Below are 72089 nucleotides of genomic sequence, written 5' to 3' on the forward strand. Positions count from 1 at the left end.
TATAAGTACTCAGATATTGTAGTAAATGTAGAAGTACTCAGATCTTGTAGTAAAAGTAGAAGTACTCAGATATTGTACTTGAGTAAATGAAGAAGTACTCAGATCTTGTAGAAAAAGTAGAAGTACTCAGATCTTGTAGTAAAAGTAGAAGTACTCAGATATTGTAGTAAAAGTAGAAGTACTCAGATCTTGTAGAAAAAGTAAAAGTACTCAGATCTTGTAGTAAAAGTAGAATTACTCAGATCTTGTACTTGAGTAAAAGTAGAAGTACTCAGATCTTGTAGTAAAAGTAGAAGTACTCAGATCTTGTAGTAAATGTAGAAGTACACACATTTTGTACTTGAGTAAATGAAGAAGTACTCCGATCTTGTACTTGAGTAAATGTAGAAGTACTCAGATCTTGTAGTAAATATAGAAGTACTCAGATCCTGTACTTGAGTAAATGTAGAAGTACTCAGATCTTATACTTGAGTAAAAGTAGAAGTACTCAGATCTTGTACTTGAGTAAAAGTAGAAGTACTCAGAGCTTGTAGTAAATGTAGAAGTACTTAGATATTCTACCTGAGTAAAAGTAGAAGTACTCAGATCTTGTAGTAAATGTAGAAGTACTCAGATATTGTACTTGAGTAAAAGTAGAAGTACTCAGATCTTGTACTTGAGTAAATGTAGAAGTACTCAGATCTTGTACTTGAGTAAATGTAGAAGTACTCAGATCTTGTAGTAAATGTAGAAGTACTCAGATATTGTACTTGAGTAAATGTAGAAGTACTCAGATCTTGTAGTAAATGTAGAAGTACTCAGATCATGTACTTGAGTAAATGTAGAAGTACGCAGATCTTATACTTGAGTAAAAGTAGAAGTACTCAGATCTTGTACTTGATTAAAAGTAGAAGTACTCATAGCTTGTAGTAAATGTAGAAGTACTTAGATATTCTACCTGAGTAAAAGTAGAAGTACTCAGACATTGTAATTGAGTAAAAGTAGAAGTACTCAGATTTTTTACTAAGGTAAAAGTAGAAGTACTCAGATCTTGTATTAAATGTAGAAGTAATCAGATCTTGTACTTGAGTAAAATTAGAAGTACTCAGATCTTGTATTAAAAGTAGAAGTACTCAGATCTTGTAGTAAATGTAGAAGTACTCAGATATTGTACTTGAGTAAATGAAGAAGTACTCAGATCTTGTACTTGAGTAAATGTAGAAGTACTCAGATCTTGTAGTAAATGTAGAAGTACTCAGATATTGTACTTGAGTAAAAGTAGAAGTACTCAGATCTTGTAGTAAAATTAGAAGTACTCAGATCTTGTAGTAAAAGTAGAAGTACTCAGATCTTGTAGTAAATGTAGAAGTACTCACATTTTGTACTTGAGTAAATTTAGAAGTACTCAGATCTTGTACATGAGTAAATGTATAAGTACTCAGATCTTGTAGTAAAAGTAGAACTACTCAGATCTTGTAGTAAAAGTAGAAGTACTCAGATATTGTAGTAAAAGTAGAAGTACTCAGATCTTGTACTTGAGTAAAAGTAGAAGTACTCAGATCTTGTTGTAAAAGTAGAAGTACTCAGATCTTGTAGTAAATGTAGAAGTACTCAGATCTTGTACTTGAGTAAAAGTAGAAGTACTCAGATCTTGTAGTAAAAGTAGAAGTACTCAGATCTTGTAGTAAATGTAGAAGTACTCAGATCTTGTACTTGAGTAAATGAAGAAGTACTCAGATGGTGTACTTGAGTAAATGTAGAAGTACTCATATCTTGTAGTAAATGTAGAAGTGCTCAGATATTGTACTTGAGTAAATGTAGAAGTACTCAGATCTTGTAGTAAAAGTAGAAGTACTCAGATCTTGTAGTAAATGTAGAAGTACTCAGATATTGTACTTGAGTAAAAGTAGAAGTACTCAGATCTTGTACTTGAGTAAATGTAGAAGTACTCAGATCTTGTACTTGAGTAAATGTAGAAGTACTCAGATCTTGTACTTGAGTAAATGTATAAGTACTCAGATATTGTAGTAAATGTAGAAGTACTCAGATCTTGTAGTAAAAGTAGAAGTACTCAGATATTGTACTTGAGTAAATGAAGAAGTACTCAGATCTTGTAGAAAAAGTAGAAGTACTCAGATCTTGTAGTAAAAGTAGAAGTACTCAGATATTGTAGTAAAAGTAGAAGTACTCAGATCTTGTAGAAAAAGTAAAAGTACTCAGATCTTGTAGTAAAAGTAGAATTACTCAGATCTTGTACTTGAGTAAAAGTAGAAGTACTCAGATCTTGTAGTAAAAGTAGAAGTACTCAGATCTTGTAGTAAATGTAGAAGTACACACATTTTGTACTTGAGTAAATGAAGAAGTACTCCGATCTTGTACTTGAGTAAATGTAGAAGTACTCAGATCTTGTAGTAAATGTAGAAGTACTCAGATCCTGTACTTGAGTAAATGTAGAAGTACTCAGATCTTATACTTGAGTAAAAGTAGAAGTACTCAGATCTTGTACTTGAGTAAAAGTAGAAGTACTCAGAGCTTGTAGTAAATGTAGAAGTACTTAGATATTCTACCTTAGTAAAAGTAGAAGTACTCAGATCTTGTAGTAAATGTAGAAGTACTCAGATATTGTACTTGAGTAAAAGTAGAAGTACTCAGATCTTGTACTTGAGTAAATGTAGAAGTACTCAGATCTTGTACTTGAGTAAATGTAGAAGTACTCAGATATTGTACTTGAGTAAATCTATAAGTACTCAGATCTTGTAGTAAAAGTAGAAGTACTCAGATCTTGTAGTAAAAGTAGAAGTACTCAGATCTTGTAGTAAATGTAGAAGTACTCAGATCTTGTACTTGAGTAAAAGTAGAAGTACTCAGATCTTGTACTTGAGTAAATGTAGAAGTACTCAGATCTTGTACTTGAGTAAATGTAGAAGTACTCAGATCTTGTACTTGAGTAAATCTATAAGTACTCAGATCTTGTAGTAAAAGTAGAAGTACTCAGATCTTGTAGTAAAATTAGAAGTACTCAGATCTTGTACTTGAGTAAATGTATAAGTACTCAGATATTGTAGTAAATGTAGAAGTACTCAGATCTTGTAGTAAAAGTAGAAGTACTCAGATATTGTACTTGAGTAAATGTAGAAGTACTCAGATCTTGTACTTGAGTAAATGTAGAAGTACTCAGATCTTGTAGTAAATGTAGAAGTACTCAGATATTGTACTTGAGTAAATGTAGAAGTACTCAGATCTTGTAGTAAATGTAGAAGTACTCAGATCATGTACTTGAGTAAATGTAGAAGTACGCAGATCTTATACTTGAGTAAAAGTAGAAGTACTCAGATCTTGTACTTGATTAAAAGTAGAAGTACTCATAGCTTGTAGTAAATGTAGAAGTACTTAGATATTCTACCTGAGTAAAAGTAGAAGTACTCAGACATTGTAATTGAGTAAAAGTAGAAGTACTCAGATTTTTTACTAAGGTAAAAGTAGAAGTACTCAGATCTTGTATTAAATGTAGAAGTAATCAGATCTTGTACTTGAGTAAAATTAGAAGTACTCAGATCTTGTATTAAAAGTAGAAGTACTCAGATCTTGTAGTAAATGTAGAAGTACTCAGATATTGTACTTGAGTAAATGAAGAAGTACTCAGATCTTGTACTTGAGTAAATGTAGAAGTACTCAGATCTTGTAGTAAATGTAGAAGTACTCAGATATTGTACTTGAGTAAAAGTAGAAGTACTCAGATCTTGTAGTAAAATTAGAAGTACTCAGATCTTGTAGTAAAAGTAGAAGTACTCAGATCTTGTAGTAAATGTAGAAGTACTCACATTTTGTACTTGAGTAAATTTAGAAGTACTCAGATCTTGTACATGAGTAAATGTATAAGTACTCAGATCTTGTAGTAAAAGTAGAACTACTCAGATCTTGTAGTAAAAGTAGAAGTACTCAGATATTGTAGTAAAAGTAGAAGTACTCAGATCTTGTACTTGAGTAAAAGTAGAAGTACTCAGATCTTGTTGTAAAAGTAGAAGTACTCAGATCTTGTAGTAAATGTAGAAGTACTCAGATCTTGTACTTGAGTAAAAGTAGAAGTACTCAGATCTTGTAGTAAAAGTAGAAGTACTCAGATCTTGTAGTAAATGTAGAAGTACTCAGATCTTGTACTTGAGTAAATGAAGAAGTACTCAGATGGTGTACTTGAGTAAATGTAGAAGTACTCATATCTTGTAGTAAATGTAGAAGTACTCAGATATTGTACTTGAGTAAATGTAGAAGTACTCAGATCTTGTAGTAAAAGTAGAAGTACTCAGATCTTGTAGTAAATGTAGAAGTACTCAGATATTGTACTTGAGTAAAAGTAGAAGTACTCAGATCTTGTACTTGAGTAAATGTAGAAGTACTCAGATCTTGTACTTGAGTAAATGTAGAAGTACTCAGATCTTGTACTTGAGTAAATGTATAAGTACTCAGATATTGTAGTAAATGTAGAAGTACTCAGATCTTGTAGTAAAAGTAGAAGTACTCAGATATTGTACTTGAGTAAATGAAGAAGTACTCAGATCTTGTAGAAAAAGTAGAAGTACTCAGATCTTGTAGTAAAAGTAGAAGTACTCAGATATTGTAGTAAAAGTAGAAGTACTCAGATCTTGTAGAAAAAGTAAAAGTACTCAGATCTTGTAGTAAAAGTAGAATTACTCAGATCTTGTACTTGAGTAAAAGTAGAAGTACTCAGATCTTGTAGTAAAAGTAGAAGTACTCAGATCTTGTAGTAAATGTAGAAGTACACACATTTTGTACTTGAGTAAATGAAGAAGTACTCCGATCTTGTACTTGAGTAAATGTAGAAGTACTCAGATCTTGTAGTAAATGTAGAAGTACTCAGATCCTGTACTTGAGTAAATGTAGAAGTACTCAGATCTTATACTTGAGTAAAAGTAGAAGTACTCAGATCTTGTACTTGAGTAAAAGTAGAAGTACTCAGAGCTTGTAGTAAATGTAGAAGTACTTAGATATTCTACCTTAGTAAAAGTAGAAGTACTCAGATCTTGTAGTAAATGTAGAAGTACTCAGATATTGTACTTGAGTAAAAGTAGAAGTACTCAGATCTTGTACTTGAGTAAATGTAGAAGTACTCAGATCTTGTACTTGAGTAAATGTAGAAGTACTCAGATATTGTACTTGAGTAAATCTATAAGTACTCAGATCTTGTAGTAAAAGTAGAAGTACTCAGATCTTGTAGTAAAAGTAGAAGTACTCAGATCTTGTAGTAAATGTAGAAGTACTCAGATCTTGTACTTGAGTAAAAGTAGAAGTACTCAGATCTTGTACTTGAGTAAATGTAGAAGTACTCAGATCTTGTACTTGAGTAAATGTAGAAGTACTCAGATCTTGTACTTGAGTAAATCTATAAGTACTCAGATCTTGTAGTAAAAGTAGAAGTACTCAGATCTTGTAGTAAAATTAGAAGTACTCAGATCTTGTACTTGAGTAAATGTATAAGTACTCAGATATTGTAGTAAATGTAGAAGTACTCAGATCTTGTAGTAAAAGTAGAAGTACTCAGATATTGTACTTGAGTAAATGAAGAAGTACTCAGATCTTGTAGAAAAAGTAGAAGTACTCAGATCTTGTAGTAAAAGTAGAAGTACTCAGATATTGTAGTAAAAGTAGAAGTACTCAGATCTTGTAGAAAAAGTAAAAGTACTCAGATCTTGTAGTAAAAGTAGAATTACTCAGATCTTGTACTTGAGTAAAAGTAGAAGTACTCAGATCTTGTAGTAAAAGTAGAAGTACTCAGATCTTGTAGTAAATGTAGAAGTACACACATTTTGTACTTGAGTAAATGAAGAAGTACTCCGATCTTGTACTTGAGTAAATGTAGAAGTACTCAGATCTTGTAGTAAATATAGAAGTACTCAGATCCTGTACTTGAGTAAATGTAGAAGTACTCAGATCTTATACTTGAGTAAAAGTAGAAGTACTCAGATCTTGTACTTGAGTAAAAGTAGAAGTACTCAGAGCTTGTAGTAAATGTAGAAGTACTTAGATATTCTACCTGAGTAAAAGTAGAAGTACTCAGATCTTGTAGTAAATGTAGAAGTACTCAGATATTGTACTTGAGTAAAAGTAGAAGTACTCAGATCTTGTACTTGAGTAAATGTAGAAGTACTCAGATCTTGTACTTGAGTAAATGTAGAAGTACTCAGATCGTGTACTTGAGTAAATCTATAAGTACTCAGATCTTGTAGTAAAAGTAGAAGTACTCAGATCTTGTAGTAAAATTAGAAGTACTCAGATCTTGTACTTGAGTAAATGAAGAAGTACTCAGATCTTGTAGAAAAAGTAGAAGTACTCAGATCTTGTAGTAAAAGTAGAAGTACTCAGATCTTGTAGTAAATGTAGAAGTACTCAGATCTTGTACTTGAGTAAATGTAGAAGTACTCAGATCTTGTAGTAAAAGTAGAAGTACTCAGATCTTGTACTTGAGTAAAAGTAGAAATACTCAGATCTTGTAGTAAAAGTAGAAGTACTCAGATCTTGTAGTAAATGTAGAAGTACTCAGATATTGTACTTGAGTAAATGAAGAAGTACTCAGATCTTGTACTTGAGTAAAAGTAGAAGTACTCAGATCTTGTTGTAAAAGTAGAAGTACTCAGATCTTGTAGTAAATGTAGAAGTACTCAGATCTTGTACTTGAGTAAAAGTAGAATTACTCAGATCTTGTAGTAAAAGTAGAAGTACTCAGATATTGTAGTAAATGTAGAAGTACTCAGATATTGTACTTGAGTAAATGAAGAAGTACTCAGATCTTGTACTTGAGTAAATGTAGAAGTACTCAGATATTGTAGTAAATGTAGAAGTACTCAGATCTTGTACTTGAGTAAATGTAGAAGTACTCAGATCTTGTAGTAAAAGTAGAAGTACTCAGATATTGTAGTAAATTTAGAAGTACTCAGATTGTGTACTTGATTAAAAGTAGAAGTACTCAGATCTTGTACTTGAGTAAATGTAGAAGTACTCAGATTTTGTACTTGAGTAAATGTAGAAGTACTCAGATCTTGTACTTGAGTAAAAGTAGAAGTACTCAGATCTTGTATTAAATCTAGAAGTACTCAGATATTGTACTTGAGTAAAATTAGAAGTACTCAGATCTTGTATTAAAATTAAAAGTACTCAGATCTTGTAGTAAATGTAGAAGTACTCAGATCTTGTACTTGAGTAAATGAAGAAGTACTCAGATCTTGTACTTGAGTAAATGTAGAAGTACTCAGATCTTGTAGTAAATGTAGAAGTACTCAGATATTGTACTTGAGTAAAAGTAGAAGTACTCAGATCTTGTAGTAAAAGTAGAAGTACTCAGATCTTGTAGTAAATTTAGAAGTACTCAGATCTTGTACTTGAGTAAATGAAGAAGTACTCAGATATTGTAGTAAAAGTAGAAGTACTCAGATATTGTAGTAAATGTAGAAGTACACACATTTTGTACTTGAGTAAATTAAGAAGTACTCAGATCTTGTACTTGAGTAAATGTAGAAGTTCTCAGATCTTGTAGTAAATGTAGAAGTACTCAGATCCTGTACTTGAGTAAATGTAGAAGTACTCAGATCTTATACTTGAGTAAAAGTAGAAGTACTCAGATCTTGTACTTGAGTAAAAGTAGAAGTACTCAGAGCTTGTAGTAAATGTAGAAGTACTTAGATATTCTACCTGAGTAAAATTAGAAGTACTCAGAAATTGTAATTGAGTAAAAGTAGAAGTACTCAGATTTTGTACTAAGGTAAAAGTAGAAGTACTCAGATCTTGTACTTGAGTAAAAGTAGAAGTACTCAGATCTTGTATTAAATGTAGAAGTACTCAGATCTTGTACTTGAGTAAAATTAGAAGTACTCAGATCTTGTATTAAAAGTAGAAGTACTCAGATCTTGTAGTAAATGTAGAAGTACACACATTTTGTACTTGAGTAAATGAAGAAGTACTCAGATCTTGTACTTGAGTTAATGTAGAAGTACTCAGATCTTGTAGTAAATGTAGAAGTACTCAGATATTGTACTTGAGTAAAAGTAGAAGTACTCAGATATTGTAGTAAATGTAGAAGTACTCAGATATTGTACTTGAGTAAATGTAGAAGTACTCAGATCTTGTAGTAAAAGTAGAAGTACTCAGATGTTGTAGTAAAAGTAGAAGTACTCAAATCTTGTAGGAAAAGTAAAAGTACTCAGATCTTGTAGTAAAAGTAGAAGTACTCAGATATTGTACTTGAGTAAAAGTAGAAGTACTCATATCTTGTAGTAAATGTAGAAGTACTCAGATATTGTACTTGAGTAAATGTAGAAGTACTCAGATCTTGTAGTAAAAGTAGAAGTACTCAGATGTTGTAGTAAAAGTAGAAGTACTCAGATCTTGTAGGAAAAGTAAAAGTACTCAGATCTTGTAGTAAAAGTAGAAGTACTCAGATATTGTACTTGAGTAAAAGTAGAAGTACTCAGATCTTGTAGTAAATGTAGAAGTATTCAGATCTTGTACTTGAGTAAATGTAGAAGTACTCAGATCTTGTAGTAAAAGTAGAAGTACTCAGATGTTGTAGTAAAAGTAGAAGTACTCAGATCTTGTAGGAAAAGTAAAAGTACTCAGATCTTGTAGTAAAAGTAGAAGTACTCAGATATTGTACTTGAGTAAAAGTAGAAGTACTCAGATCTTGTAGTAAAAGTAGAAGTACTCAGATATTGTAGTACATGTAGAAGTACTCACATTTTGTACTTGAGTAAACTAAGAAGTACTCAGATCTTGTAGTAAATGTAGAAGTACTCAGATCTTGTACTTGAGTAAATGTAGAAGTACTCAGATCTTGTAGTAAAAGTAGAAGTACTCAGATGTTGTAGTAAAAGTAGAAGTACTCAGATCTTGTAGGAAAAGTAAAAGTACTCAGATCTTGTAGTAAAAGTAGAAGTACTCAGATATTGTACTTGAGTAAAAGTAGAAGTACTCAGATCTTGTAGTAAATGTAGAAGTACTCAGATCTTGTACTTGAGTAAATGTAGAAGTACTCAGATCTTGTAGTAAAAGTATAAGTACTCAGATGTTGTAGTAAAAGTAGAAGTACTCAGATCTTGTAGGAAAAGTAAAAGTACTCAGATCTTGTAGTAAAAGTAGAAGTACTCAGATATTGTACTTGAGTAAAAGTAGAAGTACTCAGATCTTGTAGTAAAAGTAGAAGTACTCAGATCTTGTAGTAAATGTAGAAGTACTCAGATTTTGTACTTGAGTAAATGTATAAGTACTCAGATCTTGTAGTAAAAGTAGAAGTACTCAGATCTTGTAGTAAAAGTAGAAGTACTCAGATCTTGTACTTGAGTAAAAGTAGAAGTACTCAGATCTTGTTGTAAAAGTAGAAGTACTCAGATATTGTAGTAAATGTAGAAGTACTCAGATCTTGTACTTGAGTAAAAGTAGAAGTACTCAGATCTTGTAGTAAATGTAGAAGTACTCAGATCTTGTACTTGAGTAAATTTAGAAGTACTCAGATATTTTAGTAAAAGTAGAAGTACTCAGATCTTGTACTTGAGTAAATGTAGAAGTACTCAGATCTTGTAGAAAAAGTAGAAGTACTCAGAACTTGTAGAAAAAGTAGAATTATTCAGATCTTGTAGTAAATTTAGAAGTACTCAGATCTTGTACTTGAGTAAATGAAGAAGTACTCAGATATTGTAGTAAAAGTAGAAGTACTCAGATCTTGTAGTAAATGTAGAAGTACACACATTTTGTACTTGAGTAAATGAAGAAGTACTCAGATCTTGTAGTAAATGTAGAAGTACTCAGATCCTGTACTTGAGTAAATGTAGAAGTACTCAGATCTTATACTTGAGTAAAAGTAGAAGTACTCAGATCTTGTACTTGAGTAAAAGTAGAAGTACTCAGAGCTTGTAGTAAATGTAGAAGGACTTAGATATTCTACCTGAGTAAAAGTAGAAGTACTCAGAAATTGTAATTGAGTAAATGTAGAAGTACTCAGATTTTGTACTTGAGTAAATGTAGAAGTACTCAGATCTTGTACTTGAGTAAAAGTAGAAGTACTCAGATATTGTAGTAAATGTAGAAGTACTCAGATCTTGTACTTGAGTAAATGTAGAAGTACTCAGATCTTGTAGTAAAAGTAGAAGTACTCAGATATTGTAGTAAATTTAGAAGTACTCAGATATTCTACTTGAGTAAATGAAGAAGTACTCAGATCTTGTACTTGAGTAAATGTAGAAGTACTCAGATATTGTAGTAAATGTAGAAGTACTCAGATCTTGTACTTGAGTAAATGTAGAAGTACTCAGATCTTGTAGTAAAAGTAGAAGTACTCAGATATTGTAGTAAATTTAGAAGTACTCAGATTGTGTACTTGATTAAAAGTAGAAGTACTCAGATCTTGTACTTGAGTAAATGTAGAAGTACTCAGATTTTGTACTTGAGTAAATGTAGAAGTACTCAGATATTGTACTTGAGTAAAAGTAGAAGTACTCAGATCTTGTAGTAAATGTAGAAGTACTCAGATCTTGTACTTGAGTAAATGAAGAAGTACTCAGATCTTGTATTTGAGTAAATGTAGAAGTACTCAGATTTTGTAGTAAATGTAGAAGTACTCAGATATTGTACTTGAGTAAAAGTAGAAGTACTCAGATCTTGTAGTAAAAGTAGAAGTACTCAGATCTTGTAGTAAATTTAGAAGTACTCAGATCTTGTACTTGAGTAAATGAAGAAGTACTCAGATATGGTAGTAAAAGTAGAAGTACTCAGATCTTGTAGTAAATGTAGAAGTACACACATTTTGTACTTGAGTAAATGAAGAAGTACTCAGATCTTGTACTTGAGTAAAAGTAGAAGTACTCAGATCTTGTACTTGAGTAAAAGTAGAAGTACTCAGAGCTTGTAGTAAATGTATAAGTACTTAGATATTCGACCTGAGTAAAAGTAGAAGTACTCAGAAATTGTAATTGAGTAAAAGTAGAAGTACTCAGATTTTGTACTAAGGTAAAAGTAGAAGTACTCAGATCTTGTACTTGAGTAAAAGTAGAAGTACTCAGATCTTGTAGTAAATGTAGAAGTACTCAGATCTTGTACTTGAGTAAATGTAGAAGTACTCAGATCTTGTAGTAAAAGTAGAAGTACTCAGATGTTGTAGTAAAAGTAGAAGTACTCAGATCTTGTAGGAAAAGTAAAAGTACTCAGATCTTGTAGTAAAAGTAGAAGTACTCAGATATTGTACTTGAGTAAAAGTAGAAGTACTCAGATCTTGTAGTAAATGTAGAAGTACTCAGATCTTGTACTTGAGTAAATGTAGAAGTACTCAGATCTTGTAGTAAAAGTATAAGTACTCAGATGTTGTAGTAAAAGTAGAAGTACTCAGATCTTGTAGGAAAAGTAAAAGTACTCAGATCTTGTAGTAAAAGTAGAAGTACTCAGATATTGTACTTGAGTAAAAGTAGAAGTACTCAGATCTTGTAGTAAAAGTAGAAGTACTCAGATCTTGTAGTAAATGTAGAAGTACTCAGATTTTGTACTTGAGTAAATTTAGAAGTACTCAGATCTTGTACTTGAGTAAATGTATAAGTACTCAGATCTTGTAGTAAAAGTAGAAGTACTCAGATCTTGTAGTAAAAGTAGAAGTACTCAGATATTGTAGTAAAAGTAGAAGTACTCAGATCTTGTACTTGAGTAAAAGTAGAAGTACTCAGATCTTGTATTAAATGTAGAAGTACTCAGATCTTGTACTTGAGTAAAATTAGAAGTACTCAGATCTTGTATTAAAAGTAGAAGTACTCAGATCTTGTAGTAAATGTAGAAGTACACACATTTTGTACTTGAGTAAATGAAGAAGTACTCAGATCGTGTACTTGAGTAAATGTAGAAGTACTCAGATCTTGTAGTAAATGTAGAAGTACTCAGATATTGTACTTGAGTAAAAGTAGAAGTACTCAGATCTTGTAGTAAATGTAGAAGTACTCAGATCTTGTACTTGAGTAAATGTAGAAGTACTCAGATCTTGTAGTAAAAGTAGAAGTACTCAGATGTTGTAGTAAAAGTAGAAGTACTCAGATCTTGTAGGAAAAGTAAAAGTACTCAGATCTTGTAGTAAAAGTAGAAGTACTCAGATATTGTACTTGAGTAAAAGTAGAAGTACTCATATCTTGTAGTAAATGTAGAAGTACTCAGATCTTGTACTTGAGTAAATGTAGAAGTACTCAGATCTTGTAGTAAAAGTAGAAGTACTCAGATGTTGTAGTAAAAGTAGAAGTACTCAGATCTTGTAGGAAAAGTAAAAGTACTCAGATCTTGTAGTAAAAGTAGAAGTACTCAGATATTGTACTTGACTAAAAGTAGAAGTACTCAGATCTTGTAGTAAATGTAGAAGTACTCAGATCTTGTACTTGAGTAAATGTAGAAGTACTCAGATCTTGTAGTAAAAGTAGAAGTACTCAGATGTTGTAGTAAAAGTAGAAGTACTCAGATCTTGTAGGAAAAGTAAAAGTACTCAGATCTTGTAGTAAAAGTAGAAGTACTCAGATATTGTACTTGACTAAAAGTAGAAGTACTCAGATCTTGTAGTAAATGTAGAAGTACTCAGATCTTGTACTTGAGTAAATGTAGAAGTACTCAGATCTTGTAGTAAAAGTAGAAGTACTCAGATGTTGTAGTACAAGTAGAAGTACTCAGATCTTGTAGGAAAAGTAAAAGTACTCAGATCTTGTAGTAAAAGTAGAAGTACTCAGATCTTGTACTTGAGTAAATGTAGAAGTACTCAGATCTTGTAGTAAAAGTAGAAGTACTCAGATGTTGTAGTAAAAGTAGAAGTACTCAGATCTTGTAGGAAAAGTAAAAGTACTCAGATATTGTAGTAAAAGTAGAAGTACTCAGATATTGTAGTAAATGTAGAAGTACTCACATTTTGTACTTGAGTAAATTTAGAAGTACTCAGATCTTGTAGTAAATGTAGAAGTACTCAGATCTTGTACTTGAGTAAATGTAGAAGTACTCAGATCTTGTAGTAAAAGTAGAAGTACTCAGATGTTGTAGTAAAAGTAGAAGTACTCAGATCTTGTAGGAAAAGTAAAAGTATTCAGATCTTGTAGTAAAAGTAGAAGTACTCAGATATTGTACTTGAGTAAAAGTAGAAGTACTCAGATCTTGTAGTAAATGTAGAAGTACTCAGATCTTGTACTTGAGTAAATGTAGAAGTACTCAGATCTTGTAGTAAAAGTATAAGTACTCAGATGTTGTAGTAAAAGTAGAAGTACTCAGATCTTGTAGGAAAAGTAAAAGTACTCAGATCTTGTAGTAAAAGTAGAAGTACTCAGATATTGTACTTGAGTAAAAGTAGAAGTACTCAGATCTTGTAGTAAAAGTAGAAGTACTCAGATATTGTAGTAAATGTAGAAGTACTCAGATTTTGTAGTAAAAGTAGAAGTACTCAGATATTGTACTTGAGTAAAAGTAGAAGTACTCATATCTTGTAGTAAATGTAGAAGTACTCAGATCTTGTACTTGAGTAAATGTAGAAGTACTCAGATCTTGTAGTAAAAGTAGAAGTACTCAGATGTTGTAGTAAAAGTAGAAGTACTCAGATCTTGTAGGAAAAGTAAAAGTACTCAGATCTTGTAGTAAAAGTAGAAGTACTCAGATATTGTACTTGAGTAAAAGTAGAAGTACTCAGATCTTGTAGTAAATGTAGAAGTACTCAGATCTTGTAGTAAATGTAGAAGTACTCAGATCCTGTACTTGAGTAAATGTAGAAGTACTCAGATCTTATACTTGAGTAAAAGTAGAAGTACTCAGATCTTGTACTTGAGTAAAAGTAGAAGTACTCAGAGCTTGTAGTAAATGTAGAAGTACTTAGATATTCTACCTTAGTAAAAGTAGAAGTACTCAGATCTTGTAGGAAAAGTAAAAGTATTCAGATCTTGTAGTAAAAGTAGAAGTACTCAGATATTGTACTTGAGTAAAAGTAGAAGTACTCAGATCTTGTAGTAAATGTAGAAGTACTCAGATCTTGTACTTGAGTAAATGTAGAAGTACTCAGATCTTGTAGTAAAAGTATAAGTACTCAGATGTTGTAGTAAAAGTAGAAGTACTCAGATCTTGTAGGAAAAGTAAAAGTACTCAGATCTTGTAGTAAAAGTAGAAGTACTCAGATATTGTACTTGAGTAAAAGTAGAAGTACTCAGATCTTGTAGTAAAAGTAGAAGTACTCAGATATTGTAGTAAATGTAGAAGTACTCAGATTTTGTAGTAAAAGTAGAAGTACTCAGATATTGTACTTGAGTAAAAGTAGAAGTACTCATATCTTGTAGTAAATGTAGAAGTACTCAGATCTTGTACTTGAGTAAATGTAGAAGTACTCAGATCTTGTAGTAAAAGTAGAAGTACTCAGATGTTGTAGTAAAAGTAGAAGTACTCAGATCTTGTAGGAAAAGTAAAAGTACTCAGATCTTGTAGTAAAAGTAGAAGTACTCAGATATTGTACTTGAGTAAAAGTAGAAGTACTCAGATCTTGTAGTAAATGTAGAAGTACTCAGATCTTGTAGTAAATGTAGAAGTACTCAGATCCTGTACTTGAGTAAATGTAGAAGTACTCAGATCTTATACTTGAGTAAAAGTAGAAGTACTCAGATCTTGTACTTGAGTAAAAGTAGAAGTACTCAGAGCTTGTAGTAAATGTAGAAGTACTTAGATATTCTACCTTAGTAAAAGTAGAAGTACTCAGATCTTGTAGTAAATGTAGAAGTACTCAGATATTGTACTTGAGTAAAAGTAGAAGTACTCAGATCTTGTACTTGAGTAAATGTAGAAGTACTCAGATCTTGTACTTGAGTAAATGTAGAAGTACTCAGATCTTGTACTTGAGTAAATCTATAAGTACTCAGATCTTGTAGTAAAAGTAGAAGTACTCAGATCTTGTAGTAAAAGTAGAAGTACTCAGATCTTGTAGTAAATGTAGAAGTACTCAGATCTTGTACTTGAGTAAAAGTAGAAGTACTCAGATCTTGTACTTGAGTAAATGTAGAAGTACTCAGATCTTGTACTTGAGTAAATGTAGAAGTACTCAGATCTTGTACTTGAGTAAATCTATAAGTACTCAGATCTTGTAGTAAAAGTAGAAGTACTCAGATCTTGTAGTAAAATTAGAAGTACTCAGATCTTGTACTTGAGTAAATGTATAAGTACTCAGATATTGTAGTAAATGTAGAAGTACTCAGATCTTGTAGTAAAAGTAGAAGTACTCAGATATTGTACTTGAGTAAATGAAGAAGTACTCAGATCTTGTAGAAAAAGTAGAAGTACTCAGATCCTGTAGTAAAAGTAGAAGTACTCAGATATTGTAGTAAAAGTAGAAGTACTCAGATCTTGTAGAAAAAGTAAAAGTACTCAGATCTTGTAGTAAAAGTAGAATTACTCAGATCTTGTACTTGAGTAAAAGTAGAAGTACTCAGATCTTGTAGTAAAAGTAGAAGTACTCAGATCTTGTAGTAAATGTAGAAGTACACACATTTTGTACTTGAGTAAATGAAGAAGTACTCCGATCTTGTACTTGAGTAAATGTAGAAGTACTCAGATCTTGTAGTAAATATAGAAGTACTCAGATCCTGTACTTGAGTAAATGTAGAAGTACTCAGATCTTATACTTGAGTAAAAGTAGAAGTACTCAGATCTTGTACTTGAGTAAAAGTAGAAGTACTCAGAGCTTGTAGTAAATGTAGAAGTACTTAGATATTCTACCTGAGTAAAAGTAGAAGTACTCAGATCTTGTAGTAAATGTAGAAGTACTCAGATATTGTACTTGAGTAAAAGTAGAAGTACTCAGATCTTGTACTTGAGTAAATGTAGAAGTACTCAGATCTTGTACTTGAGTAAATGTAGAAGTACTCAGATCTTGTACTTGAGTAAATCTATAAGTACTCAGATCTTGTAGTAAAAGTAGAAGTACTCAGATCTTGTAGTAAAATTAGAAGTACTCAGATCTTGTACTTGAGTAAATGTAGAAGTACTCAGATCTTGTAGTAAAAGTAGAAGTACTCAGATCTTGTAGAAAAAGTAGAAGTACTCAGATCTTGTAGTAAAAGTAGAAGTACTCAGATCTTGTAGTAAATGTAGAAGTACTCAGATCTTGTACTTGAGTAAATGTAGAAGTACTCAGATCTTGTAGTAAAAGTAGAAGTACTCAGATCTTGTACTTGAGTAAAAGTAGAAATACTCAGATCTTGTAGTAAAAGTAGAAGTACTCAGATCTTGTAGTAAATGTAGAAGTACTCAGATATTGTACTTGAGTAAATGAAGAAGTACTCAGATCTTGTACTTGAGTAAAAGTAGAAGTACTCAGATCTTGTTGTAAAAGTAGAAGTACTCAGATCTTGTAGTAAATGTAGAAGTACTCAGATCTTGTACTTGAGTAAAAGTAGAATTACTCAGATCTTGTAGTACAAGTAGAAGTACTCAGATATTGTAGTAAATGTAGAAGTACTCAGATATTGTACTTGAGTAAATGAAGAAGTACTCAGATCTTGTACTTGAGTAAATGTAGAAGTACTCAGATATTGTAGTAAATGTAGAAGTACTCAGATCTTGTACTTGAGTAAATGTAGAAGTACTCAGATCTTGTAGTAAAAGTAGAAGTACTCAGATATTGTAGTACATTTAGAAGTACTCAGATTGTGTACTTGATTAAAAGTAGAAGTACTCAGATCTTGTACTTGAGTAAATGTAGAAGTACTCAGATTTTGTACTTGAGTAAATGTAGAAGTACTCAGATCTTGTACTTGAGTAAAAGTAGAAGTACTCAGATCTTGTATTAAATCTAGAAATACTCAGATATTGTACTTGAGTAAAAGTAGAAGTACTCAGATCTTGTATTAAAATTAAAAGTACTCAGATCTTGTAGTAAATGTAGAAGTACTCAGATCTTGTACTTGAGTAAATGAAGAAGTACTCAGATCTTGTACTTGAGTAAATGTAGAAGTACTCAGATCTTGTAGTAAATGTAGAAGTACTCAGATATTGTACTTGAGTAAAAGTAGAAGTACTCAGATCTTGTAGTAAAAGTAGAAGTACTCAGATCTTGTAGTAAATTTAGAAGTACTCAGATCTTGTACTTGAGTAAATGAAGAAGTACTCAGATATTGTAGTAAAAGTAGAAGTACTCAGATATTGTAGTAAATGTAGAAGTACACACATTTTGTACTTGAGTAAATGAAGAAGTACTCAGATCTTGTACTTGAGTAAATGTAGAAGTTCTCAGATCTTGTAGTAAATGTAGAAGTACTCAGATCCTGTACTTGAGTAAATGTAGAAGTACTCAGATCTTATACTTGAGTAAAAGTAGAAGTACTCAGATCTTGTACTTGAGTAAAAGTAGAAGTACTCAGAGCTTGTAGTAAATGTAGAAGTACTTAGATATTCTACCTGAGTAAAAGTAGAAGTACTCAGAAATTGTAATTGAGTAAAAGTAGAAGTACTCAGATTTTGTACTTGAGTAAAAGTAGAAGTACTCAGATCTTGTATTAAATGTAGAAGTACTCAGATCTTGTACTTGAGTAAAATTAGAAGTACTCAGATCTTGTATTAAAAGTAGAAGTACTCAGATCTTGTAGTAAATGTAGAAGTACACACATTTTGTACTTGAGTAAATGAAGAAGTACTCAGATCTTGTACTTGAGTTAATGTAGAAGTACTCAGATCTTGTAGTAAATGTAGAAGTACTCAGATATTGTACTTGAGTAAAAGTAGAAGTACTCAGATATTGTAGTAAATGTAGAAGTACTCAGATATTGTACTTGAGTAAATGTAGAAGTACTCAGATCTTGTAGTAAAAGTAGAAGTACTCAGATGTTGGTTTAAAAGTAGAAGTACTCAAATCTTGTAGGAAAAGTAAAAGTACTCAGATCTTGTAGTAAAAGTAGAAGTACTCAGATATTGTACTTGAGTAAAAGTAGAAGTACTCATATCTTGTAGTAAATGTAGAAGTACTCAGATCTTGTACTTGAGTAAATGTAGAAGTACTCAGATCTTGTAGTAAAAGTAGAAGTACTCAGATGTTGTAGTAAAAGTAGAAGTACTCAGATCTTGTAGGAAAAGTAAAAGTACTCAGATCTTGTAGTAAAAGTAGAAGTACTCAGATATTGTACTTGAGTAAAAGTAGAAGTACTCAGATCTTGTAGTAAATGTAGAAGTATTCAGATCTTGTACTTGAGTAAATGTAGAAGTACTCAGATCTTGTAGTAAAAGTAGAAGTACTCAGATGTTGTAGTAAAAGTAGAAGTACTCAGATCTTGTAGGAAAAGTAAAAGTACTCAGATCTTGTAGTAAAAGTAGAAGTACTCAGATATTGTACTTGAGTAAAAGTAGAAGTACTCAGATCTTGTAGTAAAAGTAGAAGTACTCAGATATTGTAGTACATGTAGAAGTACTCACATTTTGTACTTGAGTAAACTAAGAAGTACTCAGATCTTGTAGTAAATGTAGAAGTACTCAGATCTTGTACTTGAGTAAATGTAGAAGTACTCAGATCTTGTAGTAAAAGTAGAAGTACTCAGATGTTGTAGTAAAAGTAGAAGTACTCAGATCTTGTAGGAAAAGTAAAAGTACTCAGATCTTGTAGTAAAAGTAGAAGTACTCAGATATTGTACTTGAGTAAAAGTAGAAGTACTCAGATCTTGTAGTAAATGTAGAAGTACTCAGATCTTGTACTTGAGTAAATGTAGAAGTACTCAGATCTTGTAGTAAAAGTAGAAGTACTCAGATATTGTACTTGAGTAAAAGTAGAAGTACTCAGATCTTGTAGTAAAAGTAGAAGTACTCAGATCTTGTAGTAAATGTAGAAGTACTCAGATTTTGTACTTGAGTAAATTTAGAAGTACTCAGATCTTGTAGTAAAAGTAGAAGTACTCAGATCTTGTAGTAAAAGTAGAAGTACTCAGATCTTGTAGTAAAAGTAGAAGTATTCAGATCTTGTAGTAAATGTAGAAGTACTCAGATTTTGTACTTGAGTAAATGTATAAGTACTCAGATCTTGTAGTAAAAGTAGAAGTACTCAGATCTTGTAGTAAAAGTAGAAGTACTCAGATCTTGTACTTGAGTAAAAGTAGAAGTACTCAGATCTTGTTGTAAAAGTAGAAGTACTCAGATATTGTAGTAAATGTAGAAGTACTCAGATCTTGTACTTGAGTAAAAGTAGAAGTACTCAGATCTTGTTGTAAATGTAGAAGTACTCAGATCTTGTACTTGAGTAAATTTAGAAGTACTCAGATCTTTTAGTAAAAGTAGAAATACTCAGATCTTGTACTTGAGTAAATGTAGAAGTACTCAGATCTTGTAGAAAAAGTAGAAGTACTCAGAACTTGTAGAAAAAGTAGAAGTATTCAGATCTTGTACTTGAGTAAATGTAGAAGTACTCAGATCTTGTACTTGAGTAAATGTAGAAGTACTCAGATCTTGTAGTAAAAGTATAAGTACTCAGATGTTGTAGTAAAAGTAGAAGTACTCAGATCTTGTAGGAAAAGTAAAAGTACTCAGATCTTGTAGTAAAAGTAGAAGTACTCAGATATTGTACTTGAGTAAAAGTAGAAGTACTCAGATCTTGTAGTAAAAGTAGAAGTACTCAGATATTGTAGTAAATGTAGAAGTACTCAGATTTTGTAGTAAAAGTAGAAGTACTCAGATATTGTACTTGAGTAAAAGTAGAAGTACTCATATCTTGTAGTAAATGTAGAAGTACTCAGATCTTGTACTTGAGTAAATGTAGAAGTACTCAGATCTTGTAGTAAAAGTAGAAGTACTCAGATGTTGTAGTAAAAGTAGAAGTACTCAGATCTTGTAGGAAAAGTAAAAGTACTCAGATCTTGTAGTAAAAGTAGAAGTACTCAGATATTGTACTTGAGTAAAAGTAGAAGTACTCAGATCTTGTAGTAAATGTAGAAGTACTCAGATCTTGTAGTAAATGTAGAAGTACTCAGATCCTGTACTTGAGTAAATGTAGAAGTACTCAGATCTTATACTTGAGTAAAAGTAGAAGTACTCAGATCTTGTACTTGAGTAAAAGTAGAAGTACTCAGAGCTTGTAGTAAATGTAGAAGTACTTAGATATTCTACCTTAGTAAAAGTAGAAGTACTCAGATCTTGTAGTAAATGTAGAAGTACTCAGATATTGTACTTGAGTAAAAGTAGAAGTACTCAGATCTTGTACTTGAGTAAATGTAGAAGTACTCAGATCTTGTACTTGAGTAAATGTAGAAGTACTCAGATCTTGTACTTGAGTAAATCTATAAGTACTCAGATCTTGTAGTAAAAGTAGAAGTACTCAGATCTTGTAGTAAAAGTAGAAGTACTCAGATCTTGTAGTAAATGTAGAAGTACTCAGATCTTGTACTTGAGTAAAAGTAGAAGTACTCAGATCTTGTACTTGAGTAAATGTAGAAGTACTCAGATCTTGTACTTGAGTAAATGTAGAAGTACTCAGATCTTGTACTTGAGTAAATCTATAAGTACTCAGATCTTGTAGTAAAAGTAGAAGTACTCAGATCTTGTAGTAAAATTAGAAGTACTCAGATCTTGTACTTGAGTAAATGTATAAGTACTCAGATATTGTAGTAAATGTAGAAGTACTCAGATCTTGTAGTAAAAGTAGAAGTACTCAGATATTGTACTTGAGTAAATGAAGAAGTACTCAGATCTTGTAGAAAAAGTAGAAGTACTCAGATCCTGTAGTAAAAGTAGAAGTACTCAGATATTGTAGTAAAAGTAGAAGTACTCAGATCTTGTAGAAAAAGTAAAAGTACTCAGATCTTGTAGTAAAAGTAGAATTACTCAGATCTTGTACTTGAGTAAAAGTAGAAGTACTCAGATCTTGTAGTAAAAGTAGAAGTACTCAGATCTTGTAGTAAATGTAGAAATACACACATTTTGTACTTGAGTAAATGAAGAAGTACTCCGATCTTGTACTTGAGTAAATGTAGAAGTACTCAGATCTTGTAGTAAATATAGAAGTACTCAGATCCTGTACTTGAGTAAATGTAGAAGTACTCAGATCTTATACTTGAGTAAAAGTAGAAGTACTCAGATCTTGTACTTGAGTAAAAGTAGAAGTACTCAGAGCTTGTAGTAAATGTAGAAGTACTTAGATATTCTACCTGAGTAAAAGTAGAAGTACTCAGATCTTGTAGTAAATGTAGAAGTACTCAGATATTGTACTTGAGTAAAAGTAGAAGTACTCAGATCTTGTACTTGAGTAAATGTAGAAGTACTCAGATCTTGTACTTGAGTAAATGTAGAAGTACTCAGATCTTGTACTTGAGTAAATCTATAAGTACTCAGATCTTGTAGTAAAAGTAGAAGTACTCAGATCTTGTAGTAAAATTAGAAGTACTCAGATCTTGTACTTGAGTAAATGTAGAAGTACTCAGATCTTGTAGTAAAAGTAGAAGTACTCAGATCTTGTAGAAAAAGTAGAAGTACTCAGATCTTGTAGTAAAAGTAGAAGTACTCAGATCTTGTAGTAAATGTAGAAGTACTCAGATCTTGTACTTGAGTAAATGTAGAAGTACTCAGATCTTGTAGTAAAAGTAGAAGTACTCAGATCTTGTACTTGAGTAAAAGTAGAAATACTCAGATCTTGTAGTAAAAGTAGAAGTACTCAGATCTTGTAGTAAATGTAGAAGTACTCAGATATTGTACTTGAGTAAATGAAGAAGTACTCAGATCTTGTACTTGAGTAAAAGTAGAAGTACTCAGATCTTGTTGTAAAAGTAGAAGTACTCAGATCTTGTAGTAAATGTAGAAGTACTCAGATCTTGTACTTGAGTAAAAGTAGAATTACTCAGATCTTGTAGTACAAGTAGAAGTACTCAGATATTGTAGTAAATGTAGAAGTACTCAGATATTGTACTTGAGTAAATGAAGAAGTACTCAGATCTTGTACTTGAGTAAATGTAGAAGTACTCAGATATTGTAGTAAATGTAGAAGTACTCAGATCTTGTACTTGAGTAAATGTAGAAGTACTCAGATCTTGTAGTAAAAGTAGAAGTACTCAGATATTGTAGTACATTTAGAAGTACTCAGATTGTGTACTTGATTAAAAGTAGAAGTACTCAGATCTTGTACTTGAGTAAATGTAGAAGTACTCAGATTTTGTACTTGAGTAAATGTAGAAGTACTCAGATCTTGTACTTGAGTAAAAGTAGAAGTACTCAGATCTTGTATTAAATCTAGAAATACTCAGATATTGTACTTGAGTAAAATTAGAAGTACTCAGATCTTGTATTAAAATTAAAAGTACTCAGATCTTGTAGTAAATGTAGAAGTACTCAGATCTTGTACTTGAGTAAATGAAGAAGTACTCAGATATTGTACTTGAGTAAATGTAGAAGTACTCAGATCTTGTAGTAAATGTAGAAGTACTCAGATATTGTACTTGAGTAAAAGTAGAAGTACTCAGATCTTGTAGTAAAAGTAGAAGTACTCAGATCTTGTAGTAAATTTAGAAGTACTCAGATCTTGTACTTGAGTAAATGAAGAAGTACTCAGATATTGTAGTAAAAGTAGAAGTACTCAGATATTGTAGTAAATGTAGAAGTACACACATTTTGTACTTGAGTAAATGAAGAAGTACTCAGATCTTGTACTTGAGTAAATGTAGAAGTTCTCAGATCTTGTAGTAAATGTAGAAGTACTCAGATCCTGTACTTGAGTAAATGTAGAAGTACTCAGATCTTATACTTGAGTAAAAGTAGAAGTACTCAGATCTTGTACTTGAGTAAAAGTAGAAGTACTCAGAGCTTGTAGTAAATGTAGAAGTACTTAGATATTCTACCTGAGTAAAAGTAGAAGTACTCAGAAATTGTAATTGAGTAAAAGTAGAAGTACTCAGATTTTGTACTTGAGTAAAAGTAGAAGTACTCAGATCTTGTATTAAATGTAGAAGTACTCAGATCTTGTACTTGAGTAAAATTAGAAGTACTCAGATCTTGTATTAAAAGTAGAAGTACTCAGATATTGTAGTAAATGTAGAAGTACACACATTTTGTACTTGAGTAAATGAAGAAGTACTCAGATCTTGTACTTGAGTTAATGTAGAAGTACTCAGATCTTGTAGTAAATGTAGAAGTACTCAGATATTGTACTTGAGTAAAAGTAGAAGTACTCAGATATTGTAGTAAATGTAGAAGTACTCAGATATTGTACTTGAGTAAATGTAGAAGTACTCAGATCTTGTAGTAAAAGTAGAAGTACTCAGATGTTGTAGTAAAAGTAGAAGTACTCAAATCTTGTAGGAAAAGTAAAAGTACTCAGATCTTGTAGTAAAAGTAGAAGTACTCAGATATTGTACTTGAGTAAAAGTAGAAGTACTCATATCTTGTAGTAAATGTAGAAGTACTCAGATCTTGTACTTGAGTAAATGTAGAAGTACTCAGATCTTGTAGTAAAAGTAGAAGTACTCAGATGTTGTAGTAAAAGTAGAAGTACTCAGATCTTGTAGGAAAAGTAAAAGTACTCAGATCTTGTAGTAAAAGTAGAAGTACTCAGATATTGTACTTGAGTAAAAGTAGAAGTACTCAGATCTTGTAGTAAATGTAGAAGTATTCAGATCTTGTACTTGAGTAAATGTAGAAGTACTCAGATCTTGTAGTAAAAGTAGAAGTACTCAGATGTTGTAGTAAAAGTAGAAGTACTCAGATCTTGTAGGAAAAGTAAAAGTACTCAGATCTTGTAGTAAAAGTAGAAGTACTCAGATATTGTACTTGAGTAAAAGTAGAAGTACTCAGATCTTGTAGTAAAAGTAGAAGTACTCAGATATTGTAGTACATGTAGAAGTACTCACATTTTGTACTTGAGTAAACTAAGAAGTACTCAGATCTTGTAGTAAATGTAGAAGTACTCAGATCTTGTACTTGAGTAAATGTAGAAGTACTCAGATCTTGTAGTAAAAGTAGAAGTACTCAGATGTTGTAGTAAAAGTAGAAGTACTCAGATCTTGTAGGAAAAGTAAAAGTACTCAGATCTTGTAGTAAAAGTAGAAGTACTCAGATATTGTACTTGAGTAAAAGTAGAAGTACTCAGATCTTGTAGTAAATGTAGAAGTACTCAGATCTTGTACTTGAGTAAATGTAGAAGTACTCAGATCTTGTAGTAAAAGTAGAAGTACTCAGATATTGTACTTGAGTAAAAGTAGAAGTACTCAGATCTTGTAGTAAAAGTAGAAGTACTCAGATCTTGTAGTAAATGTAGAAGTACTCAGATTTTGTACTTGAGTAAATTTAGAACTACTCAGATCTTGTAGTAAAAGTAGAAGTACTCAGATCTTGTAGTAAAAGTAGAAGTACTCAGATCTTGTAGTAAAAGTAGAAGTACTCAGATCTTGTAGTAAATGTAGAAGTACTCAGATTTTGTACTTGAGTAAATGTATAAGTACTCAGATCTTGTAGTAAAAGTAGAAGTACTCAGATCTTGTAGTAAAAGTAGAAGTACTCAGATCTTGTACTTGAGTAAAAGTAGAAGTACTCAGATCTTGTTGTAAAAGTAGAAGTACTCAGATATTGTAGTAAATGTAGAAGTACTCAGATCTTGTACTTGAGTAAAAGTAGAAGTACTCAGATCTTGTTGTAAATGTAGAAGTACTCAGATCTTGTACTTGAGTAAATTTAGAAGTACTCAGATCTTTTAGTAAAAGTAGAAGTACTCAGATCTTGTACTTGAGTAAATGTAGAAGTACTCAGATCTTGTAGAAAAAGTAGAAGTACTCAGAACTTGTAGAAAAAGTAGAAGTATTCAGATCTTGTAGTAAATTTAGAAGTACTCAGATCTTGTACTTGAGTAAATGAAGAAGTACTCAGATATTGTAGTAAAAGTAGAAGTACTCAGATCTTGTAGTAAATGTAGAAGTACACACATTTTGTACTTGAGTAAATGAAGAAGTACTCAGATCTTGTAGTAAATGTAGAAGTACTCAGATCCTGTACTTGAGTAAATGTAGAAGTACTCAGATCTTATACTTGAGTAAAAGTAGAAGTACTCAGATCTTGTACTTGAGTAAAAGTAGAAGTACTCAGAGCTTGTAGTAAATGTAGAAGGACTTAGATATTCTACCTGAGTAAAAGTAGAAGTACTCAGACATTGTAATTGAGTAAATGTAGAAGTACTCAGATTTTGTACTTGAGTAAATGTAGAAGTACTCAGATCTTGTACTTGAGTAAAAGTAGAAGTACTCAGATATTGTAGTAAATGTAGAAGTACTCAGATCTTGTACTTGAGTAAATGTAGAAGTACTCAGATCTTGTAGTAAAAGTAGAAGTACTCAGATATTGTAGTAAATTTAGAAGTACTCAGATATTGTACTTGAGTAAATGAAGAAGTACTCAGATCTTGTACTTGAGTAAATGTAGAAGTACTCAGATATTGTAGTAAATGTAGAAGTACTCAGATCTTGTACTTGAGTAAATGTAGAAGTACTCAGATCTTGTAGTAAAAGTAGAAGTACTCAGATATTGTAGTAAATTTAGAAGTACTCAGATTGTGTACTTGATTAAAAGTAGAAGTACTCAGATCTTGTACTTGAGTAAATGTAGAAGTACTCAGATTTTGTACTTGAGTAAATGTAGAAGTACTCAGATATTGTACTTGAGTAAAAGTAGAAGTACTCAGATCTTGTAGTAAATGTAGAAGTACTCAGATCTTGTACTTGAGTAAATGAAGAAGTACTCAGATCTTGTATTTGAGTAAATGTAGAAGTACTCAGATTTTGTAGTAAATGTAGAAGTACTCAGATATTGTACTTGAGTAAAAGTAGAAGTACTCAGATCTTGTAGTAAAAGTAGAAGTACTCAGATCTTGTAGTAAATTTAGAAGTACTCAGATCTTGTACTTGAGTAAATGAAGAAGTACTCAGATATGGTAGTAAAAGTATAAGTACTCAGATCTTGTAGTAAATGTAGAAGTACACACATTTTGTACTTGAGTAAATGAAGAAGTACTCAGAGCTTGTAGTAAATGTATAAGTACTTAGATATTCGACCTGAGTAAAAGTAGAAGTACTCAGAAATTGTAATTGAGTAAAAGTAGAAGTACTCAGATTTTGTACTAAGGTAAAAGTAGAAGTACTCAGATCTTGTACTTGAGTAAAAGTAGAAGTACTCAGATCTTGTATTAAATGTAGAAGTACTCAGATCTTGTACTTGAGTAAAATTAGAAGTACTCAGATCTTGTATTAAAAGTAGAAGTACTCAGATCTTGTAGTAAATGTAGAAGTACACACATTTTGTACTTGAGTAAATGAAGAAGTACTCAGATCTTGTACTTGAGTAAATGTAGAAGTACTCAGATCTTGTAGTAAATGTAGAAGTACACACATTTTGTACTTGAGTAAATGAAGAAGTACTCAGATCTTGTACTTGAGTAAATGTAGAAGTACTCAGATCTTGTAGTAAATGTAGAAGTACTCAGATATTGTACTTGAGTAAAAGTAGAAGTACTCAGATCTTGTAGTAAATGTAGAAGTACTCAGATCTTGTACTTGAGTAAATGTAGAAGTACTCAGATCTTGTAGTAAAAGTAGAAGTACTCAGATGTTGTAGTAAAAGTAGAAGTACTCAGATCTTGTAGGAAAAGTAAAAGTACTCAGATCTTGTAGTAGAAGTAGAAGTACTCAGATATTGTACTTGAGTAAAAGTAGAAGTACTCATATCTTGTAGTAAATGTAGAAGTACTCAGATATTGTAGTAAAAGTATAAGTACTCAGATGTTGTAGTAAAAGTAGAAGTACTCAGATCTTGTAGTAAAAGTAGAAGTACTCAGATCTTGTAGTAAATGTAGAAGTACTCAGATTTTGTAGTAAAAGTAGAAGTACTCAGATATTGTACTTGAGTAAAAGTAGAAGTACTCATATCTTGTAGGAAATGTAGAAGTACTCAGATCTTGTACTTGAGTAAATGTAGAAGTACTCAGATCTTGTAGTAAAAGTAGAAGTACTCAGATGTTGTAGTAAAAGTAGAAGTACTCAGATCTTGTAGGAAAAGTAAAAGTACTCAGATCTTGTAGTAAAAGTAGAAGTACTCAGATATTGTACTTGAGTAAAAGTAGAAGTACTCAGATCTTGTAGTAAATGTAGAAGTACTCAGATCTTGTACTTGAGTAAATGTAGAAGTACTCAGATCTTGTAGTAAAAGTAGAAGTACTCAGATGTTGTAGTAAAAGTAGAAGTACTCAGATCTTGTAGGAAAAGTAAAAGTACTCAGATCTTGTAGTAAAAGTAGAAGTACTCAGATATTGTACTTGAGTAAAAGTAGAAGTACTCAGATCTTGTAGTAAAAGTAGAAGTACTCAGATATTGTAGTAAATGTAGAAGTACTCACATTTTGTACTTGAGTAAATTTAGAAGTACTCAGATCTTGTAGTAAATGTAGAAGTACTCAGATCTTGTACTTGAGTAAATGTAGAAGTACTCAGATCTTGTAGTAAAAGTAGAAGTACTCAGATGTTGTAGTAAAAGTAGAAGTACTCAGATCTTGTAGGAAAAGTAAAAGTACTCAGATCTTGTAGTAAAAGTAGAAGTACTCAGATATTGTACTTGAGTAAAAGTAGAAGTACTCAGATCGTGTAGTAAATGTAGAAGTACTCAGATCTTGTACTTGAGTAAATGTAGAAGTACTCAGATCTTGTAGTAAAAGTATAAGTACTCAGATGTTGTAGTAAAAGTAGAAGTACTCAGATCTTGTAGGAAAAGTAAAAGTACTCAGATCTTGTAGTAAAAGTAGAAGTACTCAGATATTGTACTTGAGTAAAAGTAGAAGTACTCAGATCTTGTAGTAAAAGTAGAAGTACTCAGATCTTGTAGTAAATGTAGAAGTACTCAGATTTTGTACTTGAGTAAATTTAGAAGTACTCAGATCTTGTACTTGAGTAAATGTATAAGTACTCAGATCTTGTAGTAAAAGTAGAAGTACTCAGATCTTGTAGTAAAAGTAGAAGTACTCAGATATTGTAGTAAAAGTAGAAGTACTCAGATCTTGTACTTGAGTAAAAGTAGAAGTACTCAGATCTTGTATTAAATGTAGAAGTACTCAGATCTTGTACTTGAGTAAAATTAGAAGTACTCAGATCTTGTATTAAAAGTAGAAGTACTCAGATCTTGTAGTAAATGTAGAAGTACACACATTTTGTACTTGAGTAAATGAAGAAGTACTCAGATCTTGTACTTGAGTAAATGTAGAAGTACTCAGATCTTGTAGTAAATGTAGAAGTACTCAGATATTGTACTTGAGTAAAAGTAGAAGTACTCAGATCTTGTAGTAAATGTAGAAGTACTCAGATCTTGTACTTGAGTAAATGTAGAAGTACTCAGATCTTGTAGTAAAAGTAGAAGTACTCAGATGTTGTAGTAAAAGTAGAAGTACTCAGATCTTGTAGGAAAAGTAAAAGTACTCAGATCTTGTAGTAAAAGTAGAAGTACTCAGATATTGTACTTGAGTAAAAGTAGAAGTACTCATATCTTGTAGTAAATGTAGAAGTACTCAGATCTTGTACTTGAGTAAATGTAGAAGTACTCAGATCTTGTAGTAAAAGTAGAAGTACTCAGATGTTGTAGTAAAAGTAGAAGTACTCAGATCTTGTAGGAAAAGTAAAAGTACTCAGATATTGTAGTAAAAGTAGAAGTACTCAGATATTGTACTTGACTAAAAGTAGAAGTACTCAGATCTTGTAGTAAATGTAGAAGTACTCAGATCTTGTACTTGAGTAAATGTAGAAGTACTCAGATCTTGTAGTAAAAGTAGAAGTACTCAGATGTTGTAGTAAAAGTAGAAGTACTCAGATCTTGTAGGAAAAGTAAAAGTACTCAGATCTTGTAGTAAAAGTAGAAGTACTCAGATCTTGTACTTGAGTAAATGTAGAAGTACTCAGATCTTGTAGTAAAAGTAGAAGTACTCAGATGTTGTAGTAAAAGTAGAAGTACTCAGATCTTGTAGGAAAAGTAAAAGTACTCAGATCTTGTAGTAAAAGTAGAAGTACTCAGATATTGTACTTGAGTAAAAGTAGAAGTACTCAGATCTTGTAGTAAAAGTAGAAGTACTCAGATATTGTAGTAAATGTAGAAGTACTCACATTTTGTACTTGAGTAAATTTAGAAGTACTCAGATCTTGTAGTAAATGTAGAAGTACTCAGATCTTGTACTTGAGTAAATGTAGAAGTACTCAGATCTTGTAGTAAAAGTAGAAGTACTCAGATGTTGTAGTAAAAGTAGAAGTACTCAGATCTTGTAGGAAAAGTAAAAGTATTCAGATCTTGTAGTAAAAGTAGAAGTACTCAGATATTGTACTTGAGTAAAAGTAGAAGTACTCAGATCTTGTAGTAAATGTAGAAGTACTCAGATCTTGTACTTGAGTAAATGTAGAAGTACTCAGATCTTGTAGTAAAAGTATAAGTACTCAGATGTTGTAGTAAAAGTAGAAGTACTCAGATCTTGTAGGAAAAGTAAAAGTACTCAGATCTTGTAGTAAAAGTAGAAGTACTCAGATATTGTAGTAAATGTAGAAGTACTCAGATTTTGTAGTAAAAGTAGAAGTACTCAGATATTGTACTTGAGTAAAAGTAGAAGTACTCATATCTTGTAGTAAATGTAGAAGTACTCAGATCTTGTACTTGAGTAAATGTAGAAGTACTCAGATCTTGTAGTAAAAGTAGAAGTACTCAGATGTTGTAGTAAAAGTAGAAGTACTCAGATCTTGTAGGAAAAGTAAAAGTACTCAGATCTTGTAGTAAAAGTAGAAGTACTCAGATATTGTACTTGAGTAAATGTAGAAGTACTCAGATCTTGTAGTAAAAGTAGAAGTACTCAGATGTTGTAGTAAAAGTAGAAGTACTCAGATATTGTAGGAAAAGTAAAAGTACTCAGATCTTGTAGTAAAAGTAGAAGTACTCAGATATTGTACTTGAGTAAAAGTAGAAGTACTCAGATCTTGTAGTAAAAGTAGAAGTACTCAGATATTGTAGTAAATGTAGAAGTACTCACATTTTGTACTTGAGTAAATTTAGAAGTACTCAGATCTTGTAGTAAATGTAGAAGTACTCAGATCTTGTACTTGAGTAAATGTAGAAGTACTCAGATCTTGTAGTAAAAGTAGAAGTACTCAGATGTTGTAGTAAAAGTAGAAGTACTCAGATCTTGTAGGAAAAGTAAAAGTACTCAGATCTTGTAGTAAAAGTAGAAGTACTCAGATATTGTACTTGAGTAAAAGTAGAAGTACTCAGATCTTGTAGTAAATGTAGAAGTACTCAGATCTTGTACTTGAGTAATTGTAGAAGTACTCAGATCTTGTAGTAAAAGTATAAGTACTCAGATGTTGTAGTACAAGTAGAAGTACTCAGATCTTGTAGGAAAAGTAAAAGTACTCAGATCTTGTAGTAAAAGTAGAAGTACTCAGATATTGTACTTGAGTAAAAGTAGAAGTACTCAGATCTTGTAGTAAAAGTAGAAGTACTCAGATATTGTAGTAAATGTAGAAGTACTCACATTTTGTACTTGAGTAAATTTAGAAGTACTCAGATCTTGTAGTAAATGTAGAAGTACTCAGATCTTGTACTTGAGTAAATGTAGAAGTACTCAGATCTTGTAGTAAAAGTAGAAGTACTCAGATCTTGTAGTAAATGTAGAAGTACTCAGATTTTGTACTTGAGTAAATTTAGAAGTACTCAGATCTTGTACTTGAGTAAATGTATAAGTACTCAGATCTTGGAGTAAAAGTAGAAGTACTCAGATCTTGTAGTAAAAGTAGAAGTACTCAGATATTGTAGTAAAAGTAGAAGTACTCAGATCTTGTACTTGAGTAAAAGTAGAAGTACTCAGATCTTGTTGTAAAAGTAGAAGTACTCAGATATTGTAGTAAATGTAGAAGTACTCAGATCTTGTACTTGAGTAAAAGTAGAAGTACTCAGATCTTGTAGTAAATGTAGAAGTACTCAGATCTTGTACTTGAGTAAATTTAGAAGTACTCAGATCTTTTAGTAAAAGTAGAAGTACTCAGATCTTGTACTTGAGTAAATGTAGAAGTACTCAGATCTTGTAGAAAAAGTAGAAGTACTCAGAACTTGTAGAAAAAGTAGAAGTACTCAGATCTTGTAGTAAATGTAGAAGTACTCAGATCTTGTACTTGAGTAAATGTAGAAGTACTCAGATCTTGTAGTAAAAGTAGAAGTACTCAGATGTTGTAGTAAAAGTAGAAGTACTCAGATCTTGTAGGAAAAGTAAAAGTACTCAGATCTTGTAGTAAAAGTAGAAGTACTCAGATATTGTACTTGAGTAAAAGTAGAAGTACTCATATCTTGTAGTAAATGTAGAAGTACTCAGATCTTGTACTTGAGTAAATGTAGAAGTACTCAGATCTTGTAGTAAAAGTAGAAGTACTCAGATGTTGTAGTAAAAGTAGAAGTACTCAGATCTTGTAGGAAAAGTAAAAGTACTCAGATCTTGTAGTAAAAGTAGAAGTACTCAGATATTGTACTTGACTAAAAGTAGAAGTACTCAGATCTTGTAGTAAATGTAGAAGTACTCAGATCTTGTACTTGAGTAAATGTAGAAGTACTCAGATCTTGTAGTAAAAGTAGAAGTACTCAGATGTTGTAGTAAAAGTAGAAGTACTCAGATCTTGTAGGAAAAGTAAAAGTACTCAGATCTTGTAGTAAAAGTAGAAGTACTCAGATCTTGTACTTGAGTAAATGTAGAAGTACTCAGATCTTGTAGTAAAAGTAGAAGTACTCAGATGTTGTAGTAAAAGTAGAAGTACTCAGATCTTGTAGGAAAAGTAAAAGTACTCAGATCTTGTAGTAAAAGTAGAAGTACTCAGATATTGTACTTGAGTAAAAGTAGAAGTACTCAGATCTTGTAGTAAAAGTAGAAGTACTCAGATATTGTAGTAAATGTAGAAGTACTCACATTTTGTACTTGAGTAAATTTAGAAGTACTCAGATCTTGTAGTAAATGTAGAAGTACTCAGATCTTGTACTTGAGTAAATGTAGAAGTACTCAGATCTTGTAGTAAAAGTAGAAGTACTCAGATGTTGTAGTAAAAGTAGAAGTACTCAGATCTTGTAGGAAAAGTAAAAGTATTCAGATCTTGTAGTAAAAGTAGAAGTACTCAGATATTGTACTTGAGTAAAAGTAGAAGTACTCAGATCTTGTAGTAAATGTAGAAGTACTCAGATCTTGTACTTGAGTAAATGTAGAAGTACTCAGATCTTGTAGTAAAAGTATAAGTACTCAGATGTTGTAGTAAAAGTAGAAGTACTCAGATCTTGTAGGAAAAGTAAAAGTACTCAGATATTGTAGTAAAAGTAGAAGTACTCAGATATTGTACTTGAGTAAAAGTAGAAGTACTCAGATCTTGTAGTAAAAGTAGAAGTACTCAGATATTGTAGTAAATGTAGAAGTACTCAGATTTTGTAGTAAAAGTAGAAGTACTCAGATATTGTACTTGAGTAAAAGTAGAAGTACTCATATCTTGTAGTAAATGTAGAAGTACTCAGATCTTGTACTTGAGTAAATGTAGAAGTACTCAGATCTTGTAGTAAAAGTAGAAGTACTCAGATGTTGTAGTAAAAGTAGAAGTACTCAGATCTTGTAGGAAAAGTAAAAGTACTCAGATCTTGTAGTAAAAGTAGAAGTACTCAGATATTGTACTTGAGTAAAAGTAGAAGTACTCAGATCTTGTAGTAAATGTAGAAGTACTCAGATCTTGTAGTAAATGTAGAAGTACTCAGATCCTGTACTTGAGTAAATGTAGAAGTACTCAGATCTTATACTTGAGTAAAAGTAGAAGTACTCAGATCTTGTACTTGAGTAAAAGTAGAAGTACTCAGAGCTTGTAGTAAATGTAGAAGTACTTAGATATTCTACCTTAGTAAAAGTAGAAGTACTCAGATCTTGTAGTAAATGTAGAAGTACTCAGATATTGTACTTGAGTAAAAGTAGAAGTACTCAGATCTTGTACTTGAGTAAATGTAGAAGTACTCAGATCTTGTACTTGAGTAAATGTAGAAGTACTCAGATCTTGTACTTGAGTAAATCTATAAGTACTCAGATCTTGTAGTAAAAGTAGAAGTACTCAGATCTTGTAGTAAAAGTAGAAGTACTCAGATCTTGTAGTAAAAGTAGAAGTACTCAGATCTTGTAGTAAAAGTAGAAGTACTCAGATCTTGTAGTAAATGTAGAAGTACTCAGATCTTGTACTTGAGTAAAAGTAGAAGTACTCAGATCTTGTAGTAAAATTAGAAGTACTCAGATCTTGTACTTGAGTAAATGTATAAGTACTCATATATTGTAGTAAATGTAGAAGTACTCAGATCTTGTAGTAAAAGTAGAAGTACTCAGATATTGTACTTGAGTAAATGAAGAAGTACTCAGATCTTGTAGAAAAAGTAGAAGTACTCAGATCTTGTAGTAAAAGTAGAAGTACTCAGATATTGTAGTAAAAGTAGAAGTACTCAGATCTTGTAGAAAAAGTAAAAGTACTCAGATCTTGTAGTAAAAGTAGAATTACTCAGATCTTGTACTTGAGTAAAAGTAGAAGTACTCAGATCTTGTAGTAAAAGTAGAAGTACTCAGATCTTGTAGTAAATGTAGAAGTACACACATTTTGTACTTGAGTAAATGAAGAAGTACTCAGATCTTGTACTTGAGTAAATGTAGAAGTACTCAGATCTTGTAGTAAAAGTAGAAGTACTCAGATATTGTAGTAAAAGTAGAAGTACTCAGATATTGTACTTGAGTAAAAGTAGAAGTACTCAGATCTTGTAGTAAAAGTAGAAGTACTCAGATATTGTAGTAAATGTAGAAGTACTCAGATTTTGTAGTAAAAGTAGAAGTACTCAGATATTGTACTTGAGTAAAAGTAGAAGTACTCATATCTTGTAGTAAATGTAGAAGTACTCAGATCTTGTACTTGAGTAAATGTAGAAGTACTCAGATCTTGTAGTAAAAGTAGAAGTACTCAGATGTTGTAGTAAAAGTAGAAGTACTCAGATCTTGTAGGAAAAGTAAAAGTACTCAGATCTTGTAGTAAAAGTAGAAGTACTCAGATATTGTACTTGAGTAAAAGTAGAAGTACTCAGATCTTGTAGTAAATGTAGAAGTACTCAGATCTTGTAGTAAATGTAGAAGTACTCAGATCCTGTACTTGAGTAAATGTAGAAGTACTCAGATCTTATACTTGAGTAAAAGTAGAAGTACTCAGATCTTGTACTTGAGTAAAAGTAGAAGTACTCAGAGCTTGTAGTAAATGTAGAAGTACTTAGATATTCTACCTTAGTAAAAGTAGAAGTACTCAGATCTTGTAGTAAATGTAGAAGTACTCAGATATTGTACTTGAGTAAAAGTAGAAGTACTCAGATCTTGTACTTGAGTAAATGTAGAAGTACTCAGATCTTGTACTTGAGTAAATGTAGAAGTACTCAGATCTTGTACTTGAGTAAATCTATAAGTACTCAGATCTTGTAGTAAAAGTAGAAGTACTCAGATCTTGTAGTAAAAGTAGAAGTACTCAGATCTTGTAGTAAAAGTAGAAGTACTCAGATCTTGTAGTAAAAGTAGAAGTACTCAGATCTTGTAGTAAATGTAGAAGTACTCAGATCTTGTACTTGAGTAAAAGTAGAAGTACTCAGATCTTGTACTTGAGTAAATGTAGAAGTACTCAGATCTTGTACTTGAGTAAATGTAGAAGTACTCAGATCTTGTACTTGAGTAAATCTATAAGTACTCAGATATTGTAGTAAAAGTAGAAGTACTCAGATCTTGTAGTAAAATTAGAAGTACTCAGATCTTGTACTTGAGTAAATGTATAAGTACTCAGATATTGTAGTAAATGTAGAAGTACTCAGATCTTGTAGTAAAAGTAGAAGTACTCAGATATTGTACTTCAGTAAATGAAGAAGTACTCAGATCTTGTAGAAAAAGTAGAAGTACTCAGATCTTGTAGTAAAAGTAGAAGTACTCAGATATTGTAGTAAAAGTAGAAGTACTCAGATCTTGTAGAAAAAGTAAAAGTACTCAGATCTTGTAGTAAAAGTAGAATTACTCAGATCTTGTACTTGAGTAAAAGTAGAAGTACTCAGATCTTGTAGTAAAAGTAGAAGTACTCAGATCTTGTAGTAAATGTAGAAGTACACACATTTTGTACTTGAGTAAATGAAGAAGTACTCCGATCTTGTACTTGAGTAAATGTAGAAGTACTCAGATCTTGTAGTAAATATAGAAGTACTCAGATCCTGTACTTGAGTAAATGTAGAAGTACTCAGATCTTATACTTGAGTAAAAGTAGAAGTACTCAGATCTTGTACTTGAGTAAAAGTAGAAGTACTCAGAGCTTGTAGTAAATGTAGAAGTACTTAGATATTCTACCTGAGTAAAAGTAGAAGTACTCAGATCTTGTAGTAAATGTAGAAGTACTCAGATATTGTACTTGAGTAAAAGTAGAAGTACTCAGATCTTGTACTTGAGTAAATGTAGAAGTACTCAGATCTTGTACTTGTAGTAAAAGTAGAAGTACTCAGATCTTGTAGTAAAATTAGAAGTACTCAGATCTTGTACTTGAGTAAATGTAGAAGTACTCAGATCTTGTAGTAAAAGTAGAAGTACTCAGATCTTGTAGAAAAAGTAGAAGTACTCAGATCTTGTAGTAAAAGTAGAAGTACTCAGATCTTGTAGTAAATGTAGAAGTACTCAGATCTTGTACTTGAGTAAATGTAGAAGTACTCAGATCTTGTAGTAAAAGTAGAAGTACTCAGATCTTGTACTTGAGTAAAAGTAGAAATACTCAGATCTTGTAGTAAAAGTAGAAGTACTCAGATCTTGTAGTAAATGTAGAAGTACTCAGATATTGTACTTGAGTAAATGAAGAAGTACTCAGATCTTGTACTTGAGTAAAAGTAGAAGTACTCAGATCTTGTTGTAAAAGTAGAAGTACTCAGATCTTGTAGTAAATGTAGAAGTACTCAGATCTTGTACTTGAGTAAAAGTAGAATTACTCAGATCTTGTAGTACAAGTAGAAGTACTCAGATATTGTAGTAAATGTAGAAGTACTCAGATATTGTACTTGAGTAAATGAAGAAGTACTCAGATCTTGTACTTGAGTAAATGTAGAAGTACTCAGATATTGTAGTAAATGTAGAAGTACTCAGATCTTGTACTTGAGTAAATGTAGAAGTACTCAGATCTTGTAGTAAAAGTAGAAGTACTCAGATATTGTAGTAAATTTAGAAGTACTCAGATTGTGTACTTGATTAAAAGTGGAAGTACTCAGATATTGTACTTGAGTAAATGTAGAAGTACTCAGATTTTGTACTTGAGTAAATGTAGAAGTACTCAGATCTTGTACTTGAGTAAAAGTAGAAGTACTCAGATCTTGTATTAAATCTAGAAATACTCAGATATTGTACTTGAGTAAAATTAGAAGTACTCAGATCTTGTATTAAAATTAAAAGTACTCAGATCTTGTAGTAAATGTAGAAGTACTCAGATCTTGTACTTGAGTAAATGAAGAAGTACTCAGATCTTGTACTTGAGTAAATGTAGAAGTACTCAGATCTTGTAGTAAATGTAGAAGTACTCAGATATTGTACTTGAGTAAAAGTAGAAGTACTCAGATCTTGTAGTAAAAGTAGAAGTACTCAGATCTTGTAGTAAATTTAGAAGTACTCAGATCTTGTACTTGAGTAAATGAAGAAGTACTCAGATATTGTAGTAAAAGTAGAAGTACTCAGATATTGTAGTAAATGTAGAAGTACACACATTTTGTACTTGAGTAAATGAAGAAGTACTCAGATCTTGTACTTGAGTAAATGTAGAAGTTCTCAGATCTTGTAGTAAATGTAGAAGTACTCAGATCCTGTACTTGAGTAAATGTAGAAGTACTCAGATCTTATACTTGAGTAAAAGTAGAAGTACTCAGATCTTGTACTTGAGTAAAAGTAGAAGTACTCAGAGCTTGTAGTAAATGTAGAAGTACTTAGATATTCTACCTGAGTAAAAGTAGAAGTACTCAGAAATTGTAATTGAGTAAAAGTAGAAGTACTCAGATTTTGTACTAAGGTAAAAGTAGAAGTACTCAGATCTTGTACTTGAGTAAAAGTAGAAGTACTCAGATCTTGTATTAAATGTAGAAGTACTCAGATCTTGTACTTGAGTAAAATTAGAAGTACTCAGATCTTGTATTAAAAGTAGAAGTACTCAGATCTTGTAGTAAATGTAGAAGTACACACATTTTGTACTTGAGTAAATGAAGAAGTACTCAGATCTTGTACTTGAGTTAATGTAGAAGTACTCAGATCTTGTAGTAAATGTAGAAGTACTCAGATATTGTACTTGAGTAAAAGTAGAAGTACTCAGATATTGTAGTAAATGTAGAAGTACTCAGATATTGTACTTGAGTAAATGTAGAAGTACTCAGATCTTGTAGTAAAAGTAGAAGTACTCAGATGTTGTAGTAAAAGTAGAAGTACTCAAATCTTGTAGGAAAAGTAAAAGTACTCAGATCTTGTAGTAAAAGTAGAAGTACTCAGATATTGTACTTGAGTAAAAGTAGAAGTACTCATATCTTGTAGTAAATGTAGAAGTACTCAGATATTGTACTTGAGTAAATGTAGAAGTACTCAGATCTTGTAGTAAAAGTAGAAGTACTCAGATGTTGTAGTAAAAGTAGAAGTACTCAGATCTTGTAGGAAAAGTAAAAGTACTCAGATCTTGTAGTAAAAGTAGAAGTACTCAGATATTGTACTTGAGTAAAAGTAGAAGTACTCAGATCTTGTAGTAAATGTAGAAGTATTCAGATCTTGTACTTGAGTAAATGTAGAAGTACTCAGATCTTGTAGTAAAAGTAGAAGTACTCAGATGTTGTAGTAAAAGTAGAAGTACTCAGATCTTGTAGGAAAAGTAAAAGTACTCAGATCTTGTAGTAAAAGTAGAAGTACTCAGATATTGTACTTGAGTAAAAGTAGAAGTACTCAGATCTTGTAGTAAAAGTAGAAGTACTCAGATATTGTAGTACATGTAGAAGTACTCACATTTTGTACTTGAGTAAACTAAGAAGTACTCAGATCTTGTAGTAAATGTAGAAGTACTCAGATCTTGTACTTGAGTAAATGTAGAAGTACTCAGATCTTGTAGTAAAAGTAGAAGTACTCAGATGTTGTAGTAAAAGTAGAAGTACTCAGATCTTGTAGGAAAAGTAAAAGTACTCAGATCTTGTAGTAAAAGTAGAAGTACTCAGATATTGTACTTGAGTAAAAGTAGAAGTACTCAGATCTTGTAGTAAATGTAGAAGTACTCAGATCTTGTAGTAAAAGTAGAAGTACTCAGATATTGTACTTGAGTAAAAGTAGAAGTACTCAGATCTTGTAGTAAAAGTAGAAGTACTCAGATCTTGTAGTAAAAGTAGAAGTACTCAGATATTGTACTTGAGTAAAAGTAGAAGTACTCAGATCTTGTAGTAAAAGTAGAAGTACTCAGATCTTGTCGTAAATGTAGAAGTACTCAGATTTTGTACTTGAGTAAATTTAGAAGTACTCAGATCTTGTAGTAAAAGTAGAAGTACTCAGATCTTGTAGTAAAAGTAGAAGTACTCAGATCTTGTAGTAAAAGTAGAAGTACTCAGATCTTGTAGTAAATGTAGAAGTACTCAGATTTTGTACTTGAGTAAATGTATAAGTACTCAGATCTTGTAGTAAAAGTAGAAGTACTCAGATCTTGTAGTAAAAGTAGAAGTACTCAGATCTTGTACTTGAGTAAAAGTAGAAGTACTCAGATCTTGTTGTAAAAGTAGAAGTACTCAGATATTGTAGTAAATGTAGAAGTACTCAGATCTTGTACTTGAGTAAAAGTAGAAGTACTCAGATCTTGTTGTAAATGTAGAAGTACTCAGATCTTGTACTTGAGTAAATTTAGAAGTACTCAGATCTTTTAGTAAAAGTAGAAGTACTCAGATCTTGTACTTGAGTAAATGTAGAAGTACTCAGATCTTGTAGAAAAAGTAGAAGTACTCAGAACTTGTAGAAAAAGTAGAAGTATTCAGATCTTGTAGTAAATTTAGAAGTACTCAGATCTTGTACTTGAGTAAATGAAGAAGGACTCAGATATTGTAGTAAAAGTAGAAGTACTCAGATCTTGTAGTAAATGTAGAAGTACACACATTTTGTACTTGAGTAAATGAAGAAGTACTCAGATCTTGTAGTAAATGTAGAAGTACTCAGATCCTGTACTTGAGTAAATGTAGAAGTACTCAGATCTTATACTTGAGTAAAAGTAGAAGTACTCAGATCTTGTAGTAAAAGTAGAAGTACTCAGATGTTGTAGTAAAAGTAGAAGTACTCAGATCTTGTAGGAAAAGTAAAAGTACTCAGATCTTGTAGTAAAAGTAGAAGTACTCAGATATTGTACTTGAGTAAAAGTAGAAGTACTCAGATCTTGTAGTAAAAGTAGAAGTACTCAGATATTGTAGTACATGTAGAAGTACTCACATTTTGTACTTGAGTAAACTAAGAAGTACTCAGATCTTGTAGTAAATGTAGAAGTACTCAGATCTTGTACTTGAGTAAATGTAGAAGTACTCAGATCTTGTAGTAAAAGTAGAAGTACTCAGATGTTGTAGTAAAAGTAGAAGTACTCAGATCTTGTAGGAAAAGTAAAAGTACTCAGATCTTGTAGTAAAAGTAGAAGTACTCAGATATTGTACTTGAGTAAAAGTAGAAGTACTCAGATCTTGTAGTAAATGTAGAAGTACTCAGATCTTGTAGTAAAAGTAGAAGTACTCAGATATTGTACTTGAGTAAAAGTAGAAGTACTCAGATCTTGTAGTAAAAGTAGAAGTACTCAGATCTTGTAGTAAAAGTAGAAGTACTCAGATATTGTACTTGAGTAAAAGTAGAAGTACTCAGATCTTGTAGTAAAAGTAGAAGTACTCAGATCTTGTCGTAAATGTAGAAGTACTCAGATTTTGTACTTGAGTAAATTTAGAAGTACTCAGATCTTGTAGTAAAAGTAGAAGTACTCAGATCTTGTAGTAAAAGTAGAAGTACTCAGATCTTGTAGTAAAAGTAGAAGTACTCAGATCTTGTAGTAAATGTAGAAGTACTCAGATTTTGTACTTGAGTAAATGTATAAGTACTCAGATCTTGTAGTAAAAGTAGAAGTACTCAGATCTTGTAGTAAAAGTAGAAGTACTCAGATCTTGTACTTGAGTAAAAGTAGAAGTACTCAGATCTTGTTGTAAAAGTAGAAGTACTCAGATATTGTAGTAAATGTAGAAGTACTCAGATCTTGTACTTGAGTAAAAGTAGAAGTACTCAGATCTTGTTGTAAATGTAGAAGTACTCAGATCTTGTACTTGAGTAAATTTAGAAGTACTCAGATCTTTTAGTAAAAGTAGAAGTACTCAGATCTTGTACTTGAGTAAATGTAGAAGTACTCAGATCTTGTAGAAAAAGTAGAAGTACTCAGAACTTGTAGAAAAAGTAGAAGTATTCAGATCTTGTAGTAAATTTAGAAGTACTCAGATCTTGTACTTGAGTAAATGAAGAAGTACTCAGATATTGTAGTAAAAGTAGAAGTACTCAGATCTTGTAGTAAATGTAGAAGTACACACATTTTGTACTTGAGTAAATGAAGAAGTACTCAGATCTTGTAGTAAATGTAGAAGTACTCAGATCCTGTACTTGAGTAAATGTAGAAGTACTCAGATATTATACTTGAGTAAAAGTAGAAGTACTCAGATCTTGTACTTGAGTAAAAGTAGAAGTACTCAGAGCTTGTAGTAAATGTAGAAGGACTTAGATATTCTACCTGAGTAAAAGTAGAAGTACTCAGACATTGTAATTGAGTAAATGTAGAAGTACTCAGATTTTGTACTTGAGTAAATGTAGAAGTACTCAGATCTTGTACTTGAGTAAAAGTAGAAGTACTCAGATATTGTAGTAAATGTAGAAGTACTCAGATCTTGTACTTGAGTAAATGTAGAAGTACTCAGATCTTGTAGTAAAAGTAGAAGTACTCAGATATTGTAGTAAATTTAGAAGTACTCAGATATTGTACTTGAGTAAATGAAGAAGTACTCAGATCTTGTACTTGAGTAAATGTAGAAGTACTCAGATATTGTAGTAAATGTAGAAGTACTCAGATCTTGTACTTGAGTAAATGTAGAAGTACTCAGATCTTGTAGTAAAAGTAGAAGTACTCAGATATTGTAGTAAATTTAGAAGTACTCAGATTGTGTACTTGATTAAAAGTAGAAGTACTCAGATCTTGTACTTGAGTAAATGTAGAAGTACTCAGATTTTGTACTTGAGTAAATGTAGAAGTACTCAGATATTGTACTTGAGTAAAAGTAGAAGTACTCAGATCTTGTAGTAAATGTAGAAGTACTCAGATCTTGTACTTGAGTAAATGAAGAAGTACTCAGATCTTGTATTTGAGTAAATGTAGAAGTACTCAGATTTTGTAGTAAATGTAGAAGTACTCAGATATTGTACTTGAGTAAAAGTAGAAGTACTCAGATCTTGTAGTAAAAGTAGAAGTACTCAGATCTTGTAGTAAATTTAGAAGTACTCAGATCTTGTACTTGAGTAAATGAAGAAGTACTCAGATATGGTAGTAAAAGTAGAAGTACTCAGATCTTGTAGTAAATGTAGAAGTACACACATTTTGTACTTGAGTAAATGAAGAAGTACTCAGATCTTGTACTTGAGTAAAAGTAGAAGTACTCAGATCTTGTACTTGAGTAAAAGTAGAAGTACTCAGAGCTTGTAGTAAATGTATAAGTACTTAGATATTCGACCTGAGTAAAAGTAGAAGTACTCAGAAATTGTAATTGAGTAAAAGTAGAAGTACTCAGATTTTGTACTAAGGTAAAAGTAGAAGTACTCAGATCTTGTACTTGAGTAAAAGTAGAAGTACTCAGATCTTGTATTAAATGTAGAAGTACTCAGATCTTGTACTTGAGTAAAATTAGAAGTACTCAGATCTTGTATTAAAAGTAGAAGTACTCAGATCTTGTAGTAAATGTAGAAGTACACACATTTTGTACTTGAGTAAATGAAGAAGTACTCAGATCTTGTACTTGAGTAAATGTAGAAGTACTCAGATCTTGTAGTAAATGTAGAAGTACACACATTTTGTACTTGAGTAAATGAAGAAGTACTCAGATCTTGTACTTGAGTAAATGTAGAAGTACTCAGATCTTGTAGTAAATGTAGAAGTACTCAGATATTGTACTTGAGTAAAAGTAGAAGTACTCAGATCTTGTAGTAAATGTAGAAGTACTCAGATCTTGTACTTGAGTAAATGTAGAAGTACTCAGATCTTGTAGTAAAAGTAGAAGTACTCAGATGTTGTAGTAAAAGTAGAAGTACTCAGATCTTGTAGGAAAAGTAAAAGTACTCAGATCTTGTAGTAAAAGTAGAAGTACTCAGATATTGTACTTGAGTAAAAGTAGAAGTACTCATATCTTGTAGTAAATGTAGAAGTACTCAGATCTTGTAGTAAAAGTATAAGTACTCAGATGTTGTAGTAAAAGTAGAAGTACTCAGATCTTGTAGTAAAAGTAGAAGTACTCAGATCTTGTAGTAAATGTAGAAGTACTCAGATTTTGTAGTAAAAGTAGAAGTACTCAGATATTGTACTTGAGTAAAAGTAGAAGTACTCATATCTTGTAGTAAATGTAGAAGTACTCAGATCTTGTACTTGAGTAAATGTAGAAGTACTCAGATCTTGTAGTAAAAGTAGAAGTACTCAGATGTTGTAGTAAAAGTAGAAGTACTCAGATCTTGTAGGAAAAGTAAAAGTACTCAGATCTTGTAGTAAAAGTAGAAGTACTCAGATATTGTACTTGAGTAAAAGTAGAAGTACTCAGATCTTGTAGTAAATGTAGAAGTACTCAGATCTTGTAGTAAAAGTAGAAGTACTCAGATATTGTACTTGAGTAAAAGTAGAAGTACTCAGATCTTGTAGTAAAAGTAGAAGTACTCAGATCTTGTAGTAAAAGTAGAAGTACTCAGATATTGTACTTGAGTAAAAGTAGAAGTACTCAGATCTTGTAGTAAAAGTAGAAGTACTCAGATCTTGTCGTAAATGTAGAAGTACTCAGATTTTGTACTTGAGTAAATTTAGAAGTACTCAGATCTTGTAGTAAAAGTAGAAGTACTCAGATCTTGTAGTAAAAGTAGAAGTACTCAGATCTTGTAGTAAAAGTAGAAGTACTCAGATCTTGTAGTAAATGTAGAAGTACTCAGATCTTGTACTTGAGTAAAAGTAGAAGTACTCAGATCTTGTTGTAAATGTAGAAGTACTCAGATCTTGTACTTGAGTAAATTTAGAAGTACTCAGATCTTTTAGTAAAAGTAGAAGTACTCAGATCTTGTACTTGAGTAAATGTAGAAGTACTCAGATCTTGTAGAAAAAGTAGAAGTACTCAGAACTTGTAGAAAAAGTAGAAGTATTCAGATCTTGTAGTAAATTTAGAAGTACTCAGATCTTGTACTTGAGTAAATGAAGAAGTACTCAGATATTGTAGTAAAAGTAGAAGTACTCAGATCTTGTAGTAAATGTAGAAGTACACACATTTTGTACTTGAGTAAATGAAGAAGTACTCAGATCTTGTAGTAAATGTAGAAGTACTCAGATCCTGTACTTGAGTAAATGTAGAAGTACTCAGATCTTATACTTGAGTAAAAGTAGAAGTACTCAGATCTTGTAGTAAAAGTAGAAGTACTCAGATGTTGTAGTAAAAGTAGAAGTACTCAGATCTTGTAGGAAAAGTAAAAGTACTCAGATCTTGTAGTAAAAGTAGAAGTACTCAGATATTGTACTTGAGTAAAAGTAGAAGTACTCAGATCTTGTAGTAAAAGTAGAAGTACTCAGATATTGTAGTACATGTAGAAGTACTCACATTTTGTACTTGAGTAAACTAAGAAGTACTCAGATCTTGTAGTAAATGTAGAAGTACTCAGATCTTGTACTTGAGTAAATGTAGAAGTACTCAGATCTTGTAGTAAAAGTAGAAGTACTCAGATGTTGTAGTAAAAGTAGAAGTACTCAGATCTTGTAGGAAAAGTAAAAGTACTCAGATCTTGTAGTAAAAGTAGAAGTACTCAGATATTGTACTTGAGTAAAAGTAGAAGTACTCAGATCTTGTAGTAAATGTAGAAGTACTCAGATCTTGTAGTAAAAGTAGAAGTACTCAGATATTGTACTTGAGTAAAAGTAGAAGTACTCAGATCTTGTAGTAAAAGTAGAAGTACTCAGATCTTGTAGTAAAAGTAGAAGTACTCAGATATTGTACTTGAGTAAAAGTAGAAGTACTCAGATCTTGTAGTAAAAGTAGAAGTACTCAGATCTTGTCGTAAATGTAGAAGTACTCAGATTTTGTACTTGAGTAAATTTAGAAGTACTCAGATCTTGTAGTAAAAGTAGAAGTACTCAGATCTTGTAGTAAAAGTAGAAGTACTCAGATCTTGTAGTAAAAGTAGAAGTACTCAGATCTTGTAGTAAATGTAGAAGTACTCAGATTTTGTACTTGAGTAAATGTATAAGTACTCAGATCTTGTAGTAAAAGTAGAAGTACTCAGATCTTGTAGTAAAAGTAGAAGTACTCAGATCTTGTACTTGAGTAAAAGTAGAAGTACTCAGATCTTGTTGTAAAAGTAGAAGTACTCAGATATTGTAGTAAATGTAGAAGTACTCAGATCTTGTACTTGAGTAAAAGTAGAAGTACTCAGATCTTGTTGTAAATGTAGAAGTACTCAGATCTTGTACTTGAGTAAATTTAGAAGTACTCAGATCTTTTAGTAAAAGTAGAAGTACTCAGATCTTGTACTTGAGTAAATGTAGAAGTACTCAGATCTTGTAGAAAAAGTAGAAGTACTCAGAACTTGTAGAAAAAGTAGAAGTATTCAGATCTTGTAGTAAATTTAGAAGTACTCAGATCTTGTACTTGAGTAAATGAAGAAGTACTCAGATATTGTAGTAAAAGTAGAAGTACTCAGATCTTGTAGTAAATGTAGAAGTACACACATTTTGTACTTGAGTAAATGAAGAAGTACTCAGATCTTGTAGTAAATGTAGAAGTACTCAGATCCTGTACTTGAGTAAATGTAGAAGTACTCAGATCTTATACTTGAGTAAAAGTAGAAGTACTCAGATCTTGTACTTGAGTAAAAGTAGAAGTACTCAGAGCTTGTAGTAAATGTAGAAGGACTTAGATATTCTACCTGAGTAAAAGTAGAAGTACTCAGACATTGTAATTGAGTAAATGTAGAAGTACTCAGATGTTGTACTTGAGTAAATGTAGAAGTACTCAGATCTTGTACTTGAGTAAAAGTAGAAGTACTCAGATATTGTAGTAAATGTAGAAGTACTCAGATCTTGTACTTGAGTAAATGTAGAAGTACTCAGATCTTGTAGTAAAAGTAGAAGAACTCAGATATTGTAGTAAATTTAGAAGTACTCAGATTGTGTACTTGATTAAAAGTAGAAGTACTCAGATCTTGTACTTGAGTAAATGTAGAAGTACTCAGATTTTGTACTTGAGTAAATGTAGAAGTACTCAGATATTGTACTTGAGTAAAAGTAGAAGTACTCAGATCTTGTAGTAAATGTAGAAGTACTCAGATCTTGTACTTGAGTAAATGAAGAAGTACTCAGATCTTGTATTTGAGTAAATGTAGAAGTACTCAGATTTTGTAGTAAATGTAGAAGTACTCAGATATTGTACTTGAGTAAAAGTAGAAGTACTCAGATCTTGTAGTAAAAGTAGAAGTACTCAGATCTTGTAGTAAATTTAGAAGTACTCAGATCTTGTACTTGAGTAAATGAAGAAGTACTCAGATATGGTAGTAAAAGTAGAAGTACTCAGATCTTGTAGTAAATGTAGAAGTACACACATTTTGTACTTGAGTAAATGAAGAAGTACTCAGATCTTGTACTTGAGTAAAAGTAGAAGTACTCAGATCTTGTACTTGAGTAAAAGTAGAAGTACTCAGAGCTTGTAGTAAATGTATAAGTACTTAGATATTCGACCTGAGTAAAAGTAGAAGTACTCAGAAATTGTAATTGAGTAAAAGTAGAAGTACTCAGATTTTGTACTAAGGTAAAAGTAGAAGTACTCAGATCTTGTACTTGAGTAAAAGTAGAAGTACTCAGATCTTGTATTAAATGTAGAAGTACTCAGATCTTGTACTTGAGTAAAATTAGAAGTACTCAGATCTTGTATTAAAAGTAGAAGTACTCAGATCTTGTAGTAAATGTAGAAGTACACACATTTTGTACTTGAGTAAATGAAGAAGTACTCAGATCTTGTACTTGAGTAAATGTAGAAGTACTCAGATCTTGTAGTAAATGTAGAAGTACACACATTTTGTACTTGAGTAAATGAAGAAGTACTCAGATCTTGTACTTGAGTAAATGTAGAAGTACTCAGATCTTGTAGTAAATGTAGAAGTACTCAGATATTGTACTTGAGTAAAAGTAGAAGTACTCAGATCTTGTAGTAAATGTAGAAGTACTCAGATCTTGTACTTGAGTAAATGTAGAAGTACTCAGATCTTGTAGTAAAAGTAGAAGTACTCAGATGTTGTAGTAAAAGTAGAAGTACTCAGATCTTGTAGGAAAAGTAAAAGTACTCAGATCTTGTAGTAAAAGTAGAAGTACTCAGATATTGTACTTGAGTAAAAGTAGAAGTACTCATATCTTGTAGTAAATGTAGAAGTACTCAGATCTTGTAGTAAAAGTATAAGTACTCAGATGTTGTAGTAAAAGTAGAAGTACTCAGATCTTGTAGTAAAAGTAGAAGTACTCAGATCTTGTAGTAAATGTAGAAGTACTCAGATTTTGTAGTAAAAGTAGAAGTACTCAGATTTTGTACTTGAGTAAAAGTAGAAGTACTCATATCTTGTAGTAAATGTAGAAGTACTCAGATCTTGTACTTGAGTAAATGTAGAAGTACTCAGATCTTGTAGTAAAAGTAGAAGTACTCAGATGTTGTAGTAAAAGTAGAAGTACTCAGATCTTGTAGGAAAAGTAAAAGTACTCAGATCTTGTAGTAAAAGTAGAAGTACTCAGATATTGTACTTGAGTAAAAGTAGAAGTACTCAGATCTTGTAGTAAATGTAGAAGTACTCAGATCTTGTACTTGAGTAAATGTAGAAGTACTCAGATCTTGTAGTAAAAGTAGAAGTACTCAGATGTTGTAGTAAAAGTAGAAGTACTCAGATCTTGTAGGAAAAGTAAAAGTACTCAGATCTTGTAGTAAAAGTAGAAGTACTCAGATATTGTACTTGAGTAAAAGTAGAAGTACTCAGATCTTGTAGTAAAAGTAGAAGTACTCAGATATTGTAGTAAATGTAGAAGTACTCACATTTTGTACTTGAGTAAATTTAGAAGTACTCAGATCTTGTAGTAAATGTAGAAGTACTCAGATCTTGTACTTGAGTAAATGTAGAAGTACTCAGATCTTGTAGTAAAAGTAGAAGTACTCAGATGTTGTAGTAAAAGTAGAAGTACTCAGATCTTGTAGGAAAAGTAAAAGTACTCAGATCTTGTAGTAAAAGTAGAAGTACTCAGATATTGTACTTGAGTAAAAGTAGAAGTACTCAGATCGTGTAGTAAATGTAGAAGTACTCAGATCTTGTACTTGAGTAAATGTAGAAGTACTCAGATCTTGTAGTAAAAGTATAAGTACTCAGATGTTGTAGTAAAAGTAGAAGTACTCAGATCTTGTAGGAAAAGTAAAAGTACTCAGATCTTGTAGTAAAAGTAGAAGTACTCAGATATTGTACTTGAGTAAAAGTAGAAGTACTCAGATCTTGTAGTAAAAGTAGAAGTACTCAGATCTTGTAGTAAATGTAGAAGTACTCAGATTTTGTACTTGAGTAAATTTAGAAGTACTCAGATCTTGTACTTGAGTAAATGTATAAGTACTCAGATCTTGTAGTAAAAGTAGAAGTACTCAGATCTTGTAGTAAAAGTAGAAGTACTCAGATATTGTAGTAAAAGTAGAAGTACTCAGATCTTGTACTTGAGTAAAAGTAGAAGTACTCAGATCTTGTATTAAATGTAGAAGTACTCAGATCTTGTACTTGAGTAAAATTAGAAGTACTCAGATCTTGTATTAAAAGTAGAAGTACTCAGATCTTGTAGTAAATGTAGAAGTACACACATTTTGTACTTGAGTAAATGAAGAAGTACTCAGATCTTGTACTTGAGTAAATGTAGAAGTACTCAGATCTTGTAGTAAATGTAGAAGTACTCAGATATTGTACTTGAGTAAAAGTAGAAGTACTCAGATCTTGTAGTAAAAGTAGAAGTACTCAGATGTTGTAGTAAAAGTAGAAGTACTCAGATCTTGTAGGAAAAGTAAAAGTACTCAGATCTTGTAGTAAAAGTAGAAGTACTCAGATATTGTACTTGAGTAAAAGTAGAAGTACTCATATCTTGTAGTAAATGTAGAAGTACTCAGATCTTGTACTTGAGTAAATGTAGAAGTACTCAGATCTTGTAGTAAAAGTAGAAGTACTCAGATGTTGTAGTAAAAGTAGAAGTACTCAGATCTTGTAGGAAAAGTAAAAGTACTCAGATCTTGTAGTAAAAGTAGAAGTACTCAGATATTGTACTTGACTAAAAGTAGAAGTACTCAGATCTTGTAGTAAATGTAGAAGTACTCAGATCTTGTACTTGAGTAAATGTAGAAGTACTCAGATCTTGTAGTAAAAGTAGAAGTACTCAGATGTTGTAGTAAAAGTAGAAGTACTCAGATCTTGTAGGAAAAGTAAAAGTACTCAGATCTTGTAGTAAAAGTAGAAGTACTCAGATCTTGTACTTGAGTAAATGTAGAAGTACTCAGATCTTGTAGTAAAAGTATAAGTACTCAGATGTTGTAGTAAAAGTAGAAGTACTCAGATCTTGTAGGAAAAGTAAAAGTACTCAGATCTTGTAGTAAAAGTAGAAGTACTCAGATATTGTACTTGAGTAAAAGTAGAAGTACTCAGATCTTGTAGTAAAAGTAGAAGTACTCAGATATTGTAGTAAATGTAGAAGTACTCAGATTTTGTAGTAAAAGTAGAAGTACTCAGATATTGTACTTGAGTAAAAGTAGAAGTACTCATATCTTGTAGTAAATGTAGAAGTACTCAGATCTTGTACTTGAGTAAATGTAGAAGTACTCAGATCTTGTAGTAAAAGTAGAAGTACTCAGATGTTGTAGTAAAAGTAGAAGTACTCAGATCTTGTAGGAAAAGTAAAAGTACTCAGATCTTGTAGTAAAAGTAGAAGTACTCAGATATTGTACTTGAGTAAATGTAGAAGTACTCAGATCTTGTAGTAAAAGTAGAAGTAATCAGATGTTGTAGTAAAAGTAGAAGTACTCAGATATTGTAGGAAAAGTACAAGTACTCAGATCTTGTAGTAAAAGTAGAAGTACTCAGATATTGTACTTGAGTAAAAGTAGAAGTACTCAGATCTTGTAGTAAAAGTAGAAGTACTCAGATATTGTAGTAAATGTAGAAGTACTCACATTTTGTACTTGAGTAAATTTAGAAGTACTCAGATCTTGTAGTAAATGTAGAAGTACTCAGATCTTGTACTTGAGTAAATGTAGAAGTACTCAGATCTTGTAGTAAAAGTAGAAGTACTCAGATGTTGTAGTAAAAGTAGAAGTACTCAGATCTTGTAGGAAAAGTAAAAGTACTCAGATCTTGTAGTAAAAGTAGAAGTACTCAGATATTGTACTTGAGTAAAAGTAGAAGTACTCAGATCTTGTAGTAAATGTAGAAGTACTCAGATCTTGTACTTGAGTAATTGTAGAAGTACTCAGATCTTGTAGTAAAAGTATAAGTACTCAGATGTTGTAGTAAAAGTAGAAGTACTCAGATCTTGTAGGAAAAGTAAAAGTACTCAGATCTTGTAGTAAAAGTAGAAGTACTCAGATATTGTACTTGAGTAAAAGTAGAAGTACTCAGATCTTGTAGTAAAAGTAGAAGTACTCAGATATTGTAGTAAATGTAGAAGTACTCACATTTTGTACTTGAGTAAATTTAGAAGTACTCAGATCTTGTAGTAAATGTAGAAGTACTCAGATCTTGTACTTGAGTAAATGTAGAAGTACTCAGATCTTGTAGTAAAAGTAGAAGTACTCAGATCTTGTAGTAAATGTAGAAGTACTCAGATTTTGTACTTGAGTAAATTTAGAAGTACTCAGATCTTGTACTTGAGTAAATGTATAAGTACTCAGATCTTGGAGTAAAAGTAGAAGTACTCAGATCTTGTAGTAAAAGTAGAAGTACTCAGATATTGTAGTAAAAGTAGAAGTACTCAGATCTTGTACTTGAGTAAAAGTAGAAGTACTCAGATCTTGTTGTAAAAGTAGAAGTACTCAGATATTGTAGTAAATGTAGAAGTACTCAGATCTTGTACTTGAGTAAAAGTAGAAGTACTCAGATCTTGTAGTAAATGTAGAAGTACTCAGATCTTGTACTTGAGTAAATTTAGAAGTACTCAGATCTTTTAGTAAAAGTAGAAGTACTCAGATCTTGTACTTGAGTAAATGTAGAAGTACTCAGATCTTGTAGAAAAAGTAGAAGTACTCAGAACTTGTAGAAAAAGTAGAAGTACTCAGATCTTGTAGTAAATGTAGAAGTACTCAGATCTTGTACTTGAGTAAATGTAGAAGTACTCAGATCTTGTAGTAAAAGTAGAAGTACTCAGATGTTGTAGTAAAAGTAGAAGTACTCAGATCTTGTAGGAAAAGTAAAAGTACTCAGATCTTGTAGTAAAAGTAGAAGTACTCAGATATTGTACTTGAGTAAAAGTAGAAGTACTCATATCTTGTAGTAAATGTAGAAGTACTCAGATCTTGTACTTGAGTAAATGTAGAAGTACTCAGATCTTGTAGTAAAAGTAGAAGTACTCAGATGTTGTAGTAAAAGTAGAAGTACTCAGATCTTGTAGGAAAAGTAAAAGTACTCAGATCTTGTAGTAAAAGTAGAAGTACTCAGATATTGTACTTGACTAAAAGTAGAAGTACTCAGATCTTGTAGTAAATGTAGAAGTACTCAGATCTTGTACTTGAGTAAATGTAGAAGTACTCAGATCTTGTAGTAAAAGTAGAAGTACTCAGATGTTGTAGTAAAAGTAGAAGTACTCAGATCTTGTAGGAAAAGTAAAAGTACTCAGATCTTGTAGTAAAAGTAGAAGTACTCAGATCTTGTACTTGAGTAAATGTAGAAGTACTCAGATCTTGTAGTAAAAGTAGAAGTACTCAGATGTTGTAGTAAAAGTAGAAGTACTCAGATCTTGTAGGAAAAGTAAAAGTACTCAGATCTTGTAGTAAAAGTAGAAGTACTCAGATATTGTACTTGAGTAAAAGTAGAAGTACTCAGATCTTGTAGTAAAAGTAGAAGTACTCAGATATTGTAGTAAATGTAGAAGTACTCACATTTTGTACTTGAGTAAATTTAGAAGTACTCAGATCTTGTAGTAAATGTAGAAGTACTCAGATCTTGTACTTGAGTAAATGTAGAAGTACTCAGATCTTGTAGTAAAAGTAGAAGTACTCAGATGTTGTAGTAAAAGTAGAAGTACTCAGATCTTGTAGGAAAAGTAAAAGTATTCAGATCTTGTAGTAAAAGTAGAAGTACTCAGATATTGTACTTGAGTAAAAGTAGAAGTACTCAGATCTTGTAGTAAATGTAGAAGTACTCAGATCTTGTACTTGAGTAAATGTAGAAGTACTCAGATCTTGTAGTAAAAGTATAAGTACTCAGATGTTGTAGTAAAAGTAGAAGTACTCAGATCTTGTAGTAAATGTAGAAGTACTCAGATTTTGTAGTAAAAGTAGAAGTACTCAGATATTGTACTTGAGTAAAAGTAGAAGTACTCATATCTTGTAGTAAATGTAGAAGTACTCAGATCTTGTACTTGAGTAAATGTAGAAGTACTCAGATCTTGTAGTAAAAGTAGAAGTACTCAGATGTTGTAGTAAAAGTAGAAGTACTCAGATCTTGTAGGAAAAGTAAAAGTACTCAGATCTTGTAGTAAAAGTAGAAGTACTCAGATATTGTACTTGAGTAAAAGTAGAAGTACTCAGATCTTGTAGTAAATGTAGAAGTACTCAGATCTTGTAGTAAATGTAGAAGTACTCAGATCCTGTACTTGAGTAAATGTAGAAGTACTCAGATCTTATACTTGAGTAAAAGTAGAAGTACTCAGATCTTGTACTTGAGTAAAAGTAGAAGTACTCAGAGCTTGTAGTAAATGTAGAAGTACTTAGATATTCTACCTTAGTAAAAGTAGAAGTACTCAGATCTTGTAGTAAATGTAGAAGTACTCAGATATTGTACTTGAGTAAAAGTAGAAGTACTCAGATCTTGTACTTGAGTAAATGTAGAAGTACTCAGATCTTGTACTTGAGTAAATGTAGAAGTACTCAGATCTTGTACTTGAGTAAATCTATAAGTACTCAGATCTTGTAGTAAAAGTAGAAGTACTCAGATCTTGTAGTAAAAGTAGAAGTACTCAGATCTTGTAGTAAATGTAGAAGTACTCAGATCTTGTACTTGAGTAAAAGTAGAAGTACTCAGATCTTGTACTTGAGTAAATGTAGAAGTACTCAGATCTTGTACTTGAGTAAATGTAGAAGTACTCAGATCTTGTACTTGAGTAAATCTATAAGTACTCAGATCTTGTAGTAAAAGTAGAAGTACTCAGATATTGTAGTAAAATTAGAAGTACTCAGATCTTGTACTTGAGTAAATGTATAAGTACTCAGATATTGTAGTAAATGTAGAAGTACTCAGATCTTGTAGTAAAAGTAGAAGTACTCAGATATTGTACTTGAGTAAATGAAGAAGTACTCAGATCTTGTAGAAAAAGTAGAAGTACTCAGATCTTGTAGTAAAAGTAGAAGTACTCAGATATTGTAGTAAAAGTAGAAGTACTCAGATCTTGTAGAAAAAGTAAAAGTACTCAGATCTTGTAGTAAAAGTAGAATTACTCAGATCTTGTACTTGAGTAAAAGTAGAAGTACTCAGATCTTGTAGTAAAAGTAGAAGTACTCAGATCTTGTAGTAAATGTAGAAGTACACACATTTTGTACTTGAGTAAATGAAGAAGTACTCCGATCTTGTACTTGAGTAAATGTAGAAGTACTCAGATCTTGTAGTAAATATAGAAGTACTCAGATCCTGTACTTGAGTAAATGTAGAAGTACTCAGATCTTATACTTGAGTAAAAGTAGAAGTACTCAGATCTTGTACTTGAGTAAAAGTAGAAGTACTCAGAGCTTGTAGTAAATGTAGAAGTACTTAGATATTCTACCTGAGTAAAAGTAGAAGTACTCAGATCTTGTAGTAAATGTAGAAGTACTCAGATATTGTACTTGAGTAAAAGTAGAAGTACTCAGATCTTGTACTTGAGTAAATGTAGAAGTACTCAGATCTTGCACTTGAGTAAATGTAGAAGTACTCAGATCTTGTACTTGAGTAAATCTATAAGTACTCAGATCTTGTAGTAAAAGTAGAAGTACTCAGATCTTGTAGTAAAATTAGAAGTACTCAGATCTTGTACTTGAGTAAATGTAGAAGTACTCAGATCTTGTAGTAAAAGTAGAAGTACTCAGATCTTGTAGAAAAAGTAGAAGTACTCAGATCTTGTAGTAAAAGTAGAAGTACTCAGATCTTGTAGTAAATGTAGAAGTACTCAGATCTTGTACTTGAGTAAATGTAGAAGTACTCAGATCTTGTAGTAAAAGTAGAAGTACTCAGATCTTGTACTTGAGTAAAAGTAGAAATACTCAGATCTTGTAGTAAAAGTAGAAGTACTCAGATCTTGTAGTAAATGTAGAAGTACTCAGATATTGTACTTGAGTAAATGAAGAAGTACTCAGATCTTGTACTTGAGTAAAAGTAGAAGTACTCAGATCTTGTTGTAAAAGTAGAAGTACTCAGATCTTGTAGTAAATGTAGAAGTACTCAGATCTTGTACTTGAGTAAAAGTAGAATTACTCAGATCTTGTAGTACAAGTAGAAGTACTCAGATATTGTAGTAAATGTAGAAGTACTCAGATATTGTACTTGAGTAAATGAAGAAGTACTCAGATCTTGTACTTGAGTAAATGTAGAAGTACTCAGATATTGTAGTAAATGTAGAAGTACTCAGATCTTGTACTTGAGTAAATGTAGAAGTACTCAGATCTTGTAGTAAAAGTAGAAGTACTCAGATATTGTAGTAAATTTAGAAGTACTCAGATTGTGTACTTGATTAAAAGTAGAAGTACTCAGATCTTGTACTTGAGTAAATGTAGAAGTACTCAGATTTTGTACTTGAGTAAATGTAGAAGTACTCAGATCTTGTACTTGAGTAAAAGTAGAAGTACTCAGATCTTGTATTAAATCTAGAAATACTCAGATATTGTACTTGAGTAAAATTAGAAGTACTCAGATCTTGTATTAAAATTAAAAGTACTCAGATCTTGTAGTAAATGTAGAAGTACTCAGATCTTGTACTTGAGTAAATGAAGAAGTACTCAGATCTTGTACTTGAGTAAATGTAGAAGTACTCAGATCTTGTAGTAAATGTAGAAGTACTCAGATATTGTACTTGAGTAAAAGTAGAAGTACTCAGATCTTGTAGTAAAAGTAGAAGTACTCAGATCTTGTAGTAAATTTAGAAGTACTCAGATCTTGTACTTGAGTAAATGAAGAAGTACTCAGATATTGTAGTAAAAGTAGAAGTACTCAGATATTGTAGTAAATGTAGAAGTACACACATTTTGTACTTGAGTAAATGAAGAAGTACTCAGATCTTGTACTTGAGTAAATGTAGAAGTTCTCAGATCTTGTAGTAAATGTAGAAGTACTCAGATCCTGTACTTGAGTAAATGTAGAAGTACTCAGATCTTATACTTGAGTAAAAGTAGAAGTACTCAGATCTTGTACTTGAGTAAAAGTAGAAGTACTCAGAGCTTGTAGTAAATGTAGAAGTACTTAGATATTCTACCTGAGTAAAAGTAGAAGTACTCAGAAATTGTAATTGAGTAAAAGTAGAAGTACTCAGATTTTGTACTAAGGTAAAAGTAGAAGTACTCAGATCTTGTACTTGAGTAAAAGTAGAAGTACTCAGATCTTGTATTAAATGTAGAAGTACTCAGATCTTGTACTTGAGTAAAATTAGAAGTACTCAGATCTTGTATTAAAAGTAGAAGTACTCAGATCTTGTAGTAAATGTAGAAGTACACACATTTTGTACTTGAGTAAATGAAGAAGTACTCAGATCTTGTACTTGAGTTAATGTAGAAATACTCAGATCTTGTAGTAAATGTAGAAGTACTCAGATATTGTACTTGAGTAAAAGTAGAAGTACTCAGATATTGTAGTAAATGTAGAAGTACTCAGATATTGTACTTGAGTAAATGTAGAAGTACTCAGATCTTGTAGTAAAAGTAGAAGTACTCAGATGTTGTAGTAAAAGTAGAAGTACTCAAATCTTGTAGGAAAAGTAAAAGTACTCAGATCTTGTAGTAAAAGTAGAAGTACTCAGATATTGTACTTGAGTAAAAGTAGAAGTACTCATATCTTGTAGTAAATGTAGAAGTACTCAGATCTTGTACTTGAGTAAATGTAGAAGTACTCAGATCTTGTAGTAAAAGTAGAAGTACTCAGATGTTGTAGTAAAAGTAGAAGTACTCAGATCTTGTAGGAAAAGTAAAAGTACTCAGATCTTGTAGTAAAAGTAGAAGTACTCAGATATTGTACTTGAGTAAAAGTAGAAGTACTCAGATCTTGTAGTAAATGTAGAAGTATTCAGATCTTGTACTTGAGTAAATGTAGAAGTACTCAGATCTTGTAGTAAAAGTAGAAGTACTCAGATGTTGTAGTAAAAGTAGAAGTACTCAGATCTTGTAGGAAAAGTAAAAGTACTCAGATCTTGTAGTAAAAGTAGAAGTACTCAGATATTGTACTTGAGTAAAAGTAGAAGTACTCAGATCTTGTAGTAAAAGTAGAAGTACTCAGATATTGTAGTACATGTAGAAGTACTCACATTTTGTACTTGAGTAAACTAAGAAGTACTCAGATCTTGTAGTAAATGTAGAAGTACTCAGATCTTGTACTTGAGTAAATGTAGAAGTACTCAGATCTTGTAGTAAAAGTAGAAGTACTCAGATGTTGTAGTAAAAGTAGAAGTACTCAGATCTTGTAGGAAAAGTAAAAGTACTCAGATCTTGTAGTAAAAGTAGAAGTACTCAGATATTGTACTTGAGTAAATGTAGAAGTACTCAGATCTTGTACTTGAGTAAATGTAGAAGTACTCAGATCTTGTAGTAAAAGTAGAAGTACTCAGATATTGTACTTGAGTAAAAGTAGAAGTACTCAGATCTTGTAGTAAAAGTAGAAGTACTCAGATCTTGTAGTAAATGTAGAAGTACTCAGATTTTGTACTTGAGTAAATTTAGAAGTACTCAGATCTTGTAGTAAAAGTAGAAGTACTCAGATCTTGTAGTAAAAGTAGAAGTACTCAGATCTTGTAGTAAAAGTAGAAGTACTCAGATCTTGTAGTAAATGTAGAAGTACTCAGATTTTGTACTTGAGTAAATGTATAAGTACTCAGATCTTGTAGTAAAAGTAGAAGTACTCAGATCTTGTAGTAAAAGTAGAAGTACTCAGATCTTGTACTTGAGTAAAAGTAGAAGTACTCAGATCTTGTTGTAAAAGTAGAAGTACTCAGATATTGTAGTAAATGTAGAAGTACTCAGATCTTGTACTTGAGTAAAAGTAGAAGTACTCAGATCTTGTTGTAAATGTAGAAGTACTCAGATCTTGTACTTGAGTAAATTTAGAAGTACTCAGATCTTTTAGTAAAAGTAGAAGTACTCAGATCTTGTACTTGAGTAAATGTAGAAGTACTCAGATCTTGTAGAAAAAGTAGAAGTACTCAGAACTTGTAGAAAAAGTAGAAGTATTCAGATCTTGTAGTAAATTTAGAAGTACTCAGATCTTGTACTTGAGTAAATGAAGAAGTACTCAGATATTGTAGTAAAAGTAGAAGTACTCAGATCTTGTAGTAAATGTAGAAGTACACACATTTTGTACTTGAGTAAATGAAGAAGTACTCAGATCTTGTAGTAAATGTAGAAGTACTCAGATCCTGTACTTGAGTAAATGTAGAAGTACTCAGATCTTATACTTGAGTAAAAGTAGAAGTACTCAGATCTTGTACTTGAGTAAAAGTAGAAGTACTCAGAGCTTGTAGTAAATGTAGAAGGACTTAGATATTCTACCTGAGTAAAAGTAGAAGTACTCAGACATTGTAATTGAGTAAATGTAGAAGTACTCAGATTTTGTACTTGAGTAAATGTAGAAGTACTCAGATCTTGTACTTGAGTAAAAGTAGAAGTACTCAGATATTGTAGTAAATGTAGAAGTACTCAGATCTTGTACTTGAGTAAATGTAGAAGTACTCAGATATTGTAGTAAATGTAGAAGTACTCAGATCTTGTACTTGAGTAAATGTAGAAGTACTCAGATCTTGTAGTAAAAGTAGAAGTACTCAGATATTGTAGTAAATTTAGAAGTACTCAGATTGTGTACTTGATTAAAAGTAGAAGTACTCAGATCTTGTACTTGAGTAAATGTAGAAGTACTCAGATTTTGTACTTGAGTAAATGTAGAAGTACTCAGATATTGTAGTACATGTAGAAGTACTCACATTTTGTACTTGAGTAAACTAAGAAGTACTCAGATCTTGTAGTAAATGTAGAAGTACTCAGATCTTGTACTTGAGTAAATGTAGAAGTACTCAGATCTTGTAGTAAAAGTAGAAGTACTCAGATGTTGTAGTAAAAGTAGAAGTACTCAGATCTTGTAGGAAAAGTAAAAGTACTCAGATCTTGTAGTAAAAGTAGAAGTACTCAGATATTGTACTTGAGTAAATGTAGAAGTACTCAGATCTTGTACTTGAGTAAATGTAGAAGTACTCAGATCTTGTAGTAAAAGTAGAAGTACTCAGATATTGTACTTGAGTAAAAGTAGAAGTACTCAGATCTTGTAGTAAAAGTAGAAGTACTCAGATCTTGTAGTAAATGTAGAAGTACTCAGATTTTGTACTTGAGTAAATTTAGAAGTACTCAGATCTTGTAGTAAAAGTAGAAGTACTCAGATCTTGTAGTAAAAGTAGAAGTACTCAGATCTTGTAGTAAAAGTAGAAGTACTCAGATCTTGTAGTAAATGTAGAAGTACTCAGATTTTGTACTTGAGTAAATGTATAAGTACTCAGATCTTGTAGTAAAAGTAGAAGTACTCAGATCTTGTAGTAAAAGTAGAAGTACTCAGATCTTGTACTTGAGTAAAAGTAGAAGTACTCAGATCTTGTTGTAAAAGTAGAAGTACTCAGATATTGTAGTAAATGTAGAAGTACTCAGATCTTGTACTTGAGTAAAAGTAGAAGTACTCAGATCTTGTTGTAAATGTAGAAGTACTCAGATCTTGTACTTGAGTAAATTTAGAAGTACTCAGATCTTTTAGTAAAAGTAGAAGTACTCAGATCTTGTACTTGAGTAAATGTAGAAGTACTCAGATCTTGTAGAAAAAGTAGAAGTACTCAGAACTTGTAGAAAAAGTAGAAGTATTCAGATCTTGTAGTAAATTTAGAAGTACTCAGATCTTGTACTTGAGTAAATGAAGAAGTACTCAGATATTGTAGTAAAAGTAGAAGTACTCAGATCTTGTAGTAAATGTAGAAGTACACACATTTTGTACTTGAGTAAATGAAGAAGTACTCAGATCTTGTAGTAAATGTAGAAGTACTCAGATCCTGTACTTGAGTAAATGTAGAAGTACTCAGATCTTATACTTGAGTAAAAGTAGAAGTACTCAGATCTTGTACTTGAGTAAAAGTAGAAGTACTCAGAGCTTGTAGTAAATGTAGAAGGACTTAGATATTCTACCTGAGTAAAAGTAGAAGTACTCAGACATTGTAATTGAGTAAATGTAGAAGTACTCAGATTTTGTACTTGAGTAAATGTAGAAGTACTCAGATCTTGTACTTGAGTAAAAGTAGAAGTACTCAGATATTGTAGTAAATGTAGAAGTACTCAGATCTTGTACTTGAGTAAATGTAGAAGTACTCAGATCTTGTAGTAAAAGTAGAAGTACTCAGATATTGTAGTAAATTTAGAAGTACTCAGATATTGTACTTGAGTAAATGAAGAAGTACTCAGATCTTGTACTTGAGTAAATGTAGAAGTACTCAGATATTGTAGTAAATGTAGAAGTACTCAGATCTTGTACTTGAGTAAATGTAGAAGTACTCAGATCTTGTAGTAAAAGTAGAAGTACTCAGATATTGTAGTAAATTTAGAAGTACTCAGATTGTGTACTTGATTAAAAGTAGAAGTACTCAGATCTTGTACTTGAGTAAATGTAGAAGTACTCAGATTTTGTACTTGAGTAAATGTAGAAGTACTCAGATATTGTACTTGAGTAAAAGTAGAAGTACTCAGATCTTGTAGTAAATGTAGAAGTACTCAGATCTTGTACTTGAGTAAATGAAGAAGTACTCAGATCTTGTATTTGAGTAAATGTAGAAGTACTCAGATTTTGTAGTAAATGTAGAAGTACTCAGATATTGTACTTGAGTAAAAGTAGAAGTACTCAGATCTTGTAGTAAAAGTAGAAGTACTCAGATCTTGTAGTAAATTTAGAAGTACTCAGATCTTGTACTTGAGTAAATGAAGAAGTACTCAGATATGGTAGTAAAAGTAGAAGTACTCAGATATTGTAGTAAATGTAGAAGTACACACATTTTGTACTTGAGTAAATGAAGAAGTACTCAGATCTTGTACTTGAGTAAAAGTAGAAGTACTCAGATCTTGTACTTGAGTAAAAGTAGAAGTACTCAGAGCTTGTAGTAAATGTATAAGTACTTAGATATTCGACCTGAGTAAAAGTAGAAGTACTCAGAAATTGTAATTGAGTAAAAGTAGAAGTACTCAGATTTTGTACTAAGGTAAAAGTAGAAGTACTCAGATCTTGTACTTGAGTAAAAGTAGAAGTACTCAGATCTTGTATTAAATGTAGAAGTACTCAGATCTTGTACTTGAGTAAAATTAGAAGTACTCAGATCTTGTATTAAAAGTAGAAGTACTCAGATCTTGTAGTAAATGTAGAAGTACACACATTTTGTACTTGAGTAAATGAAGAAGTACTCAGATCTTGTACTTGAGTAAATGTAGAAGTACTCAGATCTTGTAGTAAATGTAGAAGTACACACATTTTGTACTTGAGTAAATGAAGAAGTACTCAGATCTTGTACTTGAGTAAATGTAGAAGTACTCAGATCTTGTAGTAAATGTAGAAGTACTCAGATATTGTACTTGAGTAAAAGTAGAAGTACTCAGATCTTGTAGTAAATGTAGAAGTACTCAGATCTTGTACTTGAGTAAATGTAGAAGTACTCAGATCTTGTAGTAAAAGTAGAAGTACTCAGATGTTGTAGTAAAAGTAGAAGTACTCAGATCTTGTAGGAAAAGTAAAAGTACTCAGATCTTGTAGTAAAAGTAGAAGTACTCAGATATTGTACTTGAGTAAAAGTAGAAGTACTCATATCTTGTAGTAAATGTAGAAGTACTCAGATCTTGTAGTAAAAGTATAAGTACTCAGATGTTGTAGTAAAAGTAGAAGTACTCAGATCTTGTAGTAAAAGTAGAAGTACTCAGATCTTGTAGTAAATGTAGAAGTACTCAGATTTTGTAGTAAAAGTAGAAGTACTCAGATATTGTACTTGAGTAAAAGTAGAAGTACTCATATCTTGTAGTAAATGTAGAAGTACTCAGATCTTGTACTTGAGTAAATGTAGAAGTACTCAGATCTTGTAGTAAAAGTAGAAGTACTCAGATGTTGTAGTAAAAGTAGAAGTACTCAGATCTTGTAGGAAAAGTAAAAGTACTCAGATCTTGTAGTAAAAGTAGAAGTACTCAGATATTGTACTTGAGTAAAAGTAGAAGTACTCAGATCTTGTAGTAAATGTAGAAGTACTCAGATCTTGTACTTGAGTAAATGTAGAAGTACTCAGATCTTGTAGTAAAAGTAGAAGTACTCAGATGTTGTAGTAAAAGTAGAAGTACTCAGATCTTGTAGGAAAAGTAAAAGTACTCAGATCTTGTAGTAAAAGTAGAAGTACTCAGATATTGTACTTGAGTAAAAGTAGAAGTACTCAGATCTTGTAGTAAAAGTAGAAGTACTCAGATATTGTAGTAAATGTAGAAGTACTCACATTTTGTACTTGAGTAAATTTAGAAGTACTCAGATCTTGTAGTAAATGTAGAAGTACTCAGATCTTGTACTTGAGTAAATGTAGAAGTACTCAGATCTTGTAGTAAAAGTAGAAGTACTCAGATGTTGTAGTAAAAGTAGAAGTACTCAGATCTTGTAGGAAAAGTAAAAGTACTCAGATCTTGTAGTAAAAGTAGAAGTACTCAGATATTGTACTTGAGTAAAATTAGAAGTACTCAGATCTTGTATTAAAAGTAGAAGTACTCAGATCTTGTAGTAAATGTAGAAGTACACACATTTTGTACTTGAGTAAATGAAGAAGTACTCAGATCTTGTACTTGAGTAAATGTAGAAGTACTCAGATCTTGTAGTAAATGTAGAAGTACTCAGATATTGTACTTGAGTAAAAGTAGAAGTACTCAGATCTTGTAGTAAATGTAGAAGTACTCAGATCTTGTACTTGAGTAAATGTAGAAGTACTCAGATCTTGTAGTAAAAGTAGAAGTACTCAGATGTTGTAGTAAAAGTAGAAGTACTCAGATCTTGTAGGAAAAGTAAAAGTACTCAGATCTTGTAGTAAAAGTAGAAGTACTCAGATATTGTACTTGAGTAAAAGTAGAAGTACTCATATCTTGTAGTAAATGTAGAAGTACTCAGATCTTGTACTTGAGTAAATGTAGAAGTACTCAGATCTTGTAGTAAAAGTAGAAGTACTCAGATGTTGTAGTAAAAGTAGAAGTACTCAGATCTTGTAGGAAAAGTAAAAGTACTCAGATCTTGTAGTAAAAGTAGAAGTACTCAGATATTGTACTTGACTAAAAGTAGAAGTACTCAGATCTTGTAGTAAATGTAGAAGTACTCAGATCTTGTACTTGAGTAAATGTAGAAGTACTCAGATCTTGTAGTAAAAGTAGAAGTACTCAGATGTTGTAGTAAAAGTAGAAGTACTCAGATCTTGTAGGAAAAGTAAAAGTACTCAGATCTTGTAGTAAAAGTAGAAGTACTCAGATCTTGTACTTGAGTAAATGTAGAAGTACTCAGATCTTGTAGTAAAAGTAGAAGTACTCAGATGTTGTAGTAAAAGTAGAAGTACTCAGATCTTGTAGGAAAAGTAAAAGTACTCAGATCTTGTAGTAAAAGTAGAAGTACTCAGATATTGTACTTGAGTAAAAGTAGAAGTACTCAGATCTTGTAGTAAAAGTAGAAGTACTCAGATATTGTAGTAAATGTAGAAGTACTCACATTTTGTACTTGAGTAAATTTAGAAGTACTCAGATCTTGTAGTAAATGTAGAAGTACTCAGATCTTGTAATTGAGTAAATGTAGAAGTACTCAGATCTTGTAGTAAAAGTAGAAGTACTCAGATGTTGTAGTAAAAGTAGAAGTACTCAGATCTTGTAGGAAAAGTAAAAGTATTCAGATCTTGTAGTAAAATTAGAAGTACTCAGATATTGTACTTGAGTAAAAGTAGAAGTACTCAGATCTTGTAGTAAATGTAGAAGTACTCAGATCTTGTACTTGAGTAAATGTAGAAGTACTCAGATCTTGTAGTAAAAGTATAAGTACTCAGATGTTGTAGTAAAAGTAGAAGTACTCAGATCTTGTAGGAAAAGTAAAAGTACTCAGATCTTGTAGTAAAAGTAGAAGTACTCAGATATTGTACTTGAGTAAAAGTAGAAGTACTCAGATCTTGTAGTAAAAGTAGAAGTACTCAGATATTGTAGTAAATGTAGAAGTACTCAGATTTTGTAGTAAAAGTAGAAGTACTCAGATATTGTACTTGAGTAAAAGTAGAAGTACTCATATCTTGTAGTAAATGTAGAAGTACTCAGATCTTGTACTTGAGTAAATGTAGAAGTACTCAGATCTTGTAGTAAAAGTAGAAGTACTCAGATGTTGTAGTAAAAGTAGAAGTACTCAGATCTTGTAGGAAAAGTAAAAGTACTCAGATCTTGTAGTAAAAGTAGAAGTACTCAGATATTGTACTTGAGTAAATGTAGAAGTACTCAGATCTTGTAGTAAAAGTAGAAGTACTCAGATGTTGTAGTAAAAGTAGAAGTACTCAGATATTGTAGGAAAAGTAAAAGTACTCAGATCTTGTAGTAAAAGTAGAAGTACTCAGATATTGTACTTGAGTAAAAGTAGAAGTACTCAGATCTTGTAGTAAAAGTAGAAGTACTCAGATATTGTAGTAAATGTAGAAGTACTCACATTTTGTACTTGAGTAAATTTAGAAGTACTCAGATCTTGTAGTAAATGTAGAAGTACTCAGATCTTGTACTTGAGTAAATGTAGAAGTACTCAGATCTTGTAGTAAAAGTAGAAGTACTCAGATGTTGTAGTAAAAGTAGAAGTACTCAGATCTTGTAGGAAAAGTAAAAGTACTCAGATCTTGTAGTAAAAGTAGAAGTACTCAGATATTGTACTTGAGTAATTGTAGAAGTACTCAGATCTTGTAGTAAAAGTATAAGTACTCAGATGTTGTAGTAAAAGTAGAAGTACTCAGATCTTGTAGGAAAAGTAAAAGTACTCAGATCTTGTAGTAAAAGTAGAAGTACTCAGATATTGTACTTGAGTAAAAGTAGAAGTACTCAGATCTTGTAGTAAAAGTAGAAGTACTCAGATATTGTAGTAAATGTAGAAGTACTCACATTTTGTACTTGAGTAAATTTAGAAGTACTCAGATCTTGTAGTAAATGTAGAAGTACTCAGATCTTGTACTTGAGTAAATGTAGAAGTACTCAGATCTTGTAGTAAAAGTAGAAGTACTCAGATCTTGTAGTAAATGTAGAAGTACTCAGATTTTGTACTTGAGTAAATTTAGAAGTACTCAGATCTTGTACTTGAGTAAATGTATAAGTACTCAGATCTTGGAGTAAAAGTAGAAGTACTCAGATCTTGTAGTAAAAGTAGAAGTACTCAGATATTGTAGTAAAAGTAGAAGTACTCAGATCTTGTACTTGAGTAAAAGTAGAAGTACTCAGATCTTGTTGTAAAAGTAGAAGTACTCAGATATTGTAGTAAATGTAGAAGTACTCAGATCTTGTACTTGAGTAAAAGTAGAAGTACTCAGATCTTGTAGTAAATGTAGAAGTACTCAGATCTTGTACTTGAGTAAATTTAGAAGTACTCAGATCTTTTAGTAAAAGTAGAAGTACTCAGATCTTGTACTTGAGTAAATGTAGAAGTACTCAGATCTTGTAGAAAAAGTAGAAGTACTCAGAACTTGTAGAAAAAGTAGAAGTACTCAGATCTTGTAGTAAATTTAGAAGTACTCAGATCTTGTAGGAAAAGTAAAAGTACTCAGATCTTGTAGTAAAAGTAGAAGTACTCAGATATTGTACTTGAGTAAAAGTAGAAGTACTCATATCTTGTAGTAAATGTAGAAGTACTCAGATCTTGTACTTGAGTAAATGTAGAAGTACTCAGATCTTGTAGTAAAAGTAGAAGTACTCAGATGTTGTAGTAAAAGTAGAAGTACTCAGATCTTGTAGGAAAAGTAAAAGTACTCAGATCTTGTAGTAAAAGTAGAAGTACTCAGATATTGTACTTGAGTAAAAGTAGAAGTACTCAGATCTTGTAGTAAATGTAGAAGTACTCAGATCTTGTACTTGAGTAAATTTAGAGGTACTCAGATCTTGTAGTAAAAGTAGAAGTACTCAGATGTTGTAGTAAAAGTAGAAGTACTCAGATCTTGTAGGAAAAGTAAACGTACTCAGATCTTGTAGTAAAAGTAGAAGTACTCAGATATTGTACTTGAGTAAAAGTAGAAGTACTCAGATATTGTAGTAAAAGTAGAAGTACTCAGATATTGTAGTAAATGTAGAAGTACTCACATTTTGTACTTGAGTAAATGTAGAAGTACTCAGATCTTGTAGTAAAAGTAGAAGTACTCAGATCTTGTAGGAAAAGTAAAAGTATTCAGATCTTGTAGTAAAAGTAGAAGTACTCAGATATTGTACTTGAGTAAAAGTAGAAGTACTCAGATCTTGTAGTAAATGTAGAAGTACTCAGATCTTGTAATTGAGTAAATGTAGAAGTACTCAGATCTTGTAGTAAAAGTAGAAGTACTCAGATGTTGTAGTAAAAGTAGAAGTACTCAGATCTTGTAGGAAAAGTAAAAGTATTCAGATCTTGTAGTAAAATTAGAAGTACTCAGATATTGTACTTGAGTAAAAGTAGAAGTACTCAGATCTTGTAGTAAATGTAGAAGTACTCAGATCTTGTACTTGAGTAAATGTAGAAGTACTCAGATCTTGTAGTAAAAGTATAAGTACTCAGATGTTGTAGTAAAAGTAGAAGTACTCAGATCTTGTAGGAAAAGTAAAAGTACTCAGATCTTGTAGTAAAAGTAGAAGTACTCAGATATTGTACTTGAGTAAAAGTAGAAGTACTCAGATCTTGTAGTAAAAGTAGAAGTACTCAGATATTGTAGTAAATGTAGAAGTACTCAGATTTTGTAGTAAAAGTAGAAGTACTCAGATATTGTACTTGAGTAAAAGTAGAAGTACTCATATCTTGTAGTAAATGTAGAAGTACTCAGATCTTGTACTTGAGTAAATGTAGAAGTACTCAGATCTTGTAGTAAAAGTAGAAGTACTCAGATGTTGTAGTAAAAGTAGAAGTACTCAGATCTTGTAGGAAAAGTAAAAGTACTCAGATCTTGTAGTAAAAGTAGAAGTACTCAGATATTGTACTTGAGTAAATGTAGAAGTACTCAGATCTTGTAGTAAAAGTAGAAGTACTCAGATGTTGTAGTAAAAGTAGAAGTACTCAGATATTGTAGGAAAAGTAAAAGTACTCAGATCTTGTAGTAAAAGTAGAAGTACTCAGATATTGTACTTGAGTAAAAGTAGAAGTACTCAGATCTTGTAGTAAAAGTAGAAGTACTCAGATATTGTAGTAAATGTAGAAGTACTCACATTTTGTACTTGAGTAAATTTAGAAGTACTCAGATCTTGTAGTAAATGTAGAAGTACTCAGATCTTGTACTTGAGTAAATGTAGAAGTACTCAGATCTTGTAGTAAAAGTAGAAGTACTCAGATGTTGTAGTAAAAGTAGAAGTACTCAGATCTTGTAGGAAAAGTAAAAGTACTCAGATCTTGTAGTAAAAGTAGAAGTACTCAGATATTGTACTTGAGTAAAAGTAGAAGTACTCAGATCTTGTAGTAAATGTAGAAGTACTCAGATCTTGTACTTGAGTAATTGTAGAAGTACTCAGATCTTGTAGTAAAAGTATAAGTACTCAGATGTTGTAGTAAAAGTAGAAGTACTCAGATCTTGTAGGAAAAGTAAAAGTACTCAGATCTTGTAGTAAAAGTAGAAGTACTCAGATATTGTACTTGAGTAAAAGTAGAAGTACTCAGATCTTGTAGTAAAAGTAGAAGTACTCAGATATTGTAGTAAATGTAGAAGTACTCACATTTTGTACTTGAGTAAATTTAGAAGTACTCAGATCTTGTAGTAAATGTAGAAGTACTCAGATCTTGTACTTGAGTAAATGTAGAAGTACTCAGATCTTGTAGTAAAAGTAGAAGTACTCAGATCTTGTAGTAAATGTAGAAGTACTCAGATTTTGTACTTGAGTAAATTTAGAAGTACTCAGATCTTGTACTTGAGTAAATGTATAAGTACTCAGATCTTGGAGTAAAAGTAGAAGTACTCAGATCTTGTAGTAAAAGTAGAAGTACTCAGATATTGTAGTAAAAGTAGAAGTACTCAGATCTTGTACTTGAGTAAAAGTAGAAGTACTCAGATCTTGTTGTAAAAGTAGAAGTACTCAGATATTGTAGTAAATGTAGAAGTACTCAGATCTTGTACTTGAGTAAAAGTAGAAGTACTCAGATCTTGTAGTAAATGTAGAAGTACTCAGATCTTGTACTTGAGTAAATTTAGAAGTACTCAGATCTTTTAGTAAAAGTAGAAGTACTCAGATCTTGTACTTGAGTAAATGTAGAAGTACTCAGATCTTGTAGAAAAAGTAGAAGTACTCAGAACTTGTAGAAAAAGTAGAAGTACTCAGATCTTGTAGTAAATTTAGAAGTACTCAGATCTTGTAGGAAAAGTAAAAGTACTCAGATCTTGTAGTAAAAGTAGAAGTACTCAGATATTGTACTTGAGTAAAAGTAGAAGTACTCATATCTTGTAGTAAATGTAGAAGTACTCAGATCTTGTACTTGAGTAAATGTAGAAGTACTCAGATCTTGTAGTAAATGTAGAAGTACTCAGATATTGTACTTGAGTAAAAGTAGAAGTACTCAGATCTTGTAGTAAATGTAGAAGTACTCAGATCTTGTACTTGAGTAAATGTAGAAGTACTCAGATCTTGTAGTAAAAGTAGAAGTACTCAGATGTTGTAGTAAAAGTAGAAGTACTCAGATCTTGTAGGAAAAGTAAAAGTACTCAGATCTTGTAGTAAAAGTAGAAGTACTCAGATATTGTACTTGAGTAAAAGTAGAAGTACTCATATCTTGTAGTAAATGTAGAAGTACTCAGATCTTGTACTTGAGTAAATGTAGAAGTACTCAGATCTTGTAGTAAAAGTAGAAGTACTCAGATGTTGTAGTAAAAGTAGAAGTACTCAGATCTTGTAGGAAAAGTAAAAGTACTCAGATCTTGTAGTAAAAGTAGAAGTACTCAGATATTGTACTTGACTAAAAGAAGAAGTACTCAGATGTTGTAGTAAATGTAGAAGTACTCAGATCTTGTACTTGAGTAAATGTAGAAGTACTCAGATCTTGTAGTAAAAGTAGAAGTACTCAGATGTTGTAGTAAAAGTAGAAGTACTCAGATCTTGTAGGAAAAGTAAAAGTACTCAGATCTTGTAGTAAAAGTAGAAGTACTCAGATCTTGTACTTGAGTAAATGTAGAAGTACTCAGATCTTGTAGTAAAAGTAGAAGTACTCAGATGTTGTAGTAAAAGTAGAAGTACTCAGATCTTGTAGGAAAAGTAAAAGTACTCAGATCTTGTAGTAAAAGTAGAAGTACTCAGATATTGTACTTGAGTAAAAGTAGAAGTACTCAGATATTGTAGTAAAAGTAGAAGTACTCAGATATTGTAGTAAATGTAGAAGTACTCACATTTTGTACTTGAGTAAATTTAGAAGTACTCAGATCTTGTAGTAAATGTAGAAGTACTCAGATCTTGTAATTGAGTAAATGTAGAAGTACTCAGATCTTGTAGTAAAAGTAGAAGTACTCAGATGTTGTAGTAAAAGTAGAAGTACTCAGATCTTGTAGGAAAAGTAAAAGTATTCAGATCTTGTAGTAAAATTAGAAGTACTCAGATATTGTACTTGAGTAAAAGTAGAAGTACTCAGATCTTGTAGTAAATGTAGAAGTACTCAGATCTTGTACTTGAGTAAATGTAGAAGTACTCAGATCTTGTAGTAAAAGTATAAGTACTCAGATGTTGTAGTAAAAGTAGAAGTACTCAGATCTTGTAGGAAAAGTAAAAGTACTCAGATCTTGTAGTAAAAGTAGAAGTACTCAGATATTGTACTTGAGTAAAAGTAGAAGTACTCAGATCTTGTAGTAAAAGTAGAAGTACTCAGATATTGTAGTAAATGTAGAAGTACTCAGATTTTGTAGTAAAAGTAGAAGTACTCAGATATTGTACTTGAGTAAAAGTAGAAGTACTCATATCTTGTAGTAAATGTAGAAGTACTCAGATCTTGTACTTGAGTAAATGTAGAAGTACTCAGATCTTGTAGTAAAAGTAGAAGTACTCAGATGTTGTAGTAAAAGTAGAAGTACTCAGATCTTGTAGGAAAAGTAAAAGTACTCAGATCTTGTAGTAAAAGTAGAAGTACTCAGATATTGTACTTGAGTAAATGTAGAAGTACTCAGATCTTGTAGTAAAAGTAGAAGTACTCAGATGTTGTAGTAAAAGTAGAAGTACTCAGATATTGTAGGAAAAGTAAAAGTACTCAGATCTTGTAGTAAAAGTAGAAGTACTCAGATATTGTACTTGAGTAAAAGTAGAAGTACTCAGATCTTGTAGTAAAAGTAGAAGTACTCAGATATTGTAGTAAATGTAGAAGTACTCACATTTTGTACTTGAGTAAATTTAGAAGTACTCAGATCTTGTAGTAAATGTAGAAGTACTCAGATCTTGTACTTGAGTAAATGTAGAAGTACTCAGATCTTGTAGTAAAAGTAGAAGTACTCAGATGTTGTAGTAAAAGTAGAAGTACTCAGATCTTGTAGGAAAAGTAAAAGTACTCAGATCTTGTAGTAAAAGTAGAAGTACTCAGATCTTGTACTTGAGTAATTGTAGAAGTACTCAGATCTTGTAGTAAAAGTATAAGTACTCAGATGTTGTAGTAAAAGTAGAAGTACTCAGATCTTGTAGGAAAAGTAAAAGTACTCAGATCTTGTAGTAAAAGTAGAAGTACTCAGATATTGTACTTGAGTAAAAGTAGAAGTACTCAGATCTTGTAGTAAAAGTAGAAGTACTCAGATATTGTAGTAAAAGTAAAAGTACTCAGATCTTGTAGTAAAAGTAGAAGTACTCAGATCTTGTACTTGAGTAATTGTAGAAGTACTCAGATCTTGTAGTAAAAGTATAAGTACTCAGATGTTGTAGTAAAAGTAGAAGTACTCAGATCTTGTAGGAAAAGTAAAAGTACTCAGATCTTGTAGTAAAAGTAGAAGTACTCAGATCTTGTACTTGAGTAATTGTAGAAGTACTCAGATCTTGTAGTAAAAGTATAAGTACTCAGATGTTGTAGTAAAAGTAGAAGTACTCAGATCTTGTAGGAAAAGTAAAAGTACTCAGATCTTGTAGTAAAAGTAGAAGTACTCAGATCTTGTACTTGAGTAATTGTAGAAGTACTCAGATCTTGTAGTAAAAGTATAAGTACTCAGATGTTGTAGTAAAAGTAGAAGTACTCAGATCTTGTAGGAAAAGTAAAAGTACTCAGATCTTGTAGTAAAAGTAGAAGTACTCAGATATTGTACTTGAGTAATTGTAGAAGTACTCAGATCTTGTAGTAAAAGTATAAGTACTCAGATGTTGTAGTAAAAGTAGAAGTACTCAGATCTTGTAGGAAAAGTAAAAGTACTCAGATCTTGTAGTAAAAGTAGAAGTACTCAGATCTTGTACTTGAGTAATTGTAGAAGTACTCAGATCTTGTAGTAAAAGTATAAGTACTCAGATGTTGTAGTAAAAGTAGAAGTACTCAGATCTTGTAGGAAAAGTAAAAGTACTCAGATCTTGTAGTAAAAGTAGAAGTACTCAGATCTTGTAGTAAATGTAGAAGTACTCAGATCTTGTACTTGAGTAAATGTAGAAGTACTCAGATCTTGTAGTAAAAGTAGAAGTACTCAGATGTTGTAGTAAAAGTAGAAGTACTCAGATCTTGTAGGAAAAGTAAAAGTACTCAGATCTTGTAGTAAAAGTAGAAGTACTCAGATCTTGTACTTGAGTAATTGTAGAAGTACTCAGATCTTGTAGTAAAAGTATAAGTACTCAGATGTTGTAGTAAAAGTAGAAGTACTCAGATCTTGTAGGAAAAGTAAAAGTACTCAGATCTTGTAGTAAAAGTAGAAGTACTCAGATCTTGTACTTGAGTAATTGTAGAAGTACTCAGATCTTGTAGTAAAAGTATAAGTACTCAGATGTTGTAGTAAAAGTAGAAGTACTCAGATCTTGTAGGAAAAGTAAAAGTACTCAGATCTTGTAGTAAAAGTAGAAGTACTCAGATCTTGTACTTGAGTAATTGTAGAAGTACTCAGATCTTGTAGTAAAAGTATAAGTACTCAGATGTTGTAGTAAAAGTAGAAGTACTCAGATCTTGTAGGAAAAGTAAAAGTACTCAGATCTTGTAGTAAAAGTAGAAGTACTCAGATATTGTACTTGAGTAAAAGTAGAAGTACTCAGATCTTGTAGTAAAAGTAGAAGTACTCAGATATTGTAGTAAATGTAGAAGTACTCACATTTTGTACTTGAGTAAATTTAGAAGTACTCAGATCTTGTAGTAAATGTAGAAGTACTCAGATCTTGTACTTGAGTAAATGTAGAAGTACTCAGATCTTGTAGTAAAAGTAGAAGTACTCAGATCTTGTAGTAAATGTAGAAGTACTCAGATTTTGTACTTGAGTAAATTTAGAAGTACTCAGATCTTGTACTTGAGTAAATGTATAAGTACTCAGATCTTGGAGTAAAAGTAGAAGTACTCAGATCTTGTAGTAAAAGTAGAAGTACTCAGATATTGTAGTAAAAGTAGAAGTACTCAGATCTTGTACTTGAGTAAAAGTAGAAGTACTCAGATCTTGTTGTAAAAGTAGAAGTACTCAGATATTGTAGTAAATGTAGAAGTACTCAGATCTTGTACTTGAGTAAAAGTAGAAGTACTCAGATCTTGTAGTAAATGTAGAAGTACTCAGATCTTGTACTTGAGTAAATTTAGAAGTACTCAGATCTTTTAGTAAAAGTAGAAGTACTCAGATCTTGTACTTGAGTAAATGTAGAAGTACTCAGATCTTGTAGAAAAAGTAGAAGTACTCAGAACTTGTAGAAAAAGTAGAAGTACTCAGATCTTGTAGTAAATTTAGAAGTACTCAGATCTTGTAGGAAAAGTAAAAGTACTCAGATCTTGTAGTAAAAGTAGAAGTACTCAGATATTGTACTTGAGTAAAAGTAGAAGTACTCATATCTTGTAGTAAATGTAGAAGTACTCAGATCTTGTACTTGAGTAAATGTAGAAGTACTCAGATCTTGTAGTAAAAGTAGAAGTACTCAGATGTTGTAGTAAAAGTAGAAGTACTCAGATCTTGTAGGAAAAGTAAAAGTACTCAGATCTTG

The sequence above is a fragment of the Notothenia rossii genome, assembly GCF_949606895.1.
Source record: "Notothenia rossii genome assembly, chromosome: 2".
Taxonomy (NCBI): Eukaryota; Metazoa; Chordata; class Actinopteri; order Perciformes; family Nototheniidae; genus Notothenia; species Notothenia rossii.